Source organism: Liolophura sinensis, chromosome 12, assembly GCF_032854445.1.
Source record: "Liolophura sinensis isolate JHLJ2023 chromosome 12, CUHK_Ljap_v2, whole genome shotgun sequence".
In the NCBI taxonomy this organism is placed as follows: domain Eukaryota; kingdom Metazoa; phylum Mollusca; class Polyplacophora; order Chitonida; family Chitonidae; genus Liolophura; species Liolophura sinensis.
Genome location: NC_088306.1, coordinates 13,048,424 through 13,120,512, shown reverse-complemented (window position 1 = coordinate 13,120,512; position 72,089 = coordinate 13,048,424). Strand labels below are relative to the sequence as shown.

Genomic DNA, 72,089 nt, shown 5'->3' with positions numbered 1-72,089 from the left:
GAGTTATCACAGAGGTTGAACAGGTCAGCATTATCATATACTAAGTCAGCATGTGACCTGGAGATACACAGAGTTATCACAGAGGTCGAACAGGTCAGCATTATCATATACTAAGTCAGCATGTGACCTGGAGATACACAGAGTTATCACAGAGGTCGAACAGGTCAGCATTATCATATGCTAAGTCAGCATGTGACCTGGAGATACGCAGTTATCACAGAGGTCGAACAGGTCAGCATTATCATATGCTAAGTCAGCATGTGACCTGGAGATACACAGAGTTATCACAGAGGTCGAACAGGTCAGCATTATCATATGCTAAGTCAGCATGTGACCTGGAGATACACAGAGTTATCACAGAGGTCGAACAGGTCAGCATTATCATATACTAAGTCAGCATGTGACCTGGAGATACACAGAGTTATCACAGAGGTCCAACAGGTCAGCATTATCATATTCTTAATCTGTATGTGACCTGGAGATACACACAGTTATCACAGAGGTCGAACAGGTCAGCATTATCATATACAAAATCTTATGTGATTTCCCACAAACATCAGACCGTTATTTCTTTATAATTACAGTGTTTTTGTGCATGTAAAATGTGTCAGCACCTACACCTTTACACTGTGGTTGTTGTTGTGCCCTGTGTTACAGAAGAAGCAAGCACTTTCTCTGGCAACTACTCCAGATTTGTGGAAGGAAATGAGTGAGAAGCTCATCAGCCATACTAAGAAAGTTTTAGAGGAATTTTCAGAGCAGCTAACAAGAGCAAGGTTTGTTTCAATTTGATTTATTGTTGTGTATATTAACATATGTAATGTATATGGGCGCCCAGTTGGGAAAATCCTTGGCTTCCAGTGATATGCTGATGCCCACCATTCTCATTATACCACAGGGTGGACTCTAACATTTTTGGTGGATAATTCAAGTTCAGTTTGAATACAAATAACATGGTTGAACCAGTGAAGTGTAAGAGGGAATCACTCATCCTGTTCGTCATGCAAGACTTGAGGTCTCACTATCCACCAGCATTGATTTTAGATTAAAGTATGAGGAGAAGATATGGTTTTATTTTTCAAGTCAGTCAGTAGATCTCCTGCAACAAACCAGAAAAAAACCTTGGCATTGTGAAGGTTCATTCACTATAGTGAGGATAAACATTCTACTGTTCTTTCTGTTCTGTCCAGTCCACCAGTTCCTCCACTGTAATGAGCATAGATGTTCTAGTCCAGCATTGATCTGTTCTGTCCAGTCCACCAGTTCCTCCACTGTAGTGAGCATAAATGTTCTCTTCCAGCATTGATCTGTTCTGTCCAGTCCACCAGTTCCTCCACTGTAGTGAGCATAAATGTTCTAGTCCAGCATTGATCTGTTCTGTCCAGTCCACCAGTTCCTCCACTGTAGTGAGCATAAATGTTCTCTTCCAGCATTGATCTGTTCTGTCCAGTCCACCAGTTCCTCCACTGTAGTGAGCATAAATGTTCTAGTCCAGCATTGATCTGTTCTGTCCAGTCCACCAGTTCCTCCACTGTAGTGAGCATAGATGTTCTCTTCCATCATTGATCTGTTCTGTCCAGTCCACCAGTTCCACCACTGTAGTGAGCATAAATGTTCCATTCCAGCATTGACCTGTTCTATCCAGTCCACCAGTTCCTCTACTGTAGTGAGCATAAATGTTCTATTCCAGCATTGATCAGTTCTATCCAGTCCACCTGTTCCACCACTGTAGTGAGCATAAATGTTCTATTCCAGCATTGATCAGTTCTATCCAGTCCACCAGTTCCTCCACTGTAGTGAGCATAAATGTTCTATTCCAGCATTGATCTGTTCTATCCAGTCCACCTGTTCCTCCACTGTAGTGAGCATAAATGTTCTATTCAAGCAGTAATCTGTTTTATGCAGTCTACGATCCCCTCCAGTTTAAAGAAGATAAAAATTCTGTTGTTCTATTCCAGCTATGATCTGTTCTATCCAGTCCGCTATCTGCTCGACCATAAAGAAGATAAAAATTCTGTTGTTCTATTCCAGCTATGATCTGTTCTATCCAGTCTGCTATCTGCTCGACCATAAAGAGGATAAATATTCTGTTGTTCTATTCCAGCTATGATCTGTTCTATCCAGTCCGCTATCTGCTCGACCATAAAGAAGATAAAAAATTCTGTTGTTCTATTCCAGCTATGATCTGTTCTATCCAGTCTGCTATCTGCTCGACCATAAAGAGGATAAATATTCTGTTGTTCTATTCCAGCTATGATCTGTTCTATCCAGTCCGCTATCTGCTCGACCATAAAGAAGATAAAAAATTCTGTTGTTCTATTCCAGCTGTGATCTGTTCTATCCAGTCCGCTATCTGCTCGACCATAAAGAGGATAAATATTCTGTTGTTCTATTCCAGCTATGATCTGTTCTATCCAGTCCGCTATCTGCTCGACCATAAAGAAGATAAAAATTCTGTTGTTCTATTCCAGCTATGATCTGTTCTATCCAGTCCGCTATCTGCTCCACTGTAAAGAGGATAAATATTCTGTTGTTCTATTCCAGCTGTGATCTGTTCTATCCAGTCCGCTATCTGCTCCACTATAAAGAGGATAAATATTCTGTTGTTCTATTCCAGGTATGATCTGTTCTATCCAGTCTGCTATCTGCTCCACTATAAAGAGGATAAATATTCTGTTGTTCTGTTTAAGCAGTGATCTGTTCTATCCAGTCCGCTATCTGCTCCACTATAAAGAGGATAAATATTCTGTTGTTCTATTCCAGTAATGATCTGTTCTATCCAGTCCGCTATCCGCTCCAGTGTGAAGAAGATAAAATATTCTGTTGTTCTATTACAGCTGTGATCTGTTTTATCCAGTCCACTATCCACTCAACTATAAAGAAGATAAATATTCTGTTGTTCTATTCCAGCAATGATCTGTTTTATCCAGTCCACTATCCGCTCCACTGTAGAGGATAAATATTCAGTTGTTCTATTCCAGCTATAATCTGTTCTATCCAGTCCGCTTATCTGCTCTACCATAAAGAGGATAAATATTCTGTTGTTCTATTCCAGCTGTGATCTGTTCTATCCAGTCCGCTATCTGCTCCACCATAAAGAGGATAAATATTCTGTTGTTCTATTCCAGCTATGACCTGTTTTATCCAGTCTGCTATCCACTCCAGTGTGAAGAAGATAAAATATTCTGTTGTTCTATTACAGCTATGATCTGTTCTATCCAGTCCGCTATCTGCTCCACTATAAAGAGGATAAATATTCTGTTGTTCTATTCCAGCTGTGATCTGTTCTATCCAGTCCGCTATCCGCTCCACTGTAAAGAGGATAAATATTCTATTCAATCAATGAACTGTCCACATATTATCTAGTCTCCACGAAATGGCGAAAGCTGTCAATGTGTGGTTAAGATATTGTTATACATGTATTCCTGTACAATCAGCACAGTTGTTAAGATTATTTTCAGCATTTCCCTGCCATACCTACAGTTAAGAAATAGTCAGTTCTTTAAAAATTTAGGGTTTAAGAAAACTATTTTTCTTAAAGATTCAATCCATTCAATCCAACTTTTTTCCAAACTCAGTGGACATGGTGATAAGCCAATTAAAATCCTCTGCTTTTTGTTTCTCAGAGACAACTACAACTATTATGCCAACTACTTGATGGAGAAGTTGGTGTTTGACATCCAGCAGAGTTATGTGAGCTTGGCCTCCAGTCGATGGCTGGACGGAGCCAAGTTCATCCACGGCACCGTCAAGAACTTCCGAACGCTGTTAAAACGACAGGACAACCGACCATTCATGGAGTGGATGGGACTGGAATCTAGTTTTTCACAGTTTGCAGTTGGAATTGGTACATGATAACTTCTTTCAGAGGCATATAGGAGCTGGGGTTGTATAGGTGAACAGGCAAGTTTCGTATGGATAACAACTCCTGTGTTTATTAGATGGTAAGGTTTCGGTATAGCGCCTGATACCGTTCTCAAACCATGTTACATACAGCATAACTTATGCATATATATACCTATCTAGAGTGATAAATCTTATGAATAAGTATGACCTGAAAGGTGTGAAAAAAAAGTGAATTGAGATCAGGTGAACAGGGACAGGTGAGTTGAGATCAGTTAGCACATGAAAGATGTGAAAAAAAATATGGTGAGTTGGCCTCTGCGGATTACTGGGTGGAGGAGTTAAGGCGGTTAAGGTGTCGTTATCACCACCCCGAGTTAACGGAGATGAAGGTTACCACTTACAGAGTGCCTCCACCTCATCCAACTGGAGAAAGACCGCCTTAACCCCTCCACCCAGTAATCCGCTGAGGTCACCTCACTATATTTTTTTTCACATCTTTCATGTACTAGCTTATCTCAACTCACCTGATCTCAATTCATTTTTTTTCACACCTTTCAGGTCATACTTATTCTTAACATTTATCACATTGGACAGATATATATATATATGCATAAGTTATGCTGTATGTCACATGGTTTGAGAACTGTATTAGAAGCTATACCAAAACATTACCAGCTAATAAACACAGAGTTGTTATCCATATTTATTTATTTATTTGATTGGTGTTTTACGGTGTCCGCCATCATATAAGTGAAATATTCTTGAGTACGGCATAAAACACCAATCAAATAAATAAATAAATTTTACGGTGTACTCAAGAATATTTCACTTATACAATGGTGGCCATCATTATGGTGGGTGGAAACTGTGCTGAACCTGGGGGAAACCCACGACCATCCGCAGGTTGCTGGCAAGCCAGCATGAGCTGGACTTGAACTCAGAGCGACTGCATTTGTGAGACACTCCTGAGTCATTACGCTGCAATAGCGCGCTAACCAACTTAGCCACGGAGGCCACTGTTGTTATCCATAAGGAACTTGACTGTTCACCTGGTACATGATTACACTTTCTAATGACAAATCCCTCTCATATATCTTAATGTTTTTGATAGACACAAGCATGTCTGTTTAGCATATGCAGCATAATATTGAAAAAGAGAGCAATAGAAACGTTTCAATACTTGGGTCCAGCTTGATCTCTTAAGTTCACCCATTATGGACCATATAAAAATTGAGAATAGTTTTTCTATGATGGGAAATTTCAAAACAGATTTGCCTTACAGAAACAGAATATAGATTCAAAAATGGGTGTTACACTTGTGTTATGAATAAATAAAAGCTACTTATACAAATGGCTATAGTGCCATCATCCCAATGGGGAAGCTGTTCATGTGCTGGGGCTTGTCGGGCTCAAGCCAGATTAACCTTTTTCTCTTGTAGCACAAGTACTGCATCACCAGTTTGCCCACAAAACATCATTGCTAAGGCAGATTGATTTAATTTAATTGATTTGATTGGTGTTTTACGCCCTACTCAAGAATATTTCACTTATACGACGGCAGCCAGCATTATGGTGGGAGGAAACCGGGCAGAGCCCGGGAGAAACCCACAACCATCCGCAGGTTGTTGACAGGCCTTGCGATGTACAGCCGGAGAGGAAGCCAGCATGAGCTGGACTTGAACTCACAGCGACTGCATTGGTGAGAGACTCCTGGGTCATTACGCTGTGCTAGCGCGCTAACCAACTGAGCCATGGAGGCCCCCTGCTAAGGCAGAAACGATCAGTAGACTAAACAGCTTAGGCGGAAAATGTTCCCCAGTGGCAGGAGATATTTCATCATTAAATTGTGACTAAGTTAAATCAGCTGCAGAATACAAACACAACACATTAATGAGCTCTTAAGTTTTATTGTCTATGTTTTCTCAGATTTGTCTATGCCGAAACCACCGTTACCACTCCTGGGTGATTTTGTTCCTGGGGAAGAATCATATCGCCCTCCAAACGCAGAATCTGCCTCATCATCGTTTGTTGCTGTGCCACCCATTGTTCACGTCTACAACCTGTGGTTCAATGGTGACCAAGGCGATGACATCGCTCCAGTTTACCGCACTGTCTCGGAGGACAGCCCACCGCCCACTCAGACTACGGGCTTGACATTTAAAACAGAGCTGATTATCTTCATTGTTTTCATGGCAATTATAGACTTTCTGTGGTTAGTTCACCGATTAGTGAAGGCATATCGGGTCAGTCGACTCCTCCTTTGTGGATATCCACTGTACGTGGACTGCAGTGAAAACAAAGGCAAGTTTTGTTTATATACTGGTTTTAGGGCCACTCCTCTTGCAAATATTACAGACCATCAAGTCAGTGATAGTCTAATTACAAACCAAATGCACAGTGGTAGCTTAAGTTTTTTCCTGAGCGTTAGCATCTGATTACAGTAAAAAGAATGTCAAGGTTAGCTTAAAAGGTGTTATCTTGAAATGATATTTCTTTGGTAGCTTTGTACCTAACTATGACACTCATAGAAGTCATTATTTAGTGCACTGTCTTGGCTCCTGTGGGCTTTGGGGCCAAGGTACATGTTTACATAAACATTTAGGAAGATGTACTACCATACAACATTCCAAACGAAGAACAAAATAAGCGTGAACCATCCTTAAAAACGTATACATTGGGCATAACCCAATGGATCTTCTAAAGAGGGCTCTGCTCCAAAGTCTCCTTCGTGAGCTAGTATAAAGAAGAATGATTCCCCTCTGAATGCCCATTTTTCCCATACGGTTAGGTTACACCCAACACAGAATTTTTGAAGGATGGCCCTGTCTCTCAACTTTCTTCTTCTTGTGACTGTTTGTGTTGAATACTTCTGTATTGTCACATTTTTACCACTGTAGGCGAGACATCTTCGGAAAGAGCCCAGCACTGCCCCCTGGTGACATGCTGTGTTAGTAAGAAACAAAGCGCTGTGAAAAGACTCATCACCAAGGTATCAGTATACACTGTAGTACACATCTGAATCATGGCTTTAATTTGTGATATGCATGCTTCTAACAGAAGTTTATGTACCATGCTTACCATGCAAGTGAAAACAGAACAACAGTCACATGAGCAATGGTAAACTTAATCACATGAATTGTAGGCTTTAGACATGTCTTCGTGTAAGCAGCAAAGAGAAAAGTCAACCAATTTTGTGTCACATCGCTCATTAAATTTTGTAAAAGCTGGCTGCTTTGTTTCGGCACACTGTTTGGCTTGGGAAGACCTCTCTATTAATTTGACATTTAACTTCACACTTTGTGGCTTGGGAAGGCCTCCCTGGGTATTAGACATTTGAAAATGTACTTTCTGGCTTGGGAAGGCCTCTCTGGCAACTTGACAGCACACTTTATGGCTTGGGGAGGCCTATCTGAAAACTTGACAGCACACTTTATGGCTTGGCAAGGCCTCTCTGGCAACTTGACTGCACACTCTTTGGCTTGTGAAGGCCTCTCTGGCAACTTGACTGCACGCTTTTTAGCTTGTGAAGGCCTCGTTAGGAACTTGACATTTAACTTCACACTTTAGATTCATATATTTGTGGCTTGGGAAGGCCTCCCTGGGTATTTGACATTTGAAAACCCACTTTGTGCTGTGGAAAGGCCTCTCGGGCAGCTTGACATTTGACTGCACACTCCCTGGGTATTAGACATTTGAAAATTTACTTTCTGGCTTGGGAAGGCCTCTCTGGCAACTTGACAGCACACTTTATGGCTCGGCAAGGCCTCTCTGGCAACTTGACTGCACACTCTTTGGCTTATGAAGCCCTCTCTGGTAACGACAGTTGACAGCACACTTTATGGCTGGGAAAGACCATCTCTAGCCACTTGACATTTAAGTTCACACATTGTGGCTTGGGAAGGCCTCTCATGCAGCTTGACATTTGACTGCACGCTTTCTGGCTTGGGAAGGCCTATCTGGCAACTTGACAGTTGGTTGCGCACTTTTTGGCTTGTGAAGGCTTCTCTGGCATTGACATATGACTGCATAATTTGACGTCACTGACAACTTTACATATCACTGCACACTTTGGTCTCTCCAGTAAATTAACCGTTGACTGCACTTTTTGTGGCTTTGGAAGGACTCTCTGGCAACTTGACATTAGAGATTTTAAATCTGCAAGCAAGTTACATTCTTTCATATTTAGTCCATGTAAGTTATCTGTGCATTATTGCTGAGAAAACTTAGTTTTCATTATTCTTTATTCAGAACAGAAAAGTTTTGACTATTTATTAAATCATGTAATTTTTTTTTTAATCAGACACTATCAAGTCTTTTCATACCCAAACTGGTTGCCGTGGTGATGACCTGCTTGATTGTGTATGTTGCCATGGTTGTGAGCTCTAAGCTGGTCAGAAAGGAGACATTGGCAGTTGTGGGCTATTACAATGATGTGGTATGATTTTGATACAGCTCTGGTTTACATTGTGAATTCTATTGACTGTACTACTGTACATGTAGCAACAGATTTCTGTTCCTTGAACTGATGTGGACTTTTAAAAATGAATTACAAGCCTGTATGCATAAATGCTTGGATATTTAAGATCATGCTTTTTTTTTTTCGTCTTAAAAGAATAATGATTTTATGCCATCAGCAAACCTTTTGTGAATTAAAGACTCATTGAGCCAATTTTGATTACTTTTTAATATTTTGTGAGAAGGCATTGAGAAAGAGAAAGTTTACAGAAGATTTTAAATTACAAATTAAGACGCCTTAATGTTTGGGACTTGAAAAGTCGTGAATAAAAAGTTTTTGTGAAAGTAGGAACGTGGTAGTAAATATTGCCAACCCTAGTTTTTATACTTTAAAGGTGGAGAAAACATAAAAATGACATTTATTTTCTCCGATTTTTCCTAAATGAGAAAAAGACACTTGAAAATGATTTTTGTATGGTGGGTATTTTTTTAATAATGTCATAAATATTTTTGCGCTAGAATTTGGTCTTTTCAGCTAACAAATGTATTAAACCTCAATTTGGATCATATATTATATTTTTAATATGTTCATAAATATTATCATAATTTAGGTTAAATGCATATGTTTCGATATAAACAACAAATTTACTTTCAAATAAATTTATTAGACAAGCCTCACATCCTTATTTAGAACATTATTATGCAACAACGATAAATACCAAAAGTTGGTCCCAAATACCCACCATACAAAAATATTTTCCAATGTCCTTTTCTCTTTAAAAAAAAAAATCCCCAAAAAGTTTTGACGCTCTTTCATCTGATTTTGGCATTATTTTTGTGTTTTCTTCTCATTTCAACATTGCTGTCCATTTTAACAGGAAAATCTGTTGTCACTCAACAAACAAATGGTTAACAAACGTCTTCAAGCCAATGCAGAACGCATTAACTCTGTGGAATACCCAATTTATCAAGATTTACTCAATATGTATGTGAAGCGCCACCTGATGTTGCTAGAGATGACAAGACAGCAGCATGTGGCAGATAATATTACCACAGAGGACTCAAAGTTACCTCCCTTCACAGATGGATTCACTTGTCAGTTTCCAAAATTACAAGCTCAGCTATACAAAAGGTTTGTGCAAAAAATTAGCTGGAGTAATCTTTTGTAGCAGCAGATGGAAATTTTGACTTTGGATGCATGTTTCCTCTACCCAAAAACATTTGGTAATAGGTGAAGATATTACATGATGCATGTTTTACTGTGTGGGAACTTAATTCTTGAATATAATGTGGTAAAGTCTTGATTTAGGAATGCCTAGTTTTCTGCCACCACCTACATCACTTATTTCGTGTGTACAGGTAAAGGTATTCACGTTTAAAATAACTAACAAGATTCTGAACAATGCCAATTCTTCCGTCAAGCCTTCTCTACCTCATGCAACGACCAGTCTTGTGTTCAATATGTATTATGACAGTGTTTGTTCTTCCGCCACAGAAAGCCTCACACAGAGGACCTGCTCATAGACAAGCACGCTGACCCACTACTACAGGCTGTCAGGAGGCTCGTCACAGACACATGCTTCCTCATTCTCCTCTACCTGGCTGTTGTCGCACTCAAACAGCTGCTCAGCATGGTCATCTGGCTTTACGTGAAAAGGTACTCTGTAGTGGAGAATGTAGAATTGCTCTTACATGTATGATGTCCAAATGTAACACCAGGTTCATGGAGGGTGTCCTCAAATTCTGCAAATGACTTAATATTCCAGGACAAAGTTACTCATTTTGCCCAATTCTCAGAGTTCTATTATGTGGTAAAGATCTGAGATTTGCTTGGGAGATAGAATGATATACTGCTGGAAAAATTTCAATTTCAACATCAGAAGTGGTATTTAATGAAATTTACTCGTCTGTAAAGGTACTTTTTGGGGTTAAGTCCAGTTCATTCAATGCAGTATTTGCAGATTACAAGCAATCTGAGGTAGAAGTCATGTCTCAAGTATATGTCTGGCGGAAAGAAAACTGAAGAAAGTATATTTTCAGTATTTATTTCATTGTAAAAATAAATGAGACCTAGAATAAAGACCTGTAAGATTGGAATTTGCAGATTGTGGAATTTGAAAGTAGTGCCATGGATTGTAATGATTCAGGCCTTATTAAAGGAAAAATACAATGAATAATAGAAGCACTTAGTCATGTAATACATTGATCTGTTTTCTTTGTTTACTCAGGGCAGGACTCATTCACCTCTGGATAATTTACGAAACCAATGCTGATGAAATTCGGGTGCAAGAAAGATAAGGGATGAAGGGTGTTCTTTGCATAGCTGTAGAGGTTGGAGGTCAGCTGTGTCAAACCTGTAAGGAGAGGAGTTATGGACCAAGAGTCCATCACTGTGCATTTAACCAAACAGGTGTAACACGTGGCATTTGCTAATAATGGCGACTGCTTCTCTTCCACGGGATGTGTGTCCAAAACTAAAGAAATTGTTTCAAAGTGAAGGGTTTCTGTCCACAATTACATCACCAAAGCTACGGAGGAGTGAAAACTGTTGTCAGATATATCCTGACCCAGGCCGTCGCAGCCACTGATGTGTACAAGTGCATATTGTCCGAGGTTAAACCCAGTGACTACCCTCGTAGAAATGACAGTTCTGTTACAGTTTGTGTCCTGCTAATACATCAAGACCTGGCGCAAGACTTGATAAGGGAGGTAACTCTTCGTGACTTCAAACCTGACAACAGTTATTTGTTAAGCTATGTTCTGGCTAGGCTCAAATCAACCCCAAGTCTCAACTGAATTCATGCAAATTGGATCAAGTGCTAAAACGTATAGCCGTTTACGTGCACCATGACCTATTTCGTGCCCCATAACGAATATGGGCAGATGGCTCATTGGTCAATGGTAGGTTTAAACCATTTTTTTTGGTCCAGGAAAGAAAATCATGAAAGATGTCTACTCCTGACCAATCAGCATCGACAAAGTTGAACTACCAAAAAAAACTTCATTGGGCAATGATTAAGTGAGATGAATTGCTGAAATTGAAAAGGATGAACTACAATACAACCTGAATGAGAAGGGGGATTTTCGTAAAAAAAATATCAGGGTGTGCAGTTTGACAGTTTTGTTTTTGTTTTAGTGGGGTAGCGTACTTTCAGCTGATATCAAAAATGGCTCATCATATTTAATAGATAAAATCTTGTTGCACATTTCACGTTGGGAAATTATAAGCAAAATTAAATGTAGTAAATGTTATGCTAAATTACAAATTCCATGATCACACGTGTTGCGCACTAGTTATAATTATCTGCCAGTGAACTGCTGCGTTGCCGATCAACTAGTGCTTCATAGCATACATGTAACCCATTTGGTGCCCGAAATTTCACTGTGTGAAGGCAACCTACCAAAAACGTCATCATCCCCAAAGATCATATCCAGGCCGATTTTCCGGGCACAATGTAGCTTTATTCGAAACTACATTGCTAAAACACAATGCTCCTGGTATAATGACCTTGGTCACCTGCATCGTTAGTGTAAATGTGATTAATGCTGTGATGTCCAACACGAGGCCCTGGCCCACAAGTTCCCGTCTTTGCTAACCCCGCTCAAGACAAAAAGGAAGCAAAAGTGTCATAAATGATGAAAGTTGGTAAATTTTGTTGATGGGATTCTTGCTGTTAATCTGGACTGCGCAGAACAAGAACAAATGTGTTGATAGGTGGAGAACACTTTGGTCATGAGGATATCTACATGTACCACAGTATCCTGAAGTAATAATGCAGTATTACACACATGGGTTGAGGAATGTCAATGAAAGTGACTGAAGTGGCTGGACTCGGATCATGTCTTAACTTTTATCCAATGGCGGGATGTGGCCCCCAGTTTCGTAACATCACGTTAAGGTATTCTGGGGGCAACTTAGAACTGGTTAAACATGTAGAGTTCAGTTGGTCTAAATTTGGCTGATAACAAACGTCTGAATGAAAATGTGATCCAGAGAAACACAAATTATTTATCTAAATGCTGAAGTAGAAAGTGCATTTATCAATCAGATATAATTGTTTTGTCCATTGTAGGTTATTTTCTGCAAGTGCATAATCCTAGTTTACAGTTGTCCTTTACAAATATTGTGACAAGTGTTTCATCACGCACATGGTACTTGGATGGATATTGGTAAAATTTAAGAGACCGTTGTTTTTGAAAGTCCTGTGTGGCAGATGTTTTTATCTACAATACATGTATCCTACTATACTTCATTCTAAGATACAAGTTTAAAACATCAGCATTTTTTTGTATAAAACTGAAAACACTTCACTCTTCAATTGAATGTATACTCATCATCGCTGTGACCGCACAGTACAGAATGGTTGTGGATCACGCAGTGCTTCAGAGAAAAATGAAAACTGGGCAATACAGGTGAAGCAACTTCTCAACTGCAGACTGCACTGTCTGGCGTGAAGCAAAGGCGTGAACAGCACAGTAGCTGTGATGTTGCTATAGAAATGCAACAACTCCTGCTTGAGTGAAGTACAGTTGTGGTTGTCATAAAAAGAACTTGTAACAATTTTCATGTGTCTTCTCCTTTTGTGTATATATATTATATAGACATTACTGTGCTCTGAAATGTGCTACATGTATCTTCATTATATATACATGTGTACACGTTTGGTTAGACAGAGACATGTATGGGTAGATATATAGAGATTATCGTAATAGAAAGTCAGTCATATTTTCACTTTGCTTTAATAAATTCCACGAAATAGTGTAGTGTTAACCGTGCTTAATGCTTAGAACAAGTTAATTTGATGGCCGCGATCAAAGTTTGGGCAGTTTTGGTATTGAAAGTTGAATAATGTCCCACAGACTGTAGGGAACATGGTTGTCGTTTCTTTGTGTGCTGAAACAAAGACCATTAAATGTGTTTTCTTTACAATTTAATGTGGTTGTAGTTAACATCGATTCAGGTCTGCCACACTCGGTATCGTCCAGAAAATCAAAAAGAATTGTGGAAAATTTCAATTGAAACCTAGAAGATGTACACCAATAAGAGTTCAGAATGAACAGAAGGAACTATAAGCAATTATTGTAGAAAAGGATGATCTTAATTATTGCAAGAGCTGCAGAGTCCAGCCAAGCATGTTTGGAAAATTGCAGCTTATGAAGTTCTGATGCTGTCCAAGTGGATGCACCTCTTACATTTGTTAATGGCTATGTTATGGTTTTTAAGATTCCCGCATAACGAGGTGATATGAATTCAGAATTACTTGAGATCATGGGAAACCTATTTTCGTCGCATTCACCAACAGGGCCGAGTTCCAGGTTAGTGAATGTAAGGACTCAGTGCGGTTAATGTGGGAGGGACTCTGGGAGCATGGCCAACTGATTTCAGAACTACACATGGGAATTTATAAATAAGCTTTTCAAAAATCAAGACTTTGTGTGTCTTGATCATGCTAGAAATTTTCAATGTGTGGTAATAGTATCTGTTGTGGATATTTTTACCCACAAATAATAGATCTACAGTTCACTTGACTTATTAAACCAATGGTTTAAACCTACCATTGACCAAAAACACATAACTGTACTGAAATGGATCCCGCCAGTAAACACAGCGAAATAAGCCCCTTTCGTGACATATTGTTCCCCCATCAGCCTACAGAAAATGCCTCTCGACAGATGTGTCTTCAGAAGATAGAATCTGGAGTTCAACACATGTAAACAAGAATTTACATTACTGGTTGCTGTCCGATCACAATTGTAAACAAGTCCACAAGCCAGCTACATGTATGTATTCCTGCCTCCCTGAAGTATCCTGACTGAAACAACAAACCCATCCTTATGATGGGCCCAGTTGTTCAGGAGGGTCTTGTTAACTTGGGTCCGCACTAAATGCCATTTACTTTCCAGGAGAGCAAGACCGTGCTACGCTTCAACACACTTTTGAACAACTGCCCATGTAGCATACTAAGATCAGGAGCACCATGCTGTAGTCGGGAGCACTGGCTCCTTGTGGTACATACTGTAGTCGGGAGCACTGGTTCCTTCTGGTACATACTGTAGTCGGGAGCACTGACTCCTGGTACATACTGCTGTCGGTATCCTCAGTTTCTTCTGATACATACTGTAGCCAGGAGCACTGGTTCCTTCTGGTACATGCTGTAGTCTGGAGCACCAGTTTCTTCTGGGACATGCTGTAGTCAGGAGAACTGGTTCCTTCTGGTACATGCTGTAGTCGGGAGCACTGGTTCCTTCCAGGACGTTGCTGTAGTCGGGAGCACCAGTTCCTTCTGATACATACTGTCGTCAAGAGCACCGGTTCCTTATGGTGCCATGAAGTTGTTCAAAACCAAAGTTCCTTACTGTATAAAATGTTGTGCACAGGAATACGCCAACAAAATGACAGAAAACGGTCATCAATTTTCAACATGTTTTTACTCTGTTGAAGGACATTTCAATTCAAAATGATATAAAACATCTGACGGCACATGGAGCATGCTGACCAATGTTTGTATGTACAATACAATGAGATGATACTGTATGTGAATGACGATGGATGGATGGATGGATGGATGGATGGGAGACCCTTTAGCTTCAGATTGATGAACAATAACCAGCAGTGCCAGGAGTCAATACATTGTTGAGTGTGTACAGACAGTGAAACTCAATCAAAGCTTGTGATGTCACTCCGAGAGATGAGAATAAAGCAGATCCGGAGAAACTGTTCATTGCCTGTAAGCTGTTGTCAAAGAATTCTCTTCTTTCTTACTTTATAACAGTTTTATTAAAATGTTAATAAAAATGAAATATCTATGAAGGACAACTTGCATGTTAAAATTTCAATTTCCAAATCTGCCAGACTTACTGAGTACATGTACTACAACGGACATACAGGTTACGACAGGCTGGAGATTTCCTGCCATAAATAAACATCCATAAACCATTTTGTTTATTTATTTATTTTTTTCAAAAAAAAAAAAAGAAGTCTTCTTTGCCCTCACTTTTTTTAACTGGGAAGGGGAAAAAAGTGGACTCTTTGAAGGATATCTCAATTTTGTGTACATGTTTGTGATCAATTATCTATACAGAAAGACTAGATACTGAAAAGGAAATGTCACTTCTTCTGGAGATTTTAAGCTTTAAAATGCTTTAAAAAATAAATCTACTGGCCTCCAAAAGAGGTTCTTGCACATGGCCAACACCCTGCAAGTTCCCCAACATAAAAGAAATTTGGCAAAGTGGAAGTAAAACAGTGAAAATGTTTTGCTAAAAGAGAAAATTAACACAACTATAGAGCACGCAGGAAATAGTATTAAATCCATCCATGAAAGCAGATTTCAATTTTTAAGTTTAAGTCATTAATACAAACCCTGATAATATCATGACAGCGCAATGTACACCATCACTGCCAACTGAAACTTTGATAAGACAGGCAAGAAGAAGGGCTTTAACAGTTCAGATTTAAAAAAAAAAAAAAAAAAAAATCCACAAAGAAGCTACACGAGAAAGTTCCAAGCTAGAGATACCAGAGCACTTAATGTTAACAAAACATGGTAGCAATAGTCAAAACACAGCCACAGTTCAACACGCAAATCATGGACACAACCATCAGGTCAAGACAGAGGGAGTCTGGGTTACAGAACTGGGTGAGCGCCACCTGTACATCTGTCCTTGCCTCTCTTCATCTATAAGCCCAGTCAAATCAGGCTACATTAGATTCAATATGACAAATTCATTCAAAACTTGGTAAAATTGATCAGGACTTCACTGAAGATTCCTGAATTCTTGGTATATATAAATTCCCTGAGCTTAGCCAGTAGAGTGTTGACTGTGGTTGAGAACAGATAGGTGTAGAGGTGCAACTGCATTCTTATGAAAACGACTGCTGCACAAAATTGTATTCCTTTTTTTTTTTAATTCAAAAAGATTTGTCCCATGCAGCATTTCTTGAGAAAGAAATACACCTGAGGTTTCTTCAGTTACAGGATGGCTGTAATTAACTTCGATTAAATTCATGTACAGTAAGAAAATTGGCAAAAAAATCATTTCAATTATGATACAGAATGATGAAATGTGAACAAAAAAATTCACGAGAGTAAAACATAAGTAATGATTATCTTCAGAAATAAATGCGCCAGGTGAACATGTATGTGAAAAACCCTGCAGACTACTGATGTGTCACTCTCCTCTGTTAGCACCTCCACACCTCCTGTGTACACACAGATTTTGACACAATGTTTTTCAAGCCTTAACAAAAACAGAACAGTTGCAAAATAGAACCCCATTTTCCTTTAACTCTTCACACAAAAATATCCCCCTGCCCAGTTGTAAACCACTAGTTTCAGATGACTGATGGTTACACGGGTATCTCTTACAGCCACACCCAAATTCTTCATGCCTCCTCCGAAAACGTGGACGCAAGACTCCCACGCTGCCAAATGCTATCAAATCAGATGGGATGAATCAGAATGAAGTCCTTCGATTCAATTCTTAAAATGAGACCAAATAAGGCCACTAACAGCAGCCATGTTACACCAAGTCCTGTCGTGAATGGAATATTGTTCTCTCTCCATATAATGGACACATGGCGTACGGCAGGGAGATCCACTTACCCCCGGCATCATCTTTCAGAACAAATTCAAGCAACATTTTTCCTTCTCGGATTCCCTCATTTTTTTTCCCTGTTATCCTGCTCAAAAAATCTTAGTTTTCACTGTTCTCACAATCAGTGGCCTTCAATTCTATTGCCACAAACGTGCTGTAAACCATACGTCTGATCTGAGCACTATGGCTGTACCTTCTGCACATGTTTCTGATCAAGACTTTGCTTTCTCGCCCCCAACAGGCGGCCATCAATTCCTGACAATGACTCCTGGATCCAGCATTTCTATGGGTTGTCATGCTGCTCTGTGACAGCTGCACTACCTCACAGATCTCACCTATCCCTCATCAGGTGGACAGGCTTACTGGCTGAGACAGGAGCTCCTCGACCGCTCAAACACACAGATTTCCCGGCCAAAATGCAGGCCCTTCTTGTGCTGCCTGTCCCCGGCATTCTCAGCTTTGTATTTTGCAGTCACCCTACCAGACAGGTGACAGGGACTGGATTCTTAAATTCTTATTTACCATAGCCATAGTCTCCCATTCACTTCCGCAAATCCAGCACAAACACCTGTAAACATTGAGGTTAGAACATAGTTGTGACATGAACTTCTTTTTCTTCTTAAAGACAGCTAACTATGGAGCTTTACTCCTTATAAGGAATATTTATGTGATAAGCCACAGGCAACCCCATTGAAAAAAAAGTAATCCATGTAATTATCAGAAATAAACAGTGGTCAAAATGCTTGGAACAAAAGTGCTGTTTTCAAGGTAAGTATATAAATATTTCACATATACGACAGCAGTCACCATTAAGGTAGTAGGAAAACAGGCAGAGGTGGCAGAGCCAAATATTTTTACGTTTGTGCCAGCTGGCAAGAATACTGCTTTTACTTACAGAGCCATCTGAAGCACTGGCCCCAACTTTATCCCCTCTGTAGTTCCAACACACCTCGAATATCCCCCCAGTGCCTTTATAGCTGTGCACTAGAGCTCCACTCTGTAACACACAAACAGAACAATTAGCTTTTACATTCTGACAAGTGTAAATTTTTCAGTATCATCCAAAAACCAAAATACAGAGAAAACATGCCATACTTGTTGTGTCTTGGGGTTGTGACTGCTTTGTTAAACTATATTAGAAAAGTGAATCAGTTTATTGCCTCACATGTACAATATTCTTTACAATAAAGCATTCAGAGAACACCATCATTAGCTCACCCAACTGAGCGGTTCGTAAAAGCCCGTAATGTTCAAGTGAAGTGATACATTTCAATTCAGTAGTTTGGAAGGAGATCCATGGACAAAATTGTGTCTACAGGCAGGCAGACAGGGTGATTCCAGTATAACCTCCTCCACCCTCCCTAACTTCATTAAGCAGGGTATAAACTTTTGCCCTATGCCCTATGTACACACCATCCATGATCCCTATCACTGTATGCTGTATGTACATTTGTACACCATGCCATAGACTAGAGCTAAAAATAAAACCTTACCCTTCAAGTTGAGTATGTTTTATTTATTTATTTGATTGGTGTTTTACGCTGTACTCAAGAATATTTCACTTATACGACGGCATCCAGCATTATGGTGGGAGGAAACCGGGCAGAGCCCGGAAGAAACCCACGACCATCCGCAGGTTGCTGACAGGCCTTCCAATGTACGGCCAGAGAAGTTGAGTATGTACATTTACACAAGAGACCTCATAAATTGGTGCAAACGATCGGACAGTTCAGGCAGAGGTTATACAAATTGAAAAACAGGTAAACAATTTCCCGTTCGCACAAAATGTCATAGAAAAAAAAAAAAAAAAGACTGAAGTAAGAAAAAACAAACCGAGAAATGATTGCAAGGCTACCAAACAGCTTTCCTGTAAGTGGCACCTAAATGCAAAATTTCAACTCCATACATGACATACTGAAATCGTGTTATATGTCTACCGAGCGATGGATGTAAGATTAAAAATCATGAAACCCGAAAGTCTGGTGGTTGAGGATCACTTAATAGAATACCACTGGTGCTTACTGTACTGGGAGTGTCCAGTGTTAAACCTGTTCACTTTTAAATCTAAATGTGCTTGAATTTCATAAGTGATACCCATTTTGGCATAACCTGACACCCATTAATTGGATTAATTGCAAAGTAAATTTCATGTAACCTTTTTTCTGGATAAGCAGATTTTTCAAATTTTTAGCGCCGCACACTTTACGTCAGACTAGGGAATGAAAACCAATATCTTAACCTTCAATCCATGCACGAGAGCCCAATATACAGGGGAAAAACAAAAGCTTATCTATCAATCCATGTCTGAGAGCCCAATATACAGAAGCTTAACCAGTCACCAACATCACCACATCTCCCTGCGCTCACAATACTTCTCTTTAATTCGTACAGACAAGGTAAAAACAGTAAGGCGGCTTCTCCTTAATTCGCACAAAGTAAAAACAGTAAGGCTTCTTCTCCTTAATTAGTACAGAAAAAGTATAAACAGTAAGGAGGCTTCTCCTTAATTAGTACAGACAAAGTAAAAACAGTAAGGCTACTTCTCCTTAATTAGTACAGACAAAGTATAAACAGTAAGGAGGCTTCTCCTTAATTAGTACAGACAAAGTAAAGACAGTAAGGCTTCTTCTTAATTGGTACAGATAAAGTAAAAACACTAAGGCTACTTCTCCTTAATTAGTACAGACAAGGCAAAAACGGTAAGGCTCCTTCTCCTTAATTCATAGACAAAGTAAAGACAGTAAGGCTACTTCTCCTTAATTCGTATAGACAAGGTGTAAACAGTAAGGCTTCTTACCTGGACATTCCATATGTGTACACATTTATCAAAAGATCCACTGGCTAAAAACTTTCCATCGGGACTAAACGCTACACTGTAAACCGGTTCTTGGTGTCGTGTTAACGTATGAATACATTCCCCTCTTTCAACATCCCATAATCTCACAGTGGAATCAAAAGAAGCACTGAAATGACAGGGAAGTGGCTGTTGTCAGTGTATAACAATATACAGTCACATTTGCGAAAGACATGCACTCATTTACACTTTCAGGGTGTATATGTAGTGTAGATAGGGTTTACCACAACCGAGAATATCAGCGTGAACATCATATACATCAGGGATTAAAGACAATTTGGGGAAAAAAGTATAAACAGAAACAGTAACCCCAGGGTACACTTGTAATTACAGTGTAGGAACATATTTATACACAATTCTATAACCCTAGACTATTTTGGTATTACATGATAGGACAGCGATCAAAGATTATAAATCTCATGCTAGACAAAAATCAATTGCCAGATGCTAAACAACAAACTTCCCCTGACAACCTCCTTAGAGTTGCATGGGTGTGTGTGACATTGTGAGCCAGGCGCCATTTAACAATAACTATGCTGGGATCTGCCAATGCTACATTGTATGGGTCTGAAAGTGTTGATATTACTAGACTTCTTTTTCCTATTTAACTGCTATTTCCCGACACTGAACATTCTGAGGAGTCTTACAGAATAAAAATAACGTTCCAGCTGTAGGTGTCCTGAAATAAAAACATTGTTCACCATGGACTTTTTGTTCCCGAAATAAATAACGATACATGTACATGGACTCATTATTCATTTCAGGAATAAAAAATCAGAAATATTAGTAAATCAGACCTTGGAACTAGTACAAAAATATTGTGTAATGCCCACAATCATAACATCACCCGAGGACGCACAACAAACACACTCACCTAGCTAAAATGAGGTTAGCATTTGGGTTGTTTGTTCGTGGTCCTGTTGGACTCCATTTTATCGTGTAGATCTCTTTGTTGTGAGCCTGCAGGTCGTGGACACATGTGTCATGCTGCATGCTCCATATCTGTCAGAGAAAAACAATGAATTACACAGCGCTGGTTACAAGTATTACACACCCTATAGAGACAATCTTTATGACCAAGGTAAAATCTAGTCTTATCTAGTCTATACATCTACCTTAGACGTCTTTATCGGTCACATGGACTTTCCATATCCAATTTTGGCCATTATGGGAACCAGGTATGAATTTAAACATTTTATTAATTCACTCTATGAAAACTTAATGAAAACATATTTTAATGCTCTTTGACACTAGACTGGGAGTAGAAAAGCAATCAGGGCATGGGGGAAGACTCCGTAGTTTTTCAGGTATTTGACAAAGCTGGGCTGGATTTCACAAGCTTAGTTTTTACTGAGTTTGAAATTTGACAAACTATATATCCCACAATTTAAAACTGGGAACAACTAACAAAAATGTTATGTGCAGATACTTCTAAGGTCCTAAACTAAGCAACATATTGAAATTCTGACTATTGTCAAATATAGCTTAGTGGAATTGATCTCTGATGTAAGAAGTCAGGGGAGAACCTACATGACCTGCGCTCAAACAAGTCCTTTGTGTAAAACTGCAGCACTGCCTTAACCATTGTCATCATAGGGGCCAAAGAATCTTCTAGAAGACAGCCATTCTGAACGGTCAGATTTTACTTGGCAGTGAAAGGTAGACTGTTCCAGCATGTAGGAATAACATAAGAAGGGACTGAAGTGCAGAACGACACGCTGTGTATTACAACTTGAGCGAGCCTTAATGTCCATGACAACACATGGTGAAGGCATATATCAACAATGTAAATGCACTTAACACAACATTGTGATAGCTTTGTAAAACATGTGTCTGGGTGTTTTCCCAAGGTAATGTTTATTGTGAATTCAGCATGTGCTGCATGGTAAAGGAGTATGTCATATAGACATATAGACATATACATATGTAGTTATCTCCCTTTCGCTAGACTACAATGTGGATGTTTCTGTTCTGTCTGTCACTGCTACAGACAATCAATTCTAGACCACATCTATAGGTATGACAAATTTTAGAAAGACTGGGCCAAGTATCACTTGTAACTTTCCTCATAAATAATAATGCCTTAAAGATATCTACAAGAACTTGGATTTTCTGACAGTGTTCCATTCGTTACCTTAAAGTATGATTCCTTACCTTTAAGGTCATATCATCTGAGCAAGAAGCCAACAGGTTCCCTTGAGGATCCCACTTTATGGCATTAACTTCATTCTGAAAGTAACAGAAATATTGTCTATCGCTGAATGGTCAATTCAATGTTAAAGCATCTCAATGTTTTTCAAAAACTTGAAAAAACGGTCAAACCACAAGTGTAAAATGTACCTCAAAATATCCATGAATATTGTATGTTTGTGTGTTTCTAACAATAAAACACATAATAACAAGCTGTACTGTAGGCTGCCGATACTTGTCTTGCTTACTGTGCACGCTGAGTGGATCAGCCTGACTCTACTCAGTATCTGTTTATTTATAAAACTACAGAATGCATTTAATCCACTTTCTGGAATGCCTGAAAAACTAGTCAGTTTTGGAGGTTCTCAGAAGTGGGCAATGTAGTAAGGAATGAGAACACATGTGAAGACATGTCAAATATTGCCTACGATTGCGACTGCAACTTAAAATATTTAGAATCGCCTTACAATTTCTTTGTGCAAGCAGCACAACGCATTTTTACAATCACCTGTGAACCTAATTATAGGGTCTACAATCAACTGTAGCTACAATATCTTTGAGCAAGCAGGCCCTGTAATAGTGAACATAAAACAGGGGAGACAACCCTTCCTTATATGTTCTCGTGGTCACAGAGATACTTTCTTTGAATTCTCACCACAAAACTGAAGGTTTAACCACCCCTCTATTGTATGTTTAGCAATGCCGGGGTGCGTAAAAGTCCCTCATTCAGGCCAGTGCAAGAACAATGTGTCAAGAACAAAGTAGTAAATTCTACTACCCGCTTTCCTCACCATTCCTAAACCTTAAATGATCATTCCTAAACCTTAACTAAGACAACTAGCAATCCAAAACCCTTATCTCTGACCAGAACAAATGAGCTATATGTAATGCCTATAACAATCCTTACCGTATGACCCTGGAATGTTTTGATTGGCCGCTCGGAATTCAATTTACAAACGTGAATACATTGGTCTGTTGAACAGGAGGCGAAGCTCATGTTGGTTTGCCAGTCCACATCCAGCGCTGGAGCTGTAACATCAACACACCGCCATTTATATAGGTTGCAAACTGACAACCCAAAAGAAAGGGTATGAAGTATTTGTAGATAATCCCAGCTACTGATGATACACACCAAACTATACGACGTATTTCATTGCTAATAGTTAAGATAAATCATTATCGTGTTACTCACCAGAATGGAAGGCAAACTGCTGCGTACAACTCCCAGAATTGGCTTCCCAAATTATAGTTGTCTGAAAATATACGAAAAAAAAACAAAACAACACTGAGATGCTGGACTGATTGTTGGCATCCGTAAGTTCGAAAACTTATTTGATAATGTCAAACCCTGTCTATTTTGAAAGCTCCTGTTGTAAGTGTATGGCTCATTGATCAATACACACACCTCCAAATTACTGTCGCCCAATGGAAGCATGATAAACGTAGCTTAGTCGGCAACAGAGGTCTCTAAAGCAAACGATTTAATAATAGTGGATTGTGGTTGATGGGGAACGTGTAACACCAATATTATCAGCATCATGTAACAGGGTTCACATAGAGATATATGAATGAAATTGCAGTTTTCCTGGACCAAATTTCTATTTTCAACGTTTTATGTAGTTTTTCAAGAGGTAATATGAGAGACTTTCTAAAAAAAAAACATGGACAAGCACACATCCAGTCAAATTTTTGCATAGCTCATATAATAACCTCACACAAAACACCAGCCTTGTCTATGCATGTTACTGTTCAAAATAAGGATCCTAAAACTTATTTGGCGAGTTGCATTTTGACTTCTTCAAATTTTAGAACCATTATCACACTATAACATGAATAGTTCAGGTATGAGGCTGATATTTACTGAAAGGCAAAATAATTTGAGCTATTCTTGATAAATGCAGAAAATTTTATTTTTCACCCAAAATCTCAGGTATAGCCTGTTTAAAAGTTGTACATTGTTTATGTTTTTATTTTACAGCTTTTCTTTTTATCTATTCTTTTACTGTTTATTTAATACTGCAGTTAGCTTTAAATATACTTTTCTGTTTTATTTTCCATGAGAAATAAAGCAATCTCATAAGTTAACCTTCTCAGTTCTGTATTTATTTTTTAACCCATTTGAGAGACAGTCAGATTATATTAGGCTGCCTTCACTGTTTTGGTTTATTTGAGAGACAGTCAGATTATATTAGGCTGCCTTCAGTGTTTTTATTTATTTCAGAGACAAAATAGTAGAAATGAATAGTAACATCTCTGCTTATAGAATTCTTGCCTTACTTTTTCTCCCCGACCAAATCAACTTCTACATTTTGCTCTGAATGGAATTTCTTATGATTTTACTTATTCGACACTTTTATAATATTAGGCTGCATAACGTCGCTAGATGTGACTGACCAAGCATGCATAGCATATCACGGCGACAATTACAAACCGCACCCTCTATGGTGTCACTTCCACATACTTAGATTAACTGTGTTTTAACCTTGTTTTGTTTTCAACCAAATAAGTGAAACACTGCAAGTTTCAAAGATAACAAACAGAAGTCTAGACACCATCACTGTTCAATACATAATAACCCAGTTTATTTTTATTTAATTATTTATTTCTTTGGTGTTTTACGTCATACTCAAGAATATTTCACTTATTTTACAACCGCCAGCATTACGGTGGGAAGAAACTGGCCAGACCCATAAATGTACCACCAAAAGATATTCAGAATTTTTGAGTTGGTTCAGATTCATATAAAAATGACTTGCATTTGACTCTGAACCAATGGCCCCTTCTACAAAGCGCCATCAAGCGCACTTTCCACGCTGACATATCTCTTTGTTATAGGTTGCCATGGCGGTTACGCAAGACGCAGTTTGCGACTGCATTGTAGAACGGGCCCCTGGTTCTTACCTTATCCACTCCAGCACTGAGAATATAGTTTCCTCTTTTATTCCATTTTAAAGCGAATATTGGACCCTTATGCTGACCTAATGTTTGAACCAAGCGACCTGAAAATCAAGAATACGCATGATAAAGCATATCTGATCACGGCTATCAGAGCATTAGCAGTACACAGGTATAATAAGACATCTTCAGTTTATAATCTGACATTAGGACAAGACAACTCATAACCCCGATATTTCAAAATTCAGACCCATTGTTACAAAGATGAATTTTATAACATGTATAACATTTATAACATATTCAACAGGGTCAAAGAATTATAAGAAAAGAAAAAAAAAAAACCAGACACGAGAATTTATTGAACCTTTATTGTAGCCTAGCCCAAACTGTTCAAAAGAAGCTTGCATTAAATCTTGATTTAATAATTCATGTCTGAAAGTGGTTTTATCAAGCAGACGACTGACCCATTTATAACTATATTAACAATCTGAGATTTTGAAAAAAAGGAAAGTTAAGACGCACATTCATGTAAATGCACAAGTTAGGACTGTCAGGAGTACAGCAATTCCTTTCTGATAAATACATGTAAGGTCATAGACATGCATTACATACCATCTGTACTCCATATCCTAGCAAATCCATCGTATGAGCCTGTGGCCAGTAATGAGCCATCACACTGCGGGAGAGGAGGGGAGAACACATGACATTTCTCACCATTGATAACACACACACACAGAACTCTACTTCTGTTATATTTTTCTTTTCTAGTCACATCTTTATATCAATCGACAAAATATGCAATATTATATAAAAGAATAAGTTATGCTGACTTAAAATGTCCGGTTACATCATGAAATCGGATACATGACCAGTATCATTTGCAATTAGCGCAGGAGCATCAGACAAGTCCAGTGCTTGCTATTCAATACACAAGCCAACCACATCTGGAGGATTCCCAACCCTGTATCCCCAGAAATGTCAGCACCATGGAATACAAACAGATCATGTTATTTTGTTACAATGTGACAGCCTTTCAAAGCTGTCCAACATTCTGCCTTGAGGCACATATGTATGTATGTATGTATGTATGTATGCTTGAGGTTTACTTTCATTCTTAATAATTTTCCTGTCGTATCATGACAAGGAGTCATTGGGTGTGTGTATATATATTGTTTCTTCTTGTGGCAGGGTGAGTCCATGCTGCTAAAGTGCTGCCTCCACTGAAGCATCATGCTGAAGATGCCAGATGTGACAGCCCACCCAATTGCATTACACTGACACCGGGTCAACCAGTAATGTTACCTTGCTAAAACCACTCATTGCTGAGCACCAAGCAAGGCAGCAGCAAGTACCATTTTTAACGTCTCTGGTATGATCCGACCCGGTCTTGAGAGACGAAATAACGAGACAACATTGTGCACTGGAAGCTTATTTAGACAAACTTGTTCATATCAGCAATCTAAACATGTCCTGGTTCCATTTCATAGTGCAGATGCTGTATTCTCTTACATTCCAGTCTAAGGAGGTGACATCTTTGTTGCTGGGCACCTCAGTTCCTCCTCTCTGTATACAGTGACGTAACACCAGCTGATTGGCACTATTAGAGTTATCATTCATGTTCCATATCCGTGCCGTCGAGTCGCCAGACCTGTGTAAAGCAAACACCAGTCTAATCAATTATGTGTCGAGTCGCCAGGCCTTTGTAAAGCAAACACCAGTCTAATCAATTATAGGTCGAGTCGCCAGACCTTTGTAAAGCAAACACCAGTCTAATCAATTATAGGTCGAGTCGCCAGACCTTTGTAAAGCAAACACCAGTCTAATCAATTATAGGTCGAGTCGCCAGACCTTTGTAAAGCAAACATCAGTCAAATCAATTATATGTCGAGTCGCCAGACCTGTGTAAAGTAATCACCAGTCTAATCAATTATACGTTGAGTCGCCAGGCCTTTGTAAAGCAAACACCAGTCTAATCAATTATAGATCGAGTCATCAGGCCTTTGTAAAGCAAACATCAGTCAAATCAATTATATGTCGAGTCGCCAGACCTTTGAAAAGCAAACATCAGTCAAATCAATTATGTGTCGAGTCGCCAGACCTTTGTAAAGTAAACACCAGTCAAATCAATTATATGTCGAGTCGCCAGACCTTTGTAAAGTAAACACCAGTCAAATCAATTATGTGTCGAGTCGCCAGACCTTTGTAAAGTAAACATCAGTCAAATCAATTATGTGTCAAGTCGCCAGATCTTTGTAAAGTAAACACCAGTCAAATCAATTATATGTCGAGTCGCCAGACCTTTGTAAAGTAAACATCAGTCAAATCAATTATGTGTCGAGTCGCCAGACCTTTGTAAAGCAAACAACAGTCAAATCAATTATATCCAATCTGCAATCCGACTGCCTTAACATCGTTAAACTTCAAACCTGCAACTACATGTAAACTATGGAAAAGGCTAGCTGTTTTTTTTTCCAATGCATCAGATCAAAAAGAGCTCATTGGCTAATCTTGACAATGTGTAAAATTCCTACACAAAACTGTGCATAGCGATCAAAATTTAGAAGCTTGAAAATATTTCTAAATGGAATTTAGCCAATAACACATGAATACATGTACTTCAATCAGTTACAAGCTCACAAATGTACGCAAATAAACAAATAATTTGTATAAACATTATGGCAATAGTCTAAGGAAGGTAGATTTACTGACCCGGATGCTAACAAATCGTTTACAGGGTTCCAGGCGCAGATAAACACCTCTGACTCATGGCCTCGTAACACCGTTGCTTTGTTTGTGGGGATTTCTACAGTGCCATCTATGTCCATGGATTCTGTGTGATTACCTGCAAGAACAGCACCATAAGAATCAATCAATGGTCAATCGTGGTACATGTATATGTTGTATCAATTCTTTAAAGGGGCACAAATCAGACAATATGAACACTACGTGAGGCATACGCCCTCCAAACACCATAACCTGGGATACACCGATGTGGTTAAAATCAAGTTGACACGGAATGCTCCCAATAGTGTTGTTTGAAAACATAACAAAATATACCGATGCAAAGCTGTACCCTAACCAAGCCATACCCAACTCCAGTCAAATCGCTACTAACTCCAGTCAAATCCCTACCTGTAAAGTCCTACCAAACGTTTAATTGATCCAGATATTACCCGATAACATATCTTGATAATAAGTACATGCACATGGTTTTATCTTTACATTTCTTTCTTTATTTTCCACTTTTTTACTTCACAGTTTTTGTTAGCACATGAATGCAAAAGGTAAATTGTGGATCTTACCACTGAGGGATTTTATCGGGTTAAAACACCAAGACGAAGGTATTAAAGTCAATTCTACCCAAAAAAAAATGAAAAATATGTATCAAAAACTGCATATTTCATACTGTTCTTGACGGAATGACATAAGTTTGCATGTGACAGAAACTGGATCCTAAGTGACACCTTTAACATTGCGAACTTCAAGGACATCTCCAGAGTTGAAAGTGGAAACTTGAGAGCTATATTTGGACAGTATTTTGCAATGCAGTGGCAGAACTGGGAGTAGTAACCCAAGTCACCATTTTTCAGCCCTTGCTATGTCTATTTTATGGTGAAAACAAAAATATTGTGATGACGAATGATCACTATTTATGCATTCTTCATGACTGTGGTTGGTGGTACATGTGCCTGCTATACCCTGCAGTATCTGAAAACTGATTCATCATGGAGAGTGTCACACACTATGGAGAATTCAGTACATTCCTCTTATCTGTCACTGAGTGCGAGGCAGGCATATCAGGAGTTGGACATATTCAGCCTGCTGGGTATGTTCGAGTTAGGAACATGCAAAATACTGACTTCCTCAAGCAGGTTTAGTCACTGGCCATCGAAGTAAAATGCATGTTTTGTGATTTAGTATGCTAATTTGATCAGATGTGGACAGGTAAATAATATTTTGCCTGTCACTGGCACAAATCACCTATCAACACGTATATTTCAAGCACATCGACATTTCGAGCCTTGTGTCAGGGTGCTTAATCTGCAAGTAAACTTCAGCTCAATACAAGCCGTACTTTTTGAGATGCTACCCCCCACATTTTTTCACCACTGATTTTAATACACAGTACACTAAGACATGAGTTTTGTAATTTATGGTACTTAATATGCACACAGCCCACCAACTATGGAAGCCTGCCTCCTCATGTTGCTGTGCTCTACATGTGCACAAAATCTGAACTCAATACCTGCAGTGCTTTTTCTGACCCCACGCCTAACATTTTGTTTAATATTGATTCCAATACACAGTACACTAAGGCATGAATTTTGTAATTTACGGTATTTAACAGAACAATGGAACAACTCTGTGTTCTACATGAGTGCAAAACCTCAGCTCAATACATACAGTGCTTTTTAAAACACCGCCTCTAACATTTTGTTTAACACTGCTTTCCCTCTTATTGGACGCCATCAGCCAGGGTATGATATAACCTACTTATTACAGGCGAGCTATAAGAAAATGTGAAAAGATTACAAGTGCAATATTTGGAATCTGCATTTAGGTGATACAAACTATTTCTAAAAGGTATTTTCTAAACAAATGTACTTCATGTAATTAGTATTAAAACAAAATCAATGCACTCAAGTAAGTGTTAGCCAAATCAGCAGTTTTACATGTATGTTTAGGAGTGCCACAAAATGTGCACTGGACATCCTGGCACATGTAAATTTTTTGTGTACATGTGGATGTATGTAAGGACTGGTTGATGTATTTTCTTTATTTTCAAGCCAGGCAGGATGCCAAATGTATCAATACAGTCTTCTGTTATCATTTACTCTGCTGACTGTTTCTCATTACAGCCAGATGCCCTCTCACAACCATCTGTTTAATTAAGTCAAGTCATAGACAAATCATGTGACCTGAATGTCCCCCTTAGTAGGATGATAGGGTAATCCACACTGGCAAAAAGGGGTGTATGACATGTGGAGGGGGGGATAGGTTGTGTCATAGTAGCAGGCACAAAACAGATCTGTGTAAACAATGTGGGGTCACTCAGAGGTGGGTTACAGTACAAATCCTAAATACTGGACTCTCTTGCAATTCATTGTTTAGACTGACTGATTTATATTACAATTTGCAGCTGTAATATTTCTTAATCTAACTCCAAAAAGGGTGCACAAAGTTACACAGTACTAACATTGTACATGTGCATGTTTGAATAATTTAAGTCTCTGTAAGACATCAATGACTCAACTAGGACGTCATTGGCGTAATTCTCTAATCTGCTTATCATTCTGGAGCTATTAACGACTACCTTCCTATAAATAATTATAACTCAATTTTCCACTGTCAACTTTGTGGCCAGTCATACTGTGATTTCACTGACCATACATGTGAGTTTCAGAAGTTTAAAAAATAGGCAAAAAGTAAATGTAGATTCCATCATTAAGACTGAGTAGTTAAACATAAGACTGAGTGATGCTGTGCTCCCAGACACATTATCTGTATTGATTCAGAGAAACTCCCACGCCTAGCCTGGCCCAGCCCGAAATGAAGTCTGCGTGTACTTGCATCTGGCTTTAGCCAATAGGCTGCTGGTATTCAGCCAATAAGGTCTGGGAAGCTGTGTGCAGATAAACAGGTTTATTTTTACACTGCCTTGCCATACATCTCTCAGTGTTTCGCCTGGTTATCCAGGTCACAACAAGTGGGTCCCGATCAATAACAACTCTCAATCAGCAAATCCGGCTACTGCCTTAAAATAGAGGCTATCTCCCAGCCTTTCTTCCTGTCGCCTCTTATTTTTAGTACGAAATATAGCATACTGCTCGCACACTTTGCTGAGAACATCCAGCAAAACACAATGTCAATCATCCTGAAAATTCCCCCACCCTCCCAGCCCCTGCTTTCAAGGTTCTTCACACTGTACTAGCCTGACCTACTTTAACACCCAGCTGGGCCATGTAGCAGATGACAAGAGCTTACACAATAACAATCTGTTGATTTTGGCAAAGAAAGAGCTCGAGACTAAGGCGACCCAGAAACATTGGGAGGCAGGGATTCACCACTGAAACACAATACTGTCATTACAGTCCATGCACAGCAATCACAAATATCACCTCTGGTGTAGCCTGCTATAAGATTTAGGAAAAGATCACCTGTTTGTGTATGTGCTCACGTATGTGTGTGTGTTTATTTGGTGTGGGGTGGGGTGGGGTGCTTGAATGTCCAGCACCTTAGAGAGTGGAGTTTTTTCTCCAATATTTCTACGTTCCCCAATGATTGGACTCTTAGCGCGTGTTCAAAAATAGATTCTTAAGCATCCAGGGGCTTTGTGTGGCCCTAGACAGTTCCTGGTGTGAATGCAAAGGGAGGAAATATTCCAAGTTGTTCTCAGTACTCCCCATCCCTGCACATACATGTACTGCATGAATGGACAGAGTTCACGCTACCCTGGTAGAGATGAATGGGCAGAGTTCACTCTACTCTGCTGATTTGATGAAATATGCAGAGATTCAAAACATCAACAGCAGGCAAGTCTCACACAGCAACTTGTTCTTCTTCCTTTCATGGTTATGATTACTATCAAAACATCTCTTTGACTTTGCAAATGCAACCTCTAACAGTTATGTCTGTTCGCCTGAGTTTTTATGGTACATTTTTTTTTCACCACAAAATTTGATTCATTATTTATTTGACTGGTTTATTACTGTAATCAAGAATATCCATGAGAAATCCGAGCTTACCCATTCAAAACTTTATTAGGAACAATTTAATATGATTCGAGGAAAGCTACTGGGGGCATTATCTTGTCTTCTACATTTAACATTAACGTGTTTCAAAATACTGTCACAAAATGCATTACAAATGTACAGTCAGGGTCCAATGTAGGGAAAATTTTAAAAAATTAGCATACATATTTCAAACAGATATATGTCCCTACAATCATGTGCACTGACAGTACTAAGATGTATATTCAAAAAAATTCCATTTTTCCCACTCTGTTCTGAGTAGTGTTACTTTGTTTATATTGACATCCAAAAAGATGTATTCAAAACAATAAAAACTAAGTTATTTGCAAATCAAATATTTAAATGATTTTTGCCTGATGAATTAAAGTTTAATGATTTACTGATTGGGCAAACATACCTGATATTTGTTTAACTCCTACATGCATGTACACGTATTTCTAGGGAAACAAATACACTGTGGCTTTACATATTTTCATTTAACTTGTAAGACTGACCAATTTTCACAAAGTTTACAGATAAATAAAGTCCCCACATCAGCTGGCACAATGTGCCCTGTTTATTCCTAAACGTACCAGTATTTTGAGGAAGTTTTTAACCATCAGAAGAACATACATGTATGCAAATACATGCATTAGATTCCCAAACTTCTAATAACAAGAGTAAATCATTCTCAAATTTACATTTTCACCATACCAGAGCAACACTCATATGTACATGTACAAATCAAAGTTTATGTGTACAAATCAATCAAAACAACCATGCAGCGTACAGATTTTCAACCCTTCCTTAAAAGTCCTTCAAACAGAAGCACCAATACAAAATTAATTTTAATTAACCTCTCATTTATTTCGCTAAAACAGAGGTGGGACGAAGTTACAAATATGAGCATTAAGAGCCCTAGAGGGGAGTAAAAGATATGTTTGGTCATTAAGAGGAAAATTATGCATGTCCTAGTCCACCCCATTATCTTTCAAAATAATGAGACAGAATTTAGCATGATGTATAACCTCTGAAGTGTTCTGTATGTGATCAGAGGCTTATTTGAACAGGTGGCTTCTTGCGCTGTAAAACAATTTGCACAAATGCTACCCTTAAATCATCACGACAGTAGCAATCTTGACGTCACCGAGTTGAAAAGTGTTCTCATCGACAAGGGTTCACAAACAAACAAAAAAACGAATAAACAGGTCAGCATTCAGAGATCCTTAACACACTACATTTATTAAAGCCATATTAAATTGGAAGTTGGGACCTGCGGATGGTCGTGGGTTTCCCCCGGGCTCTGCTCGGTTTCCTCCCACCATAATGCTGGCCGTCGTCGTACAAGTGAAATATTCTTGAGTACGGAGTACAATACCAATCAAATAAATAAATAAATAAATCGGAATCCTTGCTGTAATGGGAATAATAAAATAGTGGATGAGATACTTAAAACTGACTTGTATAGCAAACAAGAACAAAAAACAAAATATTTCTATGGCATACAATCAGTTTTTTTCTACATCTTTAAGTAGGCAGGTCTGCCATACCCAGTTTGCACTTCTCCACTCTGAGTGAGATGCAAAGCCTGTAGCCATGGCTACAGTACATGGGAAGGAGGGTAGTCTGGTGGGGAGGTGGAAAAAGACTGGGTACTGTAATTCTTCACCCTTTCGCATTCTGAAGGCATCATTCTGTGTAGACTGATAAAATTACACTTTCTGTGAAGCCATGAAACTGGCAAATCCTACCGATGCAGTTTTGCCTCCAAAACCAAATTAAAAATGTGCATAAATTGGACTGAAAGTTGCTCTTTCATATGCGAAAAAGTTGAGGTTTTAAGGTAAGTGGAGGAGTACAGGATAGGCAGGTAGAGCAGTGATAACACACTAGGTACACCATGTGATCCTAACATCAAGATAACTGACCTAATTCATCATCTACTAAATGTGTAATGTTTGTCCTAGCTAGTCACAGCTTGCTACTGTACATGTATATTTGACCATCAAGGTTTATATGGAAGGAGGAACAACTCAGGCTCTTCAAAGTGCTCACTGTATCATACCAACACAGCAGGACTCAGACTTTGTTTTAACATGGGATTAAGCTGTCTGCCTTATGGTTGGTCATCACGCAAGAGCTATGGAGACTAGCAGCTTTTGACACCTGGGGTGAAAGGTACTCAGCAACCATTTGTGTGTCAACAGCTCACAACAGAGGCCCTCTATTGAGGCGGCGAACAATAAAGACAGAATAACAGAATGGATGTCAGACCACTTTGATTCACTTAGACGAAGAAGAAATTGGCAATTACCCTGGGAATATCATGTTTAAAAATAAAATCACATTATAAACAAAGCACGCTAGCTGAACAGTAATGACCACAAAAGTTTGTATATACGCAAGGATGTGCCATGATCTGATGGATAGTTTAACATCCTTGCCACGAAAAAACATACAAGGCTAAAGTCAGGCTTGTATACAAGGGAGATATCATTAAGAGTAGAAAGGCACAGTGGGTATGACTGGCCACCTCGCTCAGCTGACTGGCCGATTTTTCCCTCCCTCCATATATACCTCCATGATTTGACATAACTTTCCTTTCTCCAGACCACACATGTACCCGGACAAAAGCCCCAGATATGTACATGTGACATCCCCTCAAAGTAAATTTCATTTATTACCAGCTGTTTGTGTTACATGTATCTGCCTCAGACCTCATATTGTAGTATTCAAAAATTTAATCTCCAAAAACCGTGTACTTTTTAACATCAGCCAGGACCCAAAGATCTGTAAAAGGACAGTCAGAAAGGTCCAATATACCTTTGTCACTAACTCTCACTGGCTCTTGACAGCCTGACTTGCACTTGTTTTCTGCTTTCAAATTTAAACTATTCTGTCCAATTCTTGTTACCATTTTGAGTCCTCATTCGTCTATGCTGCAAGTACTTAATACTAATAATTAAACTCTGATGAAATGTCAGTGACAGACATTTAGACCTCACTTCTTCAGAAAATACGTCCAACATAATCAAGCTAGACTAGTCCCAAATTTAAAAGCACTTGAACATGACTGGCACTATGAGGCACCTGACACAGTAGACATTTTCCCCAGAAAATCATAGTCCACATGTAATGTGACAAGAATCTGAATGACAGTCCCCAACCCTGATGGCCGGTATGAGAATTAGATACCCGATTCAACATTCTAGATGTACCAGTAGCTTTCTGGCCTACAAATAAATTTGAGGTAAGCAACAAGAATGAATTAGTGCAAGATCTTTTCCTTCTGATGCAAAAGTAGGTGGAGATTTTGCCATGGCAGATAGTTAATACTGTTGGTTGTAAATCAAAAAAAATGTATGTTCTATATCACCTTAGCACACAAGAAAAGAGACTTTAATTCTGCAATTGCTTGCCCAGAAGGTGCACAATGTTTTGACTTACTGATCGTGTGAGTGGCGTCTTCTCCATTTGTATTGGCTGGTTCCGTCTTGATTTGGTGAGCTTTTTGCGCTGCTTGTTTGCGTGACTCTACCACGTCTGGCATCACAGCATCAATCAGGGATAATGACTCTATTACTCTCTCTGAACCATCCTAACCATAACAAAAACAACCATGTTATACATCATTCAACAAAAAGGCTAGAAATATCATTCTGCGTAGCGTTATTAAGAACAAAGAATAAAAAGTAAAGGGGTTCACGAGTTCTCTGCAAAGGGAAGCAAATCTTGTAACTCATGGAACTACAGTGCCTTCTAACTATTTGAACAACAATGTAAGCTATGATTATGTATGACTATTGGTGTTGGTATTGAAATCACCGGTATTGTTATTTAAGTAGGTAGAGGGCACTGCTGTTTTAGGAGTTACCAGATTTGCTTCCCTTTGTAGAGGGCTGGAGAAGCCCATTGTAGAAATAGTGTACACAGAAGGAAAATGCGTACATAATGTTGCGATTTTCATCAAGATTTTGAAATCCTCCGTCAGAGCTCATCAACAAATGGCAAATCTGATCAAAACCAACACTCAGAGGATGTCAGAAGATGCATTATGCATCGTTAAAAATTCAAAAATAGGAAGAGATCGAACTACTAAAGAATGGCAATAATAGCTAGCTGAGCTGTATGAATGTACACTGGAATATAACTGACATAGAGAGCAAATTTATAATTCAAATTAAAGTTTCTTTTTCATTTGTTTACCACACTGTTTCACCCGACATTTTCACTTCTTCTTAATACTTTAGTTGAATGAAGTTCGAAATCCTAACATAATAGATCCTCACACTCCATGTATATCAGTTTCGACAACAGTAAAGATTGGTTGACTCATCAGTAAAGATGAATAAATTTTTAATACAAATGAAAAAAAAAACATGTCTCCATATACAGTATATTAGCTTTTATGTATATAAACATATAGAGGCAAACAAGAAAAGGGCACAAAAGTATGCAAAGTGGACTTTCACATGATCCAAGTCTTGGCATCCCTTGGCGTGGGCATTCTAGTTGTCTCAGTTCAGTAGTGATGGTCAGTGTGTGAAGTGTTGTGAAGGTTGCTTACCTCCCCAATGCTGATCTCCGCCTCTGTGTATTGTAAGCCCTTCTGGATGATACTGAGCAGAGCAGCTGGTGGTACCAGGGCCCCATTGATGTTGGAATGACTGATATGACTCTCTACCCCAAATGTGTAAGCAGAATGGGCGAATCCTGGAATGAACAGCATGATCAGTGTTACTAATGTAGCGAAACGAGGAGACCGCTGCTGATAAAAGCCTAAACTAGTATCCAGGATCTGACATCCTTGTGGCTAACTGGAAATGGCATTTTTGTTTTCCATGGAACAAATTGGGATCAGAGGCATAATTAAGTTTGGAAATAGCATGCACACACAATAATATGCATTTAATCAAAACGTTGTGACTTACAGATGTTCTCAGCTGAATGTGGAAGGTTGTTTCCCTCTGCAAGCATGTACATGTAGATGTTTAGTGGTACAGTGTACATGTAGATGTTTAGTGGTACAGTGTACATGTACATGTTTAGTGGTACAGTGTACATGTTTAGTGGTACATGTACATGTTTAGTGGTACATGTACATGTTTAGTGGTACATGTTCATGTTGATGTATAGCGCTACATGTACATCAGCTTTATGTGATATTGTAATCTAATAAAGACAGAATCCTTTCTGGCATGGCTGGACAAAACAGATTACTACATGTGCAAATCTTAAACTTACATAGCTACATGTACTCAGCCCTATGGTAAACTACAAATAGGGGGTTATAGGCTAGATTTTATATACATAGATGTATACAGAGGTTTACGTGTACAGAGATTCTTTCTTTTGCATATTATTACTACACGTACAGATGTACATGTAGACTGCCCAGAATCAACGACTTGTCATGACATTCTAGAATAAAGTAAATATTTCATCTCGCCCTCAAGAGCAATGAAATTAAATGAAGCTAATACATTTATTTATTTCGCATGCAACAGGTAAATTTTTCCGTCCAAACATTTCTTAATCCACCATACACAATGGCTAATAGCTACCGTCTTGGGGGGGGAAGGGTAAACATGATGAAACGGTTGCTGACATAATATAGGCCTATCGGCCTATGCTATATCCAAATGCACGTTAGTGAGTGAGTGAGTGCTTGGGGTTTAACGTCGTACTCAACAATTTTTCAGTCATATGATGACGAAGGAATCATTAGGGTGCATGCACGTGTAATGTACCTCCTTGTTGCAGGACGGATTTCCACCGCTCCTTTATTTAGTGCTGCATCACTGAGACGACTTACCGAAGGCAAGTAAGCCGCCCCGCCCGAGCCATTATACTGATACGGGTCAACCAGTCGTTGCACTATCCCCTTCATGCTGAACGCCAAGCGAGGAAGTTACAACTTCCTCTTTTAAAGTCTTAGGTGTGACTCGACCAAGGATTGATCCTGGATCTACCGGTCCCGACACGTTAGTAGACAAGAATTTCTTATTTTGTACTTTCATTATTACCAGTATCTAGTATAAACCTGAAGTGTTTATGTGAGTATGTTGCTAGCTGTTCTCATGATCATATAATTGCATTATCTTCCCTAGTGACGAAATCACCAGAAAAAATAGTGCACTAGAGTAGCACACCTTGGACTATAGTGACCCAAATGATCATTTCTACATCATTACTACATCATTTTCATGGCAAACCCTACAGAGTCTCACAAATATCACTATATGCATTCTCCATGTATACAGGTGGTGGTACTGGAACTTTCCGAGAACACCGTACACATGATCCACTGTGAAGATTTACTTTCTACTTTGACTGGACTGCTTTAAATCTGGCATGTCCGCCAGCTTGCAGCAACTTAGGTGCACACACAAATCATCAGGCATATAGAGTACAATCTTTTTTAATTTTAAAAGCGTATCATCTCATTTTTTAAGCCTATTTACACCTGTATGCTGTAGTGTAAACACAGTTACATGTACACGTACCTGGAACAGTATGTGAATCAGTAAGGCGTTAACCTTAATAAAATTTCCAGTTGTTTAATTTACGTATCATTTTAAAATGTTTGCAATGAAATTGCCACAGTTACTGTATTTATTAGACTTACACGCAGTTATAATGTACATGTAACAATTAATTAATATTATACAAGTTTGGTTCTATAGCAAATAATTATCTGAACAGCCTGTAGTGCAAAGCATTTTATTCATCATGTTTCTTAGAGGCAATTAAATGTTATATTTACAGTCTGCTCCACAACTGCTATTTTGACTCCAAATGATTTTAATAAAAATCCTTGCAAATTTATCTTGAATGACAATGTAACCTTAGCAAACATCCCTCCATTCCACAAACCACGCAGCTGTGTGCCTAGAAGTTTCAAGCAGTTTTATATAAAATATAATACACTGCCTATAACACTGACATTTATCTATTCTATCAGGGATTTTGTTCCAGACCTGCACTTCTGTAAACAACTGAGACAAGAACTACAAAGAGTAACTTATTCTACTGTCTGACCATGTTAAAATCAATGTTGCATTTAATGTATCAGCAAACTGATATTAATTTGTTTGTTTACATTTTGATGTTCTTTGCTGATGCCAGTTTTCTAACTCAGCCCCTGAAACACTTTCAGTTTCACTGCCTTCCATGCCTACTCTGGATGCCTTCTGCTCACTGCATTGTGGTTCAAGTCAGTTGTCATTACCCCCGTTTCATAAGCGTATGTACATGTGTCATATAAGTGAAATATTCTGGAGTACAGCGTAAGGCACCAATCAAATAAAATAAATATTTGTAAGATCCGATTCTATATTAGTATTCTGATTAACATCGAGGTATGTACAGAATATGTTTTCCCCGAATTCATCATCGGCGATGATTGGCTTTGTTTCACTTTGTTGTTTTTTTTTTTTTTGTTTTGTTTTTGGAATGCTAAAGGCAAAAAAGAAAAAGTTATTTTTCGTGTCTTACTTTCATTATCTGCGTTGTCCGATCAGACAAATTGGTAAGTAGATGCATTTTAGTTGTGACTTCTACACGCTGACTGCGGTTGCAGCATATTTACTCTTGGGGCGCTTACGATTATACAGAAATACTGGTGTCGGCAGTCTAGCCTAGCCCCAAGCGCCCCAAGAGTAAATATGCCATGATCGCAGTCAATGTGTAAAAACAGTGTTTCTGCTGACCTAAAATTTTGTCTTCGGGACTGGCAACGCAAGAATTTAGCGGTCCCACAAACATTCTGCCGGGTTCCTAATATACACCCCGTTGATGCAAAGCGCAACATGAGAGTTAACTAATCACTTGATGCCTTTATTTACTGATTGAACAGAATTATCTATCAAATGCATTAGTTGTCATTTCTTCTTTCGAAAAAGGGCTGCTGCCCCCACCAAATTGAACGGCTTATCAGCCAATTCGGCTGTGTACATTTTTAAAGATTCACCTGTTTCGGCATGAAGTGTGCATGCGATTCTGGGGACTAAATTCCCATTCAGCAAGGACACTGCTCTCAGGAATTGATATGCAATCACGGTAAGCACAGCAAAGTTCAGGAAAATGTTGGCAAACTCTACAATCACTGTGCGACACGCTTCGTCAATTTATGTTGAGCCGAAACCGGCAAGGGCCTACTAGAACTATATGAACTCTCGCCTGCGAACAGCTTCTCTGGTTTCAGTATCATCGTCGTCCAAAGACGGTAAAATAAACAACCATCATTTCAAGCGAATCTCATCCATATGTATTTAACTCCTCTCGCCATGATACAACGTGTGTGATGAGACACCGTCCAAGAAAACCACTCCGTATAAAATACATGTTTAACCAACCGTGAAGCGCTTGACCACGCAGCAAACCCAACAGCTCGCTCACTGACTTTCACACTACCGCGATTCGAAAGCTTTTAGGCTTTTATATTTATCATCTTGACATGCAGGCCTACACAACTTATTATGTATATTCGTTTTCCTACCGCCTGATAAACTTTTAATTTACCAGTTTCGAAGAATTTCTACTGATCAAAGACGAGAATTTACCGGGAAACGGAAACACTGAATAATCACTTTAAACCCACCAAAATTAATATATCTACTGCTCTAGCCGATCTCCAGCCAGCTGCCTAGTGTGGTTCAGCGGGTGATGTCACAGATGTCCAACCCAAGTGTAGCTGGCCTAACAACACAGGAATTCCTACCAACACGATGTCATCTTCCAGATGGATTCTAGCTACACAGATGCAAATATACTGCCGCATCAATTTAAACCCATAATGAACACGCTGTAGTTCCAATTTGTGACACAGAATCTCTTGCCAGACTTCAGATTCCGGATCTGATCTCTGCACAGGCATTTCAAGCGCACTGGCAATATAGTTTGGTGAGCTACAGCTTTATGCTGTGTTACACTGTACGTTTCATGTGTTAATCTTAAGATTTACTATTCATTCACTATTCTTTCCCTCAGTCAGCTTCATAATAAATATTCTATTCTCACATTTTTGCGACATTTACTGCCACCTAAAATCTTGGCGACAAATACGAGTGGGACAACATTTTCTAAGTGCCAATGTGGCAATTTAATCTGTATTTAAAAAATATGCTTATCCTATCCATTAAAGAGCTACTTGTACAATGAAGTTCATTCTCAACCAGAGAGCCACATAACCATTTCTGTGCTGGGGAAAGCGGGATTGCTAAATTAAGCAATCATCCATGGGCCTGCCAAAAAAAAAGGAAAAAGAGAAAAGAGCCCACTAATACCCCATTCTGTGGAGCCCCTGTCAACAACGCCAAATGTCACATCATGTCAACCAATTCATGACTGCAACATGTACATTTATCTAAATGCCATTTGGAGGTGCGTGTGCACTGCAAAACAGAACCAATCCATGACTGGCAAGGCCCTGCCTGTTTCACCTCCTTTCCCCTGCCCCAGTCAGACACAGGTGGAAACCTCACCCCTGATGATGAATACATGTAAGTGAGTACTCTAGACAGATAGCTAACCCATAGGCTGAGGAGATCAGGAGGAAAGAGGGTGACATAAGGAAACAGAAGAGGGTGCAGAGAGGGGCGCAATCCAAAACATAATGCTGGAAGGGTTCATCAACTTAAAGGAAAGTTAAAGGTGGGCACCTAAACATAATACTGAAGATGGTTCCAAGCGAGGAATGAAACCAGAAACTACATGTATGTTACACTTATGTGTACATGTACAAGGCCTTCAGGAAGATAAACCAACCAATGAATAATTATGCACATTATTAACATCACTATACTTACTGAGAAAGACAAGACTAGCACCTGGCCTATCACTGTCAAGACTAATAACTGGCCTATGGCTGTCAGTGTCACTCAAAACAGATTGATATGTCCACAATAATACTCTAAACTTGTGTACATGTACTCAATGAAACACTGAAAACAATTTATCTCCATTCTGCCCTGTAAATGTGCCCAAGTGTAAGTTGCACTAACCACACCCCTCAAGGGCCTCAGACCCATTTCAAGTTGAAAAGCATTAATCTTTTCTTCAGGATATTCCATTTTTCTGGGTCAAGGGAGGTAAGGTTTGGTAAATTTCCCCCCACACAAATGGTATAAACCATCATGTGGGTTAATATCATGGGTTAACTAACCTCCTTAATTTGTGAGAGAAAAACGTGCAACATTTAGAACACTATTAAATTTTTTCTTCAAACATTTCACAACCTTTCATATGCATTAATAATGCTGTTCAGGTGGTCTTTAGAATTATGTTTGTTTTGCATAACCCACCCTACCTAATAATAAGGGCCCACACTCATTTTTATTGAGTTTTTTCTACAGGAAATCTTTGCACATGCCATTGCCATTGTCATTTACACCCTAAAAGATAAAAACTGTAACTGACCTAATTGTGAGGTTGGGTTGGGCAATGTCAAACAACCTACATGTAATTCTTATAATTTGTAAATAAGGCATTTTTGGACTACGGCGAGGAAGTGGAAACATTCCATAAATATGACGTAAGAAATTGTCCTTTTCACCATGTTTATTCATACCAATATTTTGCAAGTAACCATTTTAAACAGGTCAAGGTTTTGTGCACATAAAAACTCAGAAGAACCGATCTAATACCTGGAAAATAACCTTACGACTTTACGAGGCCACGACAAGGTGGTGGTCAAGACGAGGGTCTAGTAGCAACACTACAAGTAGACCTACTTGACAATGCATGAGGTCTGGTTGTTTGGGCAAGGGGCTAGCGAATTCTAGCTCTTTCTGGCATGCAGACAGTTTGTTTATGTCGCAAAGAGTGATGTATGATAATCTGGCAGTATCAGGCAAGACTGTTAACTTGTGTTTTACCCAGAGATGTGATATGCAGGTTGTTAAGCTAACAGGCATATATATGTACACATAGAAAATGTTGCCAACGTTGGTTTTTTCTTCTTTCTAGACTATCAAATTTGGATATCAAGCAATACCAAAAGAATGTGGTATATGAGCGCATATACCAAAAGCTGGGGTTAGATTACATGTTTGTCCTATGACGCGTGCATTCCTCGTAGCCTGTTTTTAGGCACCCAAACTTATCTGCACTAAAAACAAAAGTTATTTTTTTATGCCTGTTTGGATTGAACTTGTTCATGTAGACGGCAATCGAGATGTAAGTTTTCTCGAGGATTTCATTGTCAAAACTCAGTTACATTTCAAACCCATAAGTACGTCACGTGACACTTCAAAATGGCTGTCAAAATTGACATGGCCAAAGTTCCCTGTAGCACTGAAGCTCTAGCAGTCAATGTGACCACACACAGCAGGTTAATTAGTTTCACAGGTGAGTATAGTAAATTAAGAGATTCCACCATGAACGATCAGAGGAGGTCAGTTAGATTGAAATCTGCGCCATGTTTGTTGAGAGGCGTTGATGGACTAATGCTTAGTGTGGCTTAAATAAACTACTGACACTTATGGATACTGCCACAAAAAGAAAACAAAATAAAACAAAGTCATAGGTAAAGCCTGAGTGTAGATTCTGTTGTAACTGTGAACACTCCCTATTCGCACAACACTCATGTACACAAAGGCCATGCACCTCCAGAGTTCTAACCCCCAACTTCGGTATGTGCGTGAGCGCCCCACTCGGCCCTCCAGAGAACACATAACTCACATACGCCCTACAGCAGTAACACTGGGCGTTGTTTTTTTCATTTTTTCATTTCAAGTCTACTCTGTACAGCTAACAAGACTCAAATGTTATGCAGGAAAACCTCTCCACCCACACTAAGGCAGAAGGGCTTGAGCTGCAGCTAAGCAGCTAAACAACAGGGCTGGAATGTGTAGAAGCAGTTAAATCTACAGTGTATGACTAACCACGGTTCGGGTGTGTGGAAGCAGTTAGACCTACAGTGTACGACTAACCAGGGCTCAGGTGTGTGGAAGCAGTTAGACCTACAGTGTATGACTAACCAGGGGCTCAGGTGTGTGGAAGCAGTTAGACCTACAGTGTATGACTAACCAGGGCTCAGTGTGTGGAAGCAGTTAGACCTACAGTGTATGACTAACCAGGGCTCAGGTGTGTGAAGCAAGTTAGACCTACAGTGTATGACTAACCAGGGCTCAGGTGTGGAAGCAGTTAGACCTACAGTGTACAACTAACCAGGGCTCAGGTGTGTGAAGCAGTTAGGCCTACAGTGTATGACTAACCAGGGCTCAGGTGTGTGAAGCAGTTAGACCTACAGGTATGACTAACCAGGGCTCAGGTGTGCGGGAAGCAGTTAGACCTACAGTATATGACTAACCAGGGCTCAGGTGTGTGGAAGCAGTTAGAACTACAGTGAATGACTAGCCACGGTTCAGGTGTGTGGAAGTAGTTAGACCTACAGTGTACGACTAACCAGGGCTCAGGTGTGTGAAGCAGTTAGACCTACAGTGTGCGACTAACCAGGGTTCAGATGTGTGGAAGCAGTTAGACCTACAGTGTATGACTAACCACGTTTCAGATGTGTGGAAGCAGACCTACAGTGTACGACTAACCACAGTTCAGGTGTGTGGAAGCAGTTAGACCTACAGTGTATGACTAACCAGGGCTCAGGTGTGTGAAGCAGTTAGACCTACAGTGTATGACTAACCATGGTTCAGGTGTGTGGAAGCAGTTAGACCTACAGTGTACGACTAACCAGGGCTCAGGTGTGTGGAAGCAGTTAGACCTACAGTGTACGACTAACCAGGGCTCAGGTGTGTGAAGCAGTTAGACCTACAGTGTATGACTAACCAGGGCTCAGGTGTGTGAAGCAGTTAGGCCTACAGTGTACGACTAACCAGGGCTCAGGTGTGCGGAAGCAGTTAGACCTACAGTATATGACTAACCAGGTAGATCTACAGGGTAAAACTAACCAAATCTGTCAAAGCCAAAACTCACATGTTGGCATCTAAAGCCACAAATTTATATCTGCTTGACAGCTTCTTTCAATTCCAAATTTTAAAGGTGACCTTATAGGAAGAACTCACCAGATTCCTGAAGGTATCGGTAGACAAGAAAATTGACCTCATCGCTGCTGAAACTCATCTTGCTTGCTTGCAAGTCGTTGTCATCTGCCAAATTCTGCACACAACATCAAAGATCTGAGGAACAAAAGCAACACAGCTATAAGTGTATAGTTGAATTCCAGAAGTACATGTATTTTACATGTATGCTGTACATTACTGCACTAACACGTACCATCCACTGCCATGGAAGATGGTATTACTGCTTAATCAGACTATATATTATACATGTATCATATCACAACAAGTTTTGTGCCAGTGATCGGCTGATGAAAAGGTTTATTCTCAAAACAAGTGCATGCCTGTTATCACAAGCAATGGTCACATCACAAGATTTAAAAAAAAAAAAAAAAAAAAACATTTCTATTCCTAGCAAACCCTAAGTCTATACTATAAAAGAAAGGTACATATACTCTGAACATTTAATGAGTACTTCTATCTTCCTGATGGGTGACCAGAAATCACAGTCTTTGGCTACTAGCCTTATCCTTGTACTTTGTCAATACATCTAATGCACCTGTATGCGTAGCATACTATTTCACTTACAGCAAAGTTAATATTCTACATGTACATGTAATTTTACACTTATGTTCTGCCATATTTTTGACAAACACGTGACTCACCACATGTCTTTCTCGCCCCTAAAGCCTTTTCATAGGAGCAAAAAAAAGGGTTTGCTAGAAGCAACAACAAAGTGTCACAATAACGGTTACCCTTTCAATGATTTGCAGCCTTGTGTTATGTGTTCCACATAATGTTTAGCATTCTTCAAGTGACACATTTGGCTTGATTCTCACTGATTCATCCCCACTGTAGACCAACTTTGTTAAGTTTTTGTCAAGTGTGATTGATTTCCCATTGGAAGAATTTAAGTGTTGGCCTCCAAAGTATCCCTTTAAGGAGTCTGTTTCTGAAAGAGCATTTTTCCTTAAGAAACCTTAGGAGAAATACAGTAATCCCCATTTCATACCCACAATTCAGCACGCAATAAACAAAGCAACAAGCAATGACATCATCAATATCAGGTTATGTACATTGTAACACTTCAGCTCACATGTGAAGATTTATTTTCTGCTGCACTTTACACTGGAATAGACTACCATCGACAGTTTCATGGCAAATCAACGCATTAAAATGTCATACCCTGAACTGACTTGTACTTTATCTAACAGCTCAAGCCTTAGATGGTAGCCTTTCTAGAAGGCTGCTACAACCTGCCCCTTTTATCTCTGGCGCAATGTTAATAGATTGATAGTGGAAATGCCCACTTTGTCCCTTTTTTGTAGAATGTACCACCTCCATGTAATCATACATCAGGTTTTGCTCTGTTTATATGTACTCTCAATGTATGATCAAGCTGCTTTGAGGGATAAGAAATTAAAAGCCCATTGTAAATTTTTTTTAGTTATTTTGATCTACTTACAGGTTTTATCCACAAGTTTCAGAGCTGAATCATAACTATACAAGTGTGAAATACCATGGCTCCTGCAGGTTGGTATTCACTAAAACAATGGTAATAAGGTCAGTTATCTAACATATAATACTATAACATCTCCTAAAATCATACCTCACTGAATAATTCTTGGTTTCCGTTGGTCAATACACAGTCACATGATATGTCGCAAAAGGGGATATACAAAGGTCACGCGCTCAAGCAAAGCAACGTCACACCCACAAAGTAATATCCCACATTCATGAGGCAACAGGATCATTCCGTGTCAAATCATGCATTATTCTGAAGAAATTCTTAAAAATACCTTAGCATCAGGAAGGTTTGCCAAATTATGGCTCCAAATTCCCAATTGTTTTTGAAATATGGCCATTTAGAAACACCACGTACAGTTCACTTTCAACAGTCTTGAAAAGAAACCCACATTTGTTCCTGAAGCCGTTTTAGATGGCTGTAATTTCCTATTCAAAGGGACGAAAAGATCTGGATATCACCTACAGTGGTTTTCCTACTGAGGCTTTCAGAATATGGTATCGCAAAAGTAATATATTAAATACTTTTTTTAGATATTTAAACATCACACTCTCATTAACGCATGTGTTAAATTTTGTATTTTCAGTGAGCAGTCATAGATCAGGTAAAGTACATAGGAGATCTTTGTTACCTAGTTAATATAATGTAGGTATATGGTCATTTGCACAAGAAGGCTTCACCACTTCAAAGCTTTATCTTTGATGTACTTGGTGTCTGAACTATGCTCCAGAACAAACAACTGTACAATTTACTCCCTTTTTACCTTACCAGTTCACAATGTTGAAAGCTAGATAGCGCTTTGAAATATTTCTCAAATCAAGATACATCACTTAGCCAACTAAGGAAGAAAATTCAAGAGTTGTTGTCAACTACTCCTTCTGCTGAAATTCAATTTTTTTCTATGACCAATTACATACATTATTATACATATAAATGTACATGTAAGTTTTAAATTTAAACACTCCACAATAATCTTATTATAATGTCAGTCAGTTACATTAATTACAGTACTGAAGTATATTTTTTTAATGAAAAATGTAATGTAAGATTGTATTTATGTGGCATATAATAGTTATGATTTATGACTGGGAGTCATTAGGTGTGTGTACATATGATGTGTCTCCTTGCCAGTCAATTCCTCCAAAGTGCTGCCGCCAGTGAAGTAACATGCTAAAGACACCAGATAAGACACCCAACCAAGTCACCTTAAATGGACACCGAGCCAACCAGTCCTGTTTCCATGCTCTACCCTCTCTGACTCAGTGCTGATTTCTTCAGTATGACCCGACCCGGAACTCTAATATTAACGAGTTGTCTTTGTGGTGCATACACATTTAAAGTGTAAAACCACATATTATTTGCATGCTTACGTGTTAGAACAACAACAATTGTATTGCATTGAAACGCCAACAAATAGACAGCTACCAGGATAAACCAGCATACATCTCCCGTCACAACCTACTTGTTTTACCTACACGATTTCTGAGCACACGCTATACATCCATGACACAGTATAAATTCCCAGTCAGTCAGATCCAGTTCACCGGCGCCTACGAGAGCGCGCAGTCGCTTCACTCGAATCCGGAACACTTCCCTCCAATTATAATGTTGTGTACTCCAAAAGTATTTCACTCAGGGCAACAAAACTCATACCAGACGGTGCGCGAAATACTTATCTGTCGGCTACAAGTGTAAACCATACGATCTGAAAACAAATTCACATAAAACTCTGATGAAAATCTTGACATTCGAGGACCGCCGAGCAGTAATTCCAAGCAATGGCGAAAACGATGGTCGAAAACGACCGCATCACTACCTTCTTCAGGCTCTTAATGGACTATTTCTCAACTGAATAATGTGACCAGTACGTCTTGTTATAACAACCATAGTCATAAATCAAAGAAAGTACTGCATAATCATAAACTAATTATTCACACTGTCTAATTTATTAACATCTGCACAAAATATTTTAACGTGCAAGGTGGTGCAGTGATACAAGATTCACAACATGTGAACAGGCATTTGCAAACGGGGCGAATGACGTCACGCGTCATGGAGGTCATAATACAGGTTACCCTATTACAAGCACGGGGGGGAGGCTAGTAAAACGATGACCCAGTTACGATTTATTTGTAAGTTGAGATCTTTTCTATAGTAGAATGTTCATAGTAATAAATTTAACACGATATGTACGTATTACTGCCTTCATGTGATCTTAATTTCTGGCTTTCGTGAAACTCAGCTCTCTTATCCAGCACCTAACATCACGGTTAGTCCATACCATTTTTTTCTATCGGGGACAGCACGAATTCTCGGGAGGACAGGTATTGCAAAATTCGAATATACATTTATATCTTCTGAAGAAATTGCCAGAAGTCTGTATAATTTACAATGCAATATGCCTGCGTTATTATTGTTGTATTAACAACGCTTATTTTCATAACAGATTCGGCCAAAGCTGGCAAAGATAAATTGACCTATTATTTAACGACCAGGCGCGCCTAACCTATCACCCCTTCTGGAAAATCCTATATCCCAGTATTGTGGTAGATAACAGTTTCCATCTGCGTGTAATGAACCAGTCGCATGTTTCCTCAGACAAGAATGACGTGACCGATAACATTATGTAGGCGTGGCCTACAATTTTTTGCGGTCCAACCGTCACGTGTTATGTAATATGGGCGCCTCACAGTGTGGTATAACCGGTCACGTTATAGTGTATGCATGTATGCTTGGGGTTTAACGTCATACTTAAGAATTTTTCAGTCATATGACGACGAGGAGCCATTAGGTGTGTGTGTCTTCTTGTGGCAGGGTGAACCAGTCATATATCCTCTCAGTGCTGAGCGCCAAGCGAGTCACCAGTTAACATTACCGTACAGAACCGATACAGGCCGCTGTCGGGCATGAAGGCTATAACGGCAAGCGCAGAAGTGTGTCTGCCGCAACAACGCCGTTTTAAAGCAAATCTGGCCCAGTAACCGACATGCTATAACTTAGCTCAAAGCTAAGCTGGACGTCCCTACGGTATCCCGCTGTTTCGGTCATATAGACTTCCACGCGGACAATTTCACAAAACAAACTGGCTCGAACTCTACGTTATTTTTAATATCCACCAATTCCCTTAAACGGCCAAAATTTAATGTGTCAAAAACAGCCTTGGTAAACCATCTTTCTACAGTAATCCAGCCATTTAAACTTTAGAATTGGACAACTCAAATCAACGTCTGCCATTTTCAGAATTTTTTTTTCAACTTCGGGAAAGGTGATGGGCCCCGAAAAGTTTATCCGACCTAACATTCTCTTTAAGAATTGCATGCCCTAAAAAACAGAATGTTTAGTGGGATCAAATTTTTGCGACCCGTCACCCTGCCCGAAGATGAAAAAAAAAAAGAAAAGAAAGCAATTCCAAACATTGCAGATGTTGATTGTCCGATGGGAAAGTTTAAACGGCTGGATTACTGTTGAAAGTTGGTTTACCAATGCTGGTTTTGACATATTTCATTTCGGGCGTTTTAGGGAATCGGTGGATAGCAAAAATAAGGTAGGGTTCGAGCCGCATGTTAACGGGCCGACTTCAGCATATATGGCTTCAGGGTGAGTGTCATGCCAGCACTGGCCCAGTTATTGCATGCCTTTTCCGATGAAATGCATTGTGGTATATACCACGTGGAACAACAGCTCGTCTGTCACCTGCATTTACGACGATATTTTCCCATACTTTGCCATAAGTGGGTAGGTATTTCATTTTCCTGATTTTACTTTATTTTATTTCAGTACATTATGCAAATAAGCAAATTGGTAGTGACTTGTCCCCTTCACATTTGCGGCATTTTGCAGAAAAATATTAGACATAAGGATATCTTCCTTTGGAACAACACAAATTGACGTCCATGTGTTAACGGAACAAGTAGTATAGTGTGTATACTACTGAACATGTATATACATTCAGATTATAAGCTGAAGTATATAATTTCCAAATTATTGTGGACTATAATAGTGTGGGGGGAAAAAGCAAAATTAACAAGCGCCTAATTAATTATTGGAGCTTACAAGACCAAGTTAATCCCACATGAGGTCAATTGTCCAGCTTAACTGCGACAGTAATAATTAGCTTGGTGAGACGAGTATGTAGTTTGTGAAATTCGTGTCTCCAAAGAAGTCCATGACACTAGAGTATTTTAACATCGCTGTTGGTTGTATATATATACCGAGACACAATGTTATAGTTCACTAAAATTAGGATTTGAGAACCCATTATATGAGTGCAGTGTTTTTGTTTATTTCTTTCTTTTAGGATCGATATTGAACAAAACGCATATGTACGCCAATAACTGGAAGGAGAAGGCAAATGAAAGATAACAGACGAGGGCAAATACAAACGAGGAGAGAAATGAAGAAAGCTATGAAAAAGAACAGACTATGTAATGCCCATTCAACTGGAATAAATAAATTACTATAATTTGCATTTGTGTGTGTGTGTGTGTGTGTGTGTGATGTACATGTAGTTAATGCCTTACAGGTGTATTAGTCAATCTTTTTTTTTCTCACAATTGCACATTTTTTTGGATTAAATGAAAAAAACATTAACTTGCCGTATACAAGCTTTTCAAAACTTTTTTAATATTTCATTGTTATTCTCTTTTGAATATATATTGCGCAGGTCATATCCAGGCCTACAAAAGAATTGCCAAATCCCATAAACCTAGTCTCTCTAAACCAGACGGCCGTTAGCTACCGGTTTTTGGTCTGTCGAAATAGGTATCACATTCGTACACACGTGGACAGTGATGTAATGAGTGCTAGCCAATGAACGCTCCGTACGAGAAAAAAAGACTACAAGTTTTCATTGGTTGAAGTGGGGGTGTGCCTTCATTAATATTCATCATCAAGCAAGAACTGGCAAAAATAAGGTGTCGACCGAAGGACACGAATGCGAGGAAATTAGCAGAGAAGCTGCGGCCCTTGTTTGTCAGAAAGGGTTGTAAGTAATTATACTGAAGAAAATACAACTTCCTCTAACTTACAACAACAGCTTGTAGTACTGGAGCAGAACTGGTTGAAACATTGTCTATCTCGCCCCCCGTGGAGGGCGATAGCTCTAGATCTCTTCTTAATGCGGGGAGATGGCCATTCGACGGCCATTCGAGCCACTCTCAGTTTGTTCGTTTCCCATTGCACTTTTGTTATCCTTGCAAATATCCCCCCTCTCTCGTTTGCAGGTTTTCTCTTTCCAGAAAGCCTTTTCTAATTTATTTAGGCTCACAGAACATGGCATGCAAACATAGCCCTCTCCTTTTACCAGAAGAACGAAGTGGAAAGCGTCCAGGAGCTCCCTATCTTACTTTCCGTCGTCAAATCACGCCTTTGAGTTGTCACACGATTATTCACTGTGAATACTAGTTGTGCTCAACAAATTCCACAGTACACCTTGAAATCCACATAATCTTTCCATTTCTTTGGCGTGACCATCGAATCGCATGATTGTCGTATATAGAGCTCTAGGTGTCTGCACATGTCGACTGTCATTTACTGTTTACGACTTCCCGCCAGAAGATAGTAGAGTCGATTCCAGTGGTCGGCCAGGATTATGTTATATAGCTATGTTTACGTCACCGTATGCGAGATGTGCAGGCTTTTCAGCAGAGGTTGAGTAGACTTACGGCTACGGTCCTCTGCGTAAGGAGAGTACCTTAAACCCAGATCTAGTATTGTTTATTTTTTGTATAGAGAGTAACGAGAGTAATGATACTAAATTAAGGGGAAAAATAATACGTAACAGTTCATCCAGATATCACGGAGCCCAAACGTTTTGATTCCAACGCGACTGTAAGGTGAACTTAAGGTGTGAAACTATTTTTTCGAAATACGGAACTGAGTATGGTAAAATCTTTGAAAAACAGTAGTAACTTTGTTTAGATGATTGTTTTCTTTTATGACCATCAAAAATGGGCCAATCAAAACGCTGTTTGCTATCCTTAATGCATTTCATCCTCAAATTTCTTTTATAATGTTCAAAGTTCGCCTTTCAAAGTTCTCCCAGTTTACAAAGTTTGGGACGGAAACCAGGCTTCGTTTGATGTTAAAGAAACTTTCTTTATTAATAAGTATCAACCCGTTCTGAATCGAAGCCATCGGTCATAGGTTTCGACCATTTTGCACACATTTGTGTCTTTATTAACCACACATTGTTGTACATTATTTAAGAATGTTATGTTTGATGTACATAATGAACCGTATTATTGTTTGTGTTAAGGTTAGTACGGTATTAGTAAAGGAAATAAAGTTCTTGCGTGTGGTGTATCCAGGAGAATAACTTACTATAGATAATTAAAGCTAGTGAAGTATACGATGAAAGAAAACGCAGGTGATTACAATATAGCATCATACATGTATTTAAACCATTACCATTCAAAATGGTATAGTTAATAGTCACAAAGAACATACGTACAGGCATATATACAGTTATGTAGTGTGGCAACCCTTAGCTGTTGCCTGGTAAATGTAAACATAGAAATAAGCCTATAGGGATTTAGGTCTGCACACTAATGGAGCATGATTATGTTTAGCGTATATGTATATATGTGAAAGTGCACTTGAACTCAGACAAGTTTCAAGTATTTATCACTTTCAGACGTATATTACATCACAAGCCAGGTTGATCAACGTCTCACTTGGGCGCTTCTTTCATACAGGCCCAAACGTTGGAAATCACGTGATCGCCCTAGCGTGAGCGAAATCAGAATGGCCAACCCGTGCAGAAGCATGGCAAAAATGGGCACAAAATAAAAGGGACAATTTCTTTCTGGTATTAACCCAACCACGTGATCTCCAGAGAGATGCTGAACATACATTAGATAAAGACAATACACCTGCATCAAGTAATAATAGAAAAAAGTTGAAACAGAGATTTTGTATTTTCTGATATCTCTTCCTGCCCTCATTACTGTGACCCCCATTACCTAGGCGTAGTTCAAGATATCTGTAAAAAAAAAACTTACTAGTGGTGGAAGTTATGTAAAGCGAGCGTAGGGAGCGACGCATGCGCTGTAATTAAGGAGATCGGTCTAGTACGTAGGTCTTTGTTACCATACATGTGTCCCTCTCTACTTTCGCTTTACATCACCGCTACCACTAGCAAATTTTGTATAGTTACTTTTTTACGATGACCAATTTATACTGGATGGAGGAACCGTGGAACAAGATACTGTCTTCTGCATGAATGTCAGCCTCTAGTACCCTTACTGACTTATACACATGTTACACCCGGAAACAAGATAGTTGACGGAAACGTCAGTCGCAGGTTTTGAGGACGTGTCCTCCGTGTATTGCATAATCAGTGTAAAAGGCAACCGTGTTCTAGCCACAGCGCATGCGCCGTTACCAGGTTATGTATATACGGTGTATTTTTAATTACACACGGGTTCCTTTGTTTGCCGCGGGTCATTCAGCCCACGTACCCACGGATTTGCAAACGCATCATAGGTGTTCTAGTGAAGTACTAATTTCGCGGATTCCATTTAGAAACTGGCTTATTCACTCTTCGGGATTTGAAATCGGATCTCTTTGTCCGTAGCCCACCTCTTGAGGGTATTGGGTATTTCTCGTTTGCTACTGCTGGCATAAGCACTAGAAAGTTGGTCACGTTAGGCCATTTTACGGGAGCTGGGTAAGGCCGTCCGCATACGATCGTACTATCTTTTCTCGGTGGCCGTAAGTTGGAAGGTCTTCCAGCAACCTGCGGATGGTCGTGGGTTTCCCCCGGGCTCTGCCCGGTTTCCACCCACCATAATGCTGGCCGTATAAGTGAAATACTCTTGAGTACGGCGTAAAACACCAATCAAATAAATAAATAATTCTTTTCTCGGTACTGACACTTTTCAACGACAACAACAACACCGCGCTCGGCAGAACGCCCTTTGTCCCAGCAATTCCAACAACTAAAGGTAAACATGCTTCCATTTTCAGTATAGCGAATTCAGTTTTACGAGCTACTGGATTTGTTTGTTTTTTTAAAGCAAATTTGTGATTTGCAATAATCAGAAAATATCTATTAAATCTTCTAAATGAGTTGTTACATATATCTGCACTAAGTTAGTTGTTTAAAACGGTACACAGGGGATGGGGATTTTTCGCCTGTAGTGACCTATTTGTTCGGAGAAATTGTCGTGTTGAGAAATATTTTCCTCGAGTCCCTCAATAGATGAAGTTCTGCTGGTAAAAAGTGTTTGAAGGCTATATAAAAATAGAAATTTGGAGCATTTTTTCAGGCTAACGTAAGATAACTTATTGGTTACTTTTAAACTCAAAAAAAAAATACTAAATTGGTTTATACGAAGTAAACGTAGGGCCTGTGTGGTAGACTTATGCATAGTTTGTCATGGCATCAATATCGCTAATATATTAGTGAAATACATAGTGTTACAAGCCTATGCGTGTGCGTCGCATATATATCCATACCGGTGAATTTTAATGCATGCAATGAAACGGCTGTATAAGTCAGTTACCGCCTGCCGGTTTCGGTGTCCAAGCTAGATGAACACCCGACCTCTGTGCCAAAAGACGGCCTCGACTGGGTGATCATCTGGCTTGAACACCGAAACCTGCAGTCGGTAATTTTAACTCACAGCGCATGCAGGTGTCGCTCCCCGTACGCTCGTTTTACAAAGAGCGGCACATGCATGTGCGGTAAAGAGCTTTTGGAGCCGTGCACAATCGAACAACTGTCGATAAGCAAGAGAATTGCCTCACATATGTCTTTATTTCATGTGTTATTTATTTTTTATTTTATTTGACGCCATTCTCAACATTCTTTCACTAACTGATTATACGAGGAATTTTGAGTGTTCGGAGTATTGACTTCTTTCAGGTTACTGACGAACCTTTCCAAATGACATGTAGATACATGTATATACACAATATTGGTAGAAGACAACTGATCTTAGACAAACGATAGACTGAACAAACGGCCATACCCACCGATGACCCATGAACAGTGAAAGTCGGAAAATGTGCAAATTCAATGTCGAAGGTAAGGTTTGAACCTCTGGTTGATTTTATGACGTTAAACCTCAACCTTACATACATACAAGTTGATTTAATTATTGTCATATTTCAGTGGCGTCAGAAGGGAATTAATAGTGGGTGAGTGTGTGTGTGTGAGTGGGAGGAGGAACTATCAGAGTACATTCAACGAGGGACAAAAGGCCGCCTAGGCCCCGGAAGCTCCGTATAACCGTGGATTCCTTTAAATGAGATCTCAGCCATTTTGGAGCACCGGGGATGGGGTCATTAGAGGAAGTGGTAAGATTCCAACCCTTTCTGCAAGTAGGCTTGGCGTATTCATGAATATTAATGAAAGACGTCATCACTGGAAATATGTTTTTATGGGTTAGGGTTAGACGTGTTTCGATAATATTTATGAATACGCCACTTCTATACCCGGAGAAAGGGTCGTAATCTTACCGCTACGTCATTAGAGTATAAAGCCGGAAAAGTGACATGCTGAAACGTTTTCACTTTTTAACTCTACCCCTTCACATTTGGTCCCGGAGGCTCCGCGACCCCAGATTGCCATGAACATATTGTTGAGCAACCATTCAAAGTTGGGCCACTTAGACATAGGGCTTAAAGAGTACAAAGTGCTCTAACATGGTACTGACATGGTTGTAAAAATGTATAGTTGAAGGTGGGAGGTGGGTTGTGGGGCAGTTTAAAATGTAACACCGCACATAAGGTGAGGATCCATGAGCCGCCTAGGCCACGGAAGCTCCACCACACTAGATTATCCTATAGACGAGATTTGAGCCATTTGAAGTTAAATGATGCCCCGAGACGACGTGATTAAAAGCCGTAAAAAATTTAAAAAGTCAGTGATCCGAGTTTAACAGTCCTGATTCCCAATTTAACGTAGAAGCCCCGAGTTTAAAATCTGGGGCCCCGATTTTAATATGACAGCCACAAATGTCCATCTGAAAAGGCGTCATTGAACAGCCTTACGTGATGTTGAGAAAATAAAGAATTTTTAATACTTTCTTACTTCGGGTTATTTGTGAAACTAAAGAAAATGTAGATCTAAACTGTGTGATATATCGGTAACGAATTAATCTACTTGAATCAGAAGATTTTATATTGTCTTTGTTGTTCATTTTAATAGTACAGTAAATGTGGAAGAACTGATATTTCATAACGAGGCGCTAGGGTATCTACTTTGCATTTCCTGCCGGATTAAATTTTGCCTGGCACGTAAAAATTGAAAGGGGGGGGGGGGGGCAGCAATCATACTTTGGCCCCCTATTAGTCCATACTTTGGACTAATAGAACAATTCAACAGGAACGCGTAAAAATATCAAAATGTACTGCATTCTATCTCGAAGTCGGGAAGCCTGGGATCAAGCCCGGTTCGCGCCAACACACGTAGAAACAGTTTACACACACCTAATGACTTCTCGTCGTCATTTAACTGAAAAATCCCAAGAATAGACATGTACTGTGCTGGAAACTGAGGAGATTGTTCGAAGATAACGCTGCCAGACATGTAGTCATGAGAACGCTTATAACTCAAGGCTCTTGAAATGTTTATACACTTAAGCTTATCTGGTTTTGTCGGTTGGATAGCCTGCTGTGACATAAATATCCGGAGTCGCCCCTGAGTCTGGAATTAAATGGGGGTCACGACATTTTTACGCATTAGGTGATGTCCTGTCATACTATAGTATAATGTCTATGGTGAAATGATATGTCTTCTGCTTACAGACAGGTGTCTAAACTTGGAACAAAGCCTATTTATATACATACATTGCGTTTGGCCTACAGCTACTTCATCCAAAAAATAATATATTTTGCACGAAAACGTCACAATGTAAGTCTCCGTTACCATTAATATAGTACACAGATGAAGAGTGTAGACATTGGTTATATATGAGGGAAAATGTATATAACACGCATGCCGTTCTAGGCGATCGATAATCAATAGCTTTATGTAGTTTTTCTGCCAACTAATGCGGGTTGTTTGAAACTAGACAGTATGTATAGGGGCTGTACCGGAGATTTTTTGCAAAACATCCATATTCGGTAATGAAATCAAATTTCATGTTTTTACCAAGAATAGCTCAAAGTATTACCTTCAGTCAATAGCAGAATCGTTCGTTCTCTATTTATAGTGTTAAAATGATTGTAAAGTTTGAAAAAGTTACAATGCGACAAGGCTGAGAAGCGTTGTAAATTTTTTACCTTTATTGCCGATTTTAACTGAGAAAAAACATAGAATGAAAGCTATGAAACATTGCCAGGTCCATGTGTTATTCTACAAGTCTACATCCGAATGAAAGAGATTTAATAGTACAACGAAACAGTATGTTAAATTCGATACTGGACCTGTAACAACTATTGTAACAAACATTTTCCTCAATAAATGAATACATGTATATCTATTTGAAAAAAACCCCTTCTATCGTGTTCCGTGTACATAACAGCACGTGTTCCGATAAAATATTCAGTGTCACCGTCTCCGCTGAGCAAATAATTCGACGTGATTATCTTTTGTTGAAGAAGGCGGTGACCAGTATTTAGATATCCAGTACCGATATCAACTCGACCATATTAATTTCACTTTTCAGCAGATCCAGTGACGTGCACTTCTATGGGATGGAAGACAGCACGTTTTAAAAAAAAACACACTTGACTGGGTTATACTATTAGATGTATATCGCTAGTGATTAATATAGTACCTTAATGATGGACTGCTACTAAAGTTAATATCCGAGGCAATACATAATCGTGGCGATGTCACATTTTTTCACCCCTCGGTCTAGAATTGCGGCCGGCGTCCGTTCATCCGCCCGTCCGTGTGTCCACATTGTTGAAAATGCTTTAAGTGTGTAGTGTGCTAAAGTAGTGTTCGTAAACACGATATCTTTTGAAGGCATGGAGCAAAGTTAATGATACTTATGTCACACATTTTTCAAGGTTGTCATGCAGGGTTATTTTAGTCTAAATAGAGGTAAACAGTTAAAACCAATGCATCTAGCCCTGGAGAAGAAAATATTTACTATTTTTTTATTTTAATCTATTTTTTTCAAGGCGACCAAGGCTGCCAAAGTAGCAGTGTGTGTAGCGCTTGTAAACTAGGGCTTTAACATGGCACCGACACACTTTTAAATTGGCACTTACAAACTTTTAAACTGGCACTGAATGAGGCTTTTCATTTGGCGCTGCAATATTTTAAATTGACATATACAGGTTTTTAAATTGACACTGACTTGGGCTTTTCATTTGGCGCTGAAATATTTTAAATTGACATATACAGGTTTTTAAATTGACACTGACTGAGACTTTTAAACTGGCGCTGACTGAGAAATGTGAATTGACACTGACAGGATTTTAAACTGGCACTGACTGAGAATTGTGAATTGACACTGACAGGTTTTTAAACTTGCACTGACTGAGAATTGTGAATTGACACTGACAGGATTTTAAACTAGCACGGACAGGTTCGTGATTCCCAAATATTTTAATGGAGATATATGAAACGCAGAGTTACATAAAAAGGTTATATATATAAATATATATACGATTTAGCACGACTTGGTCACGGTAGGACTTGGTCATGGTACGAGTTTTTCATGGTACGAGTTGTTCATGGCACGTGTTGATCAGGGTGCTACTTGACTGGACTGGAGTTGAGTACGGTTTAGTAACGGCACGACTTGGTTATGGCACGACTTGGTCATGGTACGAGTATGTCACGATACGACATGGACATGGTACGAGTTGGTCACGATACGACACGGGCATGGTACGACTTGGTCATGAGTCGAGCTGCCTAGTGTACTACTCTAAACAGACCACTAACCCTTGCATCAAAACCTCGTGCGTAAGAACAGAGGGCTCCCGATTCCACTATACCTTCATGTCCAAGCCATGAGCCAAAACAAGTTTCCCTCGTGTCGGCTCTGAAGGGATAGCTTGCGCTTTAGTGAGAATGCGTATCCCTCTGCGATGCTGTGCGTGATGTGGGTCACATATATGTATTCAGTAAGCCAATTTAAATTTCACCAGTGGTGTTACTGTCCCTTTGTTTTAACATGTTCTGGCTGCCATATGGCTGTTCTGGCTACGAAATGACTGTTCCGGCTACGAATTGACTGAAATACTGCCAAAGTGATGTTAAGCCACAATCATCAATTCATTCATATTTCAGCTAAAGTATACAGTATTCATTGGCATATAAATATTAAAATAATTTAAATACACTCTTGCCAAGAAAGACAAAAAGAATTTTTCTTCAGAAAATTTTGACTTGGAAAAACTTCTGTAGCAATTTTTCTAATCGGGCTAATCGAGAGCGTGAAATCACTGCATGAGAAAACTCGTGCACACCTGTTAAAGCATTGTACAGAATGTGTCCCGCCCAGTGTTAAAACTATAGGGTGTGTATATGCATATAAAATCAATAAAAGACGGAAAAGACCAGATGACTTCATATAGGATTGAATTTCTCATTGACCGTATTTATTGGGCTTAATGTTGAGCCTGGATTGTTCTTCTTCAGTAATACCGGCCACGTTTGTTGAACCGTCTTTTAAGGGGAGATCACTCTAACGTCCAAATCCCTCACAATTTTCATTCTTGCAAAGAATTTGGTTTAAAATTCAAGGTTTAACAGTTCTAATCCTCACTGCATATCGAAGGGAAGGTAAGCCTGCAAGTCACCTAACAAAGCTATCATGCTTCAAAATACACAAATATACAAATTATAGCAATATCATATTTACTCTAGGAGGAGATTTGTCAAAATAAAAAAGACTTTTCTTGTTTCAAAGTGTCCACTAAATTGAGAGCATATATATTAGATATTCTTGAATACGGCGTAAAACATCAATGGAATAAATAAATATAATATATGCTTAAAGCAGTATAATGTGGAAACATTCTGTGTAAGATATTGGTGATCGAATTAACTTGTTAATTGTAGCGTGTACTCGCCAGTGCTACATGTTTTCTCAAAATTGATAACATTCTAAAATTAAGACCTACACCTAGGTTTCCCTGAAAAGGAAAACAGCTCAAAAGTCTGAACTATATGCTTTTAAAATGGACGACCATTGTCCAAAAGTGAGACCTAGATATCTCTGAAATGGACAACTATTGTCCAAAAATGAGAACCCTAACAATGCATATTGCGTGGAAATCGTAATTTACATACTTTAAAACCATTTCATTTCACTTATGGTTCGAGGTTGTAGATGTGGATTTATAGCTCAAGGTAGCAGATGTGGACTTATGGTTTCAGGTTGTAGATGTGGATTTATAGCTCAAGGTAGCAGATGTGGACTTATGGTTTCAGGTTGTAGATGTGGATTTATAGCTCAAGGTAGCAGATGTGGACTTATGGTTTCAGGTTCTAGATGTATTCAGATGACAAAATAGTAGCATGTTTTTAGCATTTGTGTGACATGATCGTCTCACATGGCAATAAGTATAATATTGGAGTAGTTTTAATACCTTAAGATGTAACGTTTAATATTTATTTATTTATTTATTTGATTGGTGATTTATGCTGTATCCAAGAATGTTTCACTTATACGACGGCAACATTATGGTGGAATGAAACCGCATGACCGTCCGCAGGTTGCTGCAAGATCTTCCCACATACGGTCGGTGAGGAAGTCAGCATGAGTTGGACTCACAGCGACCGCATTGGTGAGAAGCTCCAGGGTCATTACGCCAGGTTGGCATGCTAACCACCTCGGCCACGGAGGCCCACCATAATTTATTTTTGTCATTACCGAAAACATGAATGATAAAATTAAAGGAAAACAGAAACAAAAAAATGCGGAGTGGAAACACTCTTTGGTGTTCTGAACTATGGGTGAGTGAATGAGTGAGTGCTTGGGGTTTTAACGTCGTATTCAACAATTTTTCAGTCATATGACGACGAAGGAATCTTTAGGGTGCATGTACGTGTAATGTGCCTCCTTGTTGCAGGACGAATTTCCACCGCTCTTTTATTTAGTGCTGCTTCACTGAGACGACTTGCCGAAGGCAAGTAAGCCGCCCCGCCCGAGCCATTATACTGATACGGGTCAACCAGTCGTTGCACTGTCCCCTTCATGCTGGACGCCAAGCGAGGAAGTTACAACTTCCTCTTTTAAAGTCTTAGGTGTGACTCGATCAAGGATTGATCCTGGATTTACCCGTCCCGAAGCGGATTCCTGAACTAGGAAAACCAATCTTTTGTCTAACAATTAAACTTAACGACAAAATATCGCAGGAAATTCTTTCTAGGCGAAGTAAAGCAATAACCAAACATTCCTTCCATCCATGAAAATCCATGAAAGTGACGTCATGCGATAGCAATACATTCAATACAGCGTCGATATGGCCGCATGAATATATCAAGGTGACATACATCAATCACCTGTCACAGTGCGCCGGGAAGTTAGGTTATGAAGTCACTCATATGCCCTAATCACTCAACCTCTTCGCATATGAAAGAGCAACTTTTAGCGCATTTTATGCACCTTGCAATTTATGTGCAAAAAGGTTGAAGAATTACAGTACTGGGTTATTGACTTTATTATTATCCAGTAACCGCGTGGTCGTAGAGGGTATAATGAGACGTAATGAAACATGGTATGTCCAGGTGTAGGGGATGAACGATTTGCGCGAATTTAGTTAACACGATCAAAGCTTTTGTCTTAGAGGTGGTATATTTGTATACCTCCATGGAAACCCATGGAAAGTAATATTAGTGATAGCGCAAAGGTTACGTTTTACTCTACAACGTTATACCTGTGTATCACATATTGAATGTTTTATAGCCAGGTGTTTCTGTATTTTCATAGCACTGTTTCTGAACTGAAAAAAAAGAGAAAAATCCTCTAATGAACGCCAAGAAAAGAAGCAACGAGATTTTCAAATTTAGAAACTTGACCTCCAGCTTGATGACACCACGGAGGTATATATATATATATACCCTCGTGATGATACACAAGCACGTGCATGTAGTATGCAAGCCAGCTGTAAGTGTATATGCAGCGACTATTATCAGTAATAAATCTGTATCATAACGGATTTGAATTTCATGTTCTTGTTTAGCTTGGGATAATTATACAGGCATTGAACTGGAATAACTGAACAGACTGCTGATTCACCAGTTCGCCTACATATTTATAATCGGGCCTGTATTTTACCTAGCCTGTGCAGTCAACTGGCCACACGTTATGACACACGTGTGTTTTATATCTACTCCTTTGCGTTCACACCGTTTCAGTGTGATGTTGCCGTACGATCGGACGTCCTGGCATTTCATCACGATATATGCAGACCGACTACATGCGACTTAATAATTGCTCTGACAGCAGATACAGGTGATCGTTGTCTCCATTTCGTCTGCTGGAGGAGCACTTTTCGGTGACGTGGTGACAAAAGCCTTGGAGAGAAGACAGGTATTTCTACCCCTCCGTCATTTGCCAACAACTCGCTTTTGAGCGCTGCTCCGTGATCACGTGACCGGTTGATACCTGGAGACAAAAATCGATCATTGGTGTGGAGTGACTGCAGCGGTGTTAGCTATACGGGACGAGTCCAGTCTTGTCCGCGCGCTGCCCCACCGGGCGACAAGCCGCCCCAGGCCATCTGAACACAGTCGATAACTAAGGTTGACACTGGGATTACGTCGAGGTGTTGCTCAAACAAGCCTTCTTATCAACAGTTTTTATCTCCAAGAAGCGGCGTGAAACGGACATCAATGGAACGAAAACATTCAAGGCCGAGTTCACACGAGGAAACTGACACCGACGCTTGTACGTAGCAAAAAACAGCTGCATTGAATCCGCCACACGGCGCATAGCGACTACCTGCATGTAAGGCCTTACGTATAGGCTTCACATATCACCCAATATAGACGATATAGCAATCTACCAACACGTTTTGTACCAGTGGTAGAACCCCACGGAAAAGAGAACTTGCTGTTTTGTGTGCTGCGATATTTAACTGTAACCAAAGGCAAAACAGCGGATTATGTTTGGACGGAAGAAATCAAGCGTTGACATAACACCGGGATCTCCTGTGTTTTACGTACGCTATGTCGGCAGCACGGAGACGTTTGTTGCCAGCGGGCGAGGTTGTACCAGGGCACCCGTTCAGAAAATATGGGATAGTGCCCAGGATGAAAGCGAAATGAGGCGAGTATCAGTAACTATCAGCCCCTCGGGCATTTGTGTAAGAGACTTGGAGAAAAAAGACGATCCTGGGATTAAATTCCCAATCGAGGATATTTCTTATTGTAATGCCGATAGTGACATTAATGTCAAGATATTTTCATGGATTTCAAAGTCTGTCGAGAGCAACAAAATCAAATGTCACGTTGTGTTATGTAGCTCACTGGAAAAAGCCAGGGCAATGGCACTAGTGCTGTCCAGGGCTTTTCAAATCGCCTACAAAGAATGGAAGGCCGATAAAAAAAGGATTCAGCGTAAAAAGAGCTCGTCGTCTACCCATGGGTCAGGGAGAAGTGGCAGCGGTAAGTCTAAGCAAACTCCACAAGGTCCAGAGACCAGGCCGAGCAGTGCGGGCGAACACACTCATAACGATCTCAGCAGCCAAGAAGACAAGTCTCTTAACATAACCCACGATGAGAGTTCCATGGAGGACGAGCCGAGCAGAGACGACGAGTCGGTAACGGAAAATAATGCCATCATAGACCCAGTGCAATTGGAAGCGATACGTCACGATGACCGGGTGCAAGAAGCCCTAGCAGGAGATGGATGCACACAGGCACCCAGCCCCTCAGCCCCGAAACAACCGACAGCTGCAGATCGGAATTCAGGGGGACTCGTCATGGTGTGACAAAAACTTAATAAGCCATGCGAATGAAAAATGAAATTTGATGTGTGACTTTTACCTCGCCCGGAAGTGACGTAGATTGTAGACCTTGATCAGGAATTTATCTTTAAAATGTAAGCATCATTATATGACTGAGGAAAATGACGTCACATCATATACTGATGGCAGTAAACACTGACGTCACATCATATATTGATGGTGGTAAACACAGTGACGTCACATCATATATGTATATTGATGGATGTAAACATAGTGACGCCAAATCATGTATCGAAGGCGTCATATACGTATATAAATGACACTTACTCATATCTGGATAGAACTCATACGAACGTTTTTCCCGTAATATACACAAAATAACTTTGTGCTTTTCACTATCCGTGTTTGTCTCAAACAGACTACCATAGAATTTATGGATTTGATTGAGATTAGCTTTCTGACAAAAAAGGTTTGGTACAGTCAGGCATAGTTTTCACTGGTCTCCAACATATCGAATAGCCTCCACCCCAAAGACTGATTTGGGAAAGCTTCACGTGACAGCTGTTAAGTTGTCAATTGTTGTGGGGGATCTGACGCCTACTTACATGCATGACTTGTATTACTCTCATCGATGTTGTGTGCTCCGTGGTGTGGGTTATGTGCCTGTCGCGGATGATTTTCATGTAGATACCAGTATCAACTTGTGCCACGCTTGAAGGAAACGGATTCTTTGGCAGCTTGAAATTTAAAAAAGGCCTTAAATTCGTGAGCCGTATAGATCTAGGTTTTCTCAAGAAAATTTTCGTGGTATATTTATATTTTTTTACTCTCTCCAATCACTGAATATTGATTTACTCTTAATGCAGGATTGTATTGCTATGGGCTGTTTCTAAGCTTTGGTAATTTGTTGAATTTTCTGTTTACGCTATTTTTTGAACGATGAGAAGTGGATTTGAAAGCTTGACTTTTCAGACGCTTTTGTGTCATAAGTATATATATGCTAGAGGTGATGCTTGCTTGGTACATTAGTTGGTGATAAATTTTTGTGTCTATTTTGACATTATGTACTGTGGTTGAGGTGAATGGCGAATGTACTGAACCCGAAAAGCCTGACATCAAAATGTTGTGTTAAGCAGTTTGCTCTAATAGCTGATGATGTCAGATAAAATCATAACTAGTGCAGCTGAGTGCTGATTATCTACAGTTATAATACGCTTTTGTGAAAAACGCCAACAAAGTCACAGATAATTTCACACATTTAACCAGTAATTACAAGATCAACGGCAGCTCATTATAAAATGTGTCATGACTTAGCGTATTTAACACATCGGTCTCTTTAGGCCCGTTAATTAGAAGTAAGTTGCCCACTGGTCATAAGTCTTAAGATTTGTTTCGCATGTAGCAAGTATATGCCTGAAGTAATTTACTTCGTTGTGTATTGCGGGATTTACCGCAATATTTGGGCTTGAAAGGATTTTTTGTTTTAATGCGTGCTATAAATTTAAAATCAATCCGTTCTTTCTGTACATGAATCAAACCGCATGTATATATGTATGTATGTATGTATGTATGTATGTATGTATATATGTATGTATCTCATCGTGAACGCAATGTGGAAGGAATTACGTGCAATGTCGATTATACGAAACTGTAGTTGTGAATCAAACGCAAGTATTCTAAGCTATAGGGAAATTTAAAAAATATAGGCATAAAGGACACTTTGACCTCATGACAAGAATCATAATGTTTATTGATTAAAAAGTGTGTATATATTAGGACTTTCTTTTTTTATGAAATATGCTTGTTTGTGTGACCATGAATTTGCCTTGCCGTACGTTGACTCATTGCCATATATGTACTAAGTGCAGTAAAGTAAAAGAAAGCTAAAATATGAAGTAAGGTTCAACATACAGACAAGTGAAAACTATGCGTAACTGAAATACTTTCATTTATTTCCCTAGACTTTTTTAAGAGTGTTGAAAGGCATTCAAATATCTGAATACTATGGTGTGTTTTATGAACCACACTGACGGTATCTAGGAACTCTGACGTCACATTACATTTTGTTTCCTGATATTCACCAGAAGGAAGGATTTGTTGGGGACCTTCTATCAGTAATCTTTTACTCATAGGTAAAAGGAGTTATTCCGAAATTCAGTGTCGTGGTTAGAGTGGGATAAATTTCGTGTGTCGCCAGAGTTCCTAATCTCTGAAAGTATGGTTTTGAAAGACCACCTCACAATTCAAATGTTTGAGTGCCTTTAACTCTTTTCCCAAAAATCGAAAAAAAAAAGTTATGTATTTAGTGATACCTACGTCCATTTTTGAAAGTCTTTTCCTTTTCACTACGTATAACCGGAAAACATATTCGTTGTCAAGGGTAAGAAGATATTTCTGCTATTCTACTATATTACATTGAATTTACGATTAAATAAGCTCAATTATGTCATGTGATTAGTTTGTATTCTTGATTATGGCAGATGCATACCTGAAGTATAAGCCAACATTTAGTGCATAATAACGGCTATAACGGTACTTATTTAAGTAATAGTTGTGGGTTTCCTCCAGGCTATGCCCGGTTTCCTCCCACCATAATGCTGGTGGCCGTCGTTTAAGTGAAATATTCTTGAATACGACGTAAAAAGCGAATGAAATAAATATTTAGTTAACTTAATAAACTGTTTATATTGTTCCCTGAAGAACCATTTCCCGGTATAGTTAGAACCACTTAAAACCTGTCATGTGGACGAGTCCATACCTACAGAAGTGTCGTGGTCAGAAAGTCGAAACTGGAACCCACCCTGATAGTGAAAACGTTTGGAAGGATTTCTTACATGTTCATGTAAACTCACAGGAGAGTAATAAAGAGGGTCTATAGCAGAGACGTTTTTTTTGCCAAAATCGATCCGTGTAAATCCAGTCTAATTTTTGCAGTTACTTTTGATTTACTGAAAAATCGCCAATAAAGTTCCCAAATTTATAAAGCTGGTCTCATCAGAACTTTATTCAAATGCGACCAGCTTGAGATATTTAGTGAAAGACTTCTGAATTTGAGCTATCTCGGTAACTACAGAAAATCTGATTTGATTAGACAGGGAATATTTCTAATTTTTTACAGAAATCTCTGGTTTATAGCCTCTTTAATCGAGTCCATGTTAGCTTGTTTGTGGACTGCCTCATACAGTTACAGGCGACTATCAGTATATGTGTATATAAGGGAAAAAAAGTTGTTTTTTTTTGTTTCTTATACGTATTGTCCAAATCAGAAAATTACCCTTTTTAGCTATAGACGTAGGCCGAAATATCCCGTCTGTTTTTTTTCCCACGTTAGCATTTAACCAGCTTCATTCTATTTGTTTAATCGTGAACAAAATATCAAAAAAGAAAAAAAGTGCGAGGAAAAAGGAAAATCCACAGTGATAAGAATCTCCTTCCGGTTATAGTGTTGTCTTCTGTATGGTTTAATGCACTGTGTTGTACGTACACTGTATCCGTCTTTGCCGTGCCGTCCAGTTTTAAAAAGGCGTTATTCTCTCATAGCGTTCACTCAATAAAGAAGACATATGCGGCGGACTGAATGATCTTTTGAAAAACTTTTTGAAACTAGCCAGACGTGGCTTTGTCATTTGTTACACTGTCCCCGGTTCTCAGACATTGTGTTAGGTGGGAGTAGGGCATGGGATTTGCCACTGAGTAGTTCTATACATAGAACCTTACAGCCGTACAAAGGCCCACCCGTCTCTGCTTTACATCTCCACATTTTTTCATCTGAATATTCCGAGGTACAAGATACGTCTTGTGCATTAATAATTAATAGAGTACACTCTATTTATAACCAACGACAACAAAAAAGTTTTTATAACCATTCATCAGCGTCTAAATGTCGTATTCGGATTTCTCGGTCAGGGTGTATCAATATATAATGGTATACTGCGTCTCTTCCTGCGTCGCCTGAGACAGGGGCTCTGTATGCATGGTGACGTACGAGTTTAACTGTCCACAGAGTTTTCATTTACCCACTAGTCGATGACTCAGACTCAGACACTGGGTACAGATGTGGCTGAAATTTTATATAAATACACATCAGTGTTCTTGAACTTAACAGTGGATTTTGTCTGTTGAAAAGTCCGGGTTGTGACTGTAAAATAGTACTGGTACCCACAGCTTCTTTGCTATGTCCAACAACACCTACATCAGCAAATCTCACCGCCTTGTTTTCTGGCATTTGATTGATGAATTGTTGCTTCAACGCCATATTCAGGGAGTTTTCACTTATATGGTCACCTTCAGAGGTCACCTTGCAACTAGTTGCAGACACCGCCCAGCCAGCAGTAGACCAGTAGGCACCGTCCAAACATTGAGCTCCATCTGAGATGCCGCGGCTTGTCATACACAAAGTGAAATATCCAGAAGTTGGACATAAAACGTCAATAAAACACGTAAATTAAACACAACAGTTTTGCTATGAAATGTTTGAAACAACATACAAGTTTTGGCAACGCGGGATAGAAGCAGCATTTTAATAGGTTATTATGTTCTGATCAATGATTAACTAAATTTCGGAATAACTCCTTTTACCTATGAGTAAAAGATTACTGATAAAAGGTCCCCAACAAATCCTTCCTTCTAGTGAATATCAGGAAACAAAATGTAATGTGACGTCAGAGTTCCTAGATACCGTCAGTATGGTTCATAAAACACACCATAGTATTCAGATATTTGAATGCCTTTCAACACTCTTTAAAAAATTGTAACAGTTTTTCCAGTAACATTACAGGTCCACCATGGCCGCTGAGCACTTGGCGGATCGCGACCCGTTACTCTCTCCGGGGTGACTACACACATACATGATTGGTTATTTATTCCCCTAGGCACCGCGTCACTGGAGTTATTTTGACAGTGCTGTGCACCGTTTGCTCACCCCAAGCCGGAATTTGTTCTCGGGCCGTCGAGATGACTTTCAGCGAAACAAACACTTCGGAAAGTATCCTTATTCTAGAAGAGTAGCACGTTTTTGGAATGGGCGGCTGAATCACGTTTAATTTATTGCAAGACGTTGAGCTTTTTTTTTTTTCGTCGAAGAAAAAACATTCCGTCACTGGTCGCTGCTTGCCAAGTGGGAGTCTGGGATAAGCCGAAGGCTTTCGTGAAGTAAGGACACCTGAACTAAGTGACGACCGACACAGATATGCGCACAAATGACAAGATGGATGAATTAATGACTGTTTGGAAGGACAGACGAATGAAAGAATGACTGCCCAGACAGGAAATCATTCAGTACCGCTTGAGCTGATGACTTATTTCATGAATGATTGACTGATACAAATAGCCTAAATCATTAGTTGTCAGGATTTAAGATCGCGTTCAACATCAGTTGTTAAGCCTCACCATTAGCTATTAAAACTGGCAGTCAATAGCACATGATTGGTCAGCTACGTGGTGCTAGTTTATAACTCTTTGTTCGGGGATGCAACTTAACATGACATGGTTGCTGAGTTAGGTGTTACCAAACAATACTTCACTTGTAACGAGACCTGGTCAAGACGTCGGCTAACCTCCTGACGTCAGGCCTCTCTCTTAATAAAGCCAGGATAACAAAACCGCGACCACAAACTGAAATCGATTTGACACATGCACAACAGCGTACAAACATCTAACTTGATTTCACCACACCTAGATGTCTGTTTCACTTTATGATCGATATCTGTCAAACACATTCATGACCAATCTTACTGTTAGTGTAAAGCTTGGCCTTCCATCTTATTAGTATTCCCTTAATAATGACGACACAGTTATACATGTGTGTGTGTTTTGAATTCATATTCGTGTAACATTCCACATTCCTGGATTCAGTTATAGCCCGACAGTCAACACAGCGCATGACCTTTTCCTCCGTCACAACTGCAGAACGTCGAAGTCGCCCAAAATTATATACGCGGTTTTTGGAAGAGGTAAAAATTGGAGTCGATCTTTTTCCACCCGATTCCTGGCAGCAGCACAACAGTCCGATATGTCATCCTATATATACAACGTGTTGAAGAGATTTGGATTCACTAGTACTGTTTTTCTGTGTAGACACAGCTGTCAGACAAAAGCGAGTTGTACAACATTGTCCACCAAAAGCAAGGGCTTGATAAGGATACTGAGAACAACGGGCTCAAATTCCAGCCGTGGTAGAAAGAATTTCACTGAAATAACGATCCGAGAGAATTCCGGTGAACAGACAAATATGTATATATACGTCTGTCCTCGACTGACCCGGCCCGAGGTATTTGTGTCTCTTAAGATCGCTCATGTCGAGTATAAACCTCCAGTATGTATAAGGCAAGGCAAATTAATTGTGGTAAATCAATACAGCCTAGCTGCTCCGAAAGACGAAATGTCAATATCTTTATTGAAATGTACATGCCCACGTGCTGAGATTGAACCGCACACCTGTGTACTGTCATACAAAATCACGTGACCATTCAACACATGACGACAGACTGTATTGCGTATAGAACCTGACAAAACCAATTTAATGTTTATTTCCATCTCTGGAAAGCCAAGGTCAGTCGTTAATAAAATTCGCGTACGAATGTGTGTATGCGAATGTTGGAACTGAAGTATACGGGTCCGAGAAATTTTTTCTTAGCCTACCGATAGGCATTTATAGAGAACATAAAAATAAGTTATAAAAAATATATAAGGCTATTTTAAACACAGGCACATTTCGTAAATCATCTAAAATTGAGAAGAAAACGAATTGGCGAGCCCGTTACCTCATCAATCTGCAAGACGCCCACCAAAAAGTACACCATAACCAACTGAAAACCATCCCTAAAACTACCTCATAACCAACAACAAAGTAATTTGACTATCAATTCAACCAGTAACCGCGCAGTTATAGTGAGACCACGAGGAAATGCCGTACACGACGGAATTATAGACGAGGACTGGTGGTTAGCAAACCAATATCTACATGTAAGGTTATTGATTACATAGGTATGTATAAATACACATACATGTGTACATTACATCAATGTGTACATTAGAAAAACATCAAAATTATTTGGCGTCAATGACACGTTTTTGTGTTCTTTTTACTGATACTTACTTCATTTTTCATGTTTCTTTCCCTTTAAAATTCCACTCCGTGTGTGAATACAATGTAAAAATTATAAGAAAGTGTTTTAAAAGTCAAGTGAATATCTTATCTGGGGTGTATTATACCTTGATCTAAGCGCAATGTCACCTTTCGTGTTAAGGTATGTCCACGTGAAAACCACAGCGTTGGTATTCCGCTTAGACGAATACAACAATGCTGACGTTGTCCACACACCTACTTGTATCTAGACAGTTGTGTGTGTGTGTGGTTTGTGAACTTGCATCAGATCGATGGGATAGTGGCATCAGCTTTGCCTTTCGCTAACACTGAGAGTCTAACTTCAGAGGTTGGATAAAATATGTTGTTATTTTTGAAAGAAACCCCTTCCGGTTACACGAAACCAGGTACGATGACAGGGAACTAATGAACAGTTTTCGAGCCCAGTACTTAAACCGTGCAAAATAATATGCACTCTTTTTCTGTTGCTAATCGTTATATGCATGAAATAATATCGAAATATGGAAAAATAATCTCTTCCTTCTTTTCTTTTCTTTTTTTCCTGTCAGGGTTTAAATATCTTCAATTTTCTGAGAAACTCATCAGCTAGAAAACCACGGGGCATGCAGGGGAGTTTGCATGGGAGTGCACAATGGCTTCTAGGCGGGTAACTATGAGAAGTTTTTGACAAACTCACTCGTTGCTGTGAATAGACTTTAACGCAATGTGAAAATGGGCCTGTTAAACTATAGTTGCATGCATGTGGACAAAATAACGCTCACGTACTCAAAGATCAGACGATTAACATAAATGTAGCTGTTCTTAATAAATTCATCTAAAGCTGAACAACGTGACACTCGCCTACAAAATCAGTTATGCGATGTGACATCGGACAAGTATCGCACACCTACGGCAAGATCAGGTATATAAAGTCATTCAAGTAGCACACGATTACGGCAAGATGAGGTATGTAACGTCAGACAAATATCGCACACCTATGGCAAGATGAGGTACGTAACGTCGGAAAACTATTGCACACCTACGGCAAGATCAAGTATATAACGTC

At 39.3% G+C, this 72,089-nt stretch overlaps 3 protein-coding genes across 5 annotated transcripts in view; 2 read left to right on the top strand and 1 right to left on the bottom strand.

Annotated features, from left to right (window-relative positions):
• The window catches only part of LOC135479714 (uncharacterized), a 32,417-nt gene extending 21,750 nt beyond the window's left edge, over nt 1–10,667 (top strand). The window contains exons 22-29 of the mRNA XM_064759617.1: nt 658–776; nt 3,627–3,847; nt 5,773–6,147; nt 6,744–6,835; nt 8,147–8,281; nt 9,180–9,433; nt 9,797–9,958; nt 10,530–10,667. Coding sequence (XP_064615687.1) covers nt 658–776; nt 3,627–3,847; nt 5,773–6,147; nt 6,744–6,835; nt 8,147–8,281; nt 9,180–9,433; nt 9,797–9,958; nt 10,530–10,599 — 1,428 coding nt within the window. The 3' untranslated portion in view covers nt 10,600–10,667. The remainder of the gene's footprint in view (nt 1–657; nt 777–3,626; nt 3,848–5,772; nt 6,148–6,743; nt 6,836–8,146; nt 8,282–9,179; nt 9,434–9,796; nt 9,959–10,529) is intronic.
• Nucleotides 10,668–14,853: 4,186 nt separating this feature from the next.
• LOC135479152 (F-box-like/WD repeat-containing protein TBL1XR1) lies at nt 14,854–48,214 on the bottom strand. Of its 3 annotated transcripts, none has more exons than XM_064758915.1 (15): nt 47,573–48,214; nt 44,592–44,705; nt 36,137–36,282; nt 35,017–35,167; nt 27,548–27,680; nt 26,348–26,486; nt 25,451–25,514; nt 24,845–24,942; nt 23,136–23,196; nt 22,851–22,972; nt 21,908–21,982; nt 20,628–20,755; nt 19,697–19,862; nt 17,795–17,896; nt 14,854–17,467 (listed from the first exon to the last, which is right to left on the bottom strand). In XM_064758915.1, exons 2-15 carry the CDS (start codon nt 44,647–44,649, stop codon nt 17,441–17,443), a joined length of 1,470 nt encoding a protein of 489 aa, XP_064614985.1. In that variant the 5' UTR covers nt 44,650–44,705; nt 47,573–48,214; the 3' UTR covers nt 14,854–17,440. The 3 variants fall into 3 exon arrangements, with proteins under 3 accessions (XP_064614985.1, XP_064614984.1, XP_064614983.1); XM_064758914.1 differs by having other exon boundaries at nt 47,582–48,214; XM_064758913.1 differs by having other exon boundaries at nt 47,586–48,214.
• A 14,921-nt stretch (nt 48,215–63,135) lies between these two features.
• On the top strand, nt 63,136–63,963 carry LOC135479713 (low density lipoprotein receptor adapter protein 1-A-like). Its single transcript, XM_064759616.1, has one exon. It carries the CDS (start codon nt 63,136–63,138, stop codon nt 63,961–63,963), a length of 828 nt encoding a protein of 275 aa, XP_064615686.1.
• The last annotated feature ends 8,126 nt before the right edge of the window (nt 63,964–72,089 follow it).

Excerpts from the sequence above, each read along its gene's own strand:
- LOC135479152 (XM_064758915.1), bottom strand. The coding sequence starts at position 44,649 with ATGAGTTTCAGCAGCGATGAGGTCAATTTTCTTGTCTACCGATACCTT. Across the intron at positions 36,283-44,591 it reads CCGATACCTTCAGGAATCTG|GATTCGCCCATTCTGCTTAC; the intron begins GTGAGTTCTTCC and ends TGTTCATTCCAG. Across the intron at positions 35,168-36,136 it reads CGGAGATCAGCATTGGGGAG|GATGGTTCAGAGAGAGTAAT; the intron begins GTAAGCAACCTT and ends TGTTATGGTTAG.
- LOC135479713 (XM_064759616.1), top strand. The coding sequence starts at position 63,136 with ATGTTTGGACGGAAGAAATCAAGCGTTGACATAACACCGGGATCTCCT.